The sequence below is a fragment of the Gymnogyps californianus genome, chromosome 7 (assembly GCF_018139145.2).
Source record: "Gymnogyps californianus isolate 813 chromosome 7, ASM1813914v2, whole genome shotgun sequence".
Classification (NCBI taxonomy): Eukaryota; Metazoa; Chordata; class Aves; order Accipitriformes; family Cathartidae; genus Gymnogyps; species Gymnogyps californianus.
In genome coordinates this window covers 20467515-20539216 of record NC_059477.1, presented here as the reverse complement: position 1 = coordinate 20539216, position 71702 = coordinate 20467515, and the positions used below count along the sequence as shown (strand labels likewise).

The 71702-nt window shown below is 44.1% G+C and overlaps 2 protein-coding genes across 2 annotated transcripts in view; both read left to right on the top strand.

Moving 5' to 3' along the window:
- MAP3K20 (mitogen-activated protein kinase kinase kinase 20) overlaps positions 1-24466 on the top strand; it is a 94133-nt gene extending 69667 nt beyond the window's left edge. Inside the window, 10 exon segments of the mRNA XM_050899598.1 lie at positions 1652-1696; positions 2635-2665; positions 2786-2925; positions 4121-4183; positions 5190-5282; positions 16276-16392; positions 17919-17993; positions 19057-19207; positions 23493-23979; positions 23981-24466. Coding sequence (XP_050755555.1) covers positions 1652-1696; positions 2635-2665; positions 2786-2925; positions 4121-4183; positions 5190-5282; positions 16276-16392; positions 17919-17993; positions 19057-19207; positions 23493-23979; positions 23981-24170 — 1392 coding nt within the window. The 3' untranslated portion in view covers positions 24171-24466.
- An 8825-nt stretch (positions 24467-33291) lies between these two features.
- CDCA7 (cell division cycle associated 7) lies at positions 33292-44926 on the top strand. The gene is given in 13 exon segments (XM_050900005.1): positions 33292-33336; positions 34521-34892; positions 34895-34999; positions 35001-35051; positions 36847-36972; positions 37369-37479; positions 38994-39245; positions 39688-39765; positions 40521-40709; positions 41141-41281; positions 41722-41871; positions 42460-42596; positions 42912-44926. Coding segments are annotated over 13 exon segments (1788 nt in total). The 3' UTR covers positions 42943-44926.
- Positions 44927-71702: the final 26776 nt, after the last annotated feature.

Sequence of the window (71702 nt, the reverse complement as noted above, 5' to 3'; positions counted from 1 at the left end):
CCCCCAGCACTACTTTTGCCCCACAGTGTCCTGCCCAGGCTGCGGGTAGCTGTTAACATAGGGAATGCCTGACTAACAGCAGGTAGGTTGAGAAGATTGGCTGGAAGTATGGTGTAGTAGAGAGAAAAAGTCAGGAAGGTCTCTCTTTCTCTGGCAGACACATCTGCCCTTGTGCCGCTTCACCCTGATGCCTTTGGCTCAATGCACCCTGATGCACTGTTTTGGGGAAGCAGTGGGCAAAGGGATGGGTTTGAGGGTCCGCTAGGTCCTCCTCACAGAGGTGGCTTCAGCTGTTCTCGTGGATGGTTTGTGCCCAGCAGGGTTTGGCTGAGACGTTGGTGGAGGAGGAGGAAGAGGATGTGAAGACTCCTCAAAGTGGGGTGGGCAGCAAAAAGTCATAGATATGGAGGCAGAAGTCAAGGGGTGTTGGGCAATCACAAGTCCTTCAGTGGGAGTTTCACAGTGATGGCTGAAAGTTGTGGGTGGATTACACTAGACCCTCGTCTTGTGCCTGGAGAGCCAGGGAAGCGCTCAGGCACAGAACAGGCAACTCTGCCCTGGGGCTCAGTGTTCAGCTGGAGGCAGGCAGGGGTGAGTGCCTGCCAGGGGGGCATGCTTAGCCTGTGGGTGGGGGCTGGAGAGCTCGTGGGTGGCAGGGCTCTCTGGAGGAGTTAACAAAGCCTTGGGGGCTGGTGGGTAACCGAGCTGAGTCTCTCATAAGTCAATGTGATGTACATCAAATAAGTTTGCAACTACATCATGGTATTGAGCCTTTGGGAGACACTGACAGTCCAAATACATACATACCAATTAATGTTAACCCTTTAGCTGGATAAAAATGCCAAGAAGGTGAAGCTTGGGATACCATATGCTTGAAGGAGTAAAATGGCAGTCAGTATTGCAGTGACGTCTTCTCCTGTGTCATTTTTCAAATCATACCAAAATTTCACTAAACGCAGCAATTCTCCTGTGCGTCCTTCATGGTTTCCTTGTGCTTCAAGAGCTAACACTATCTTGTGTGCAGCAAAGTGTGCCCCACGTGGGCTGCAGCACTCGAGGAGGCTGGGAAGTGCTGCACTCCCCCAGCCTCAGGGGAGCAGTTACAAAGCGTTGGCAGAAACTGAAAGAGACTTGTCTGTACAGGAAGACTAGCCACAGTGGCCCAACTCCAAATTCTGCTTTCACAGCTGTCTAGTGACAGTTTTCCTTCCTTTTGCAGAAAATAGCCATCATTCGGGAGAGAGTCGTAATCACAGTGTTATTTTCATTGCAGAAATCAGGTGGTACCAAAGCCGTAGCAAAAGCAAAAGCCTTCCCATAGTGTCAGAGCTGAGAGGAGAGGCAGCTAGAGAGTCCCTCACCATCGGACGGTTTACTTTTGCTTCCTAAATTGTTTCTATTGGAGATCCGCTGATAATTTTATCTACATAAAGTGATGGGATCGATTTAGGACTGCCACCGTGCTGTTGGAGCCAGCCTGCAGTCAGTATGAATCCAAGGATTTAGTATGTCAGTATGAGAGTTGCAGCCTAAAGTCCTGCCCTTTGCAGGGGAAAAGGTACTGAATAAAATCGGCCACCAGAGTAAAATTGGGGTGGAGGGGAGAAAAATAGTCAGACGGTTTTCTTTTCAATTCGTCTCTCTCACACAGTTGCTGCCCTCCTTTGATATTTGTGCATGGACCGAAGAAGATGTGGTGAGTATTTTGTGTTAATGTGGCCAGCGTTGCGCTGCTGGAGCTCTCTAACAAATTACAATGGGTATGGAGGGAGGGAAAGCCGGATCAGAACATCTAGGTGAAATTTTACTGCTATTTGTTTGGTGAAACTTGTGTCCCAGAAAGGCTTTAAAATGACCGTGAGTTAAGGACTCGAGCGACCTTCATAAAACAGCCACATTCTCCAATGTCCAGAAAATAATTCATGCTGGGAGCTGTCAGCAGCCAGGAGGGCACCCCTGAGTGATCATTTAAGGAATGTGGAAGGGCCCCAAGATCTGTCTAAGCGAGACCTGTCCTGGACAGGACAAAATGGGTTCAAAGGTTTTATCCTACTGTGTGCCACCAGGATGGCAATTAACTGAAAGAAAGTTAAGGGTTTTTTTAAGGAGTGTGGAATCTCTCTTTCATATAAAATAATGACATTGAGTCTTTTTTACCTTTTTATTCAGTTAAAAGGCTAAACAATAAACATCAATGATTTATCTCTAGCATAGTGATGTGTCATACTGATTTTGCTGTCCCATCTAGCACCCTCCTTGTGTGTTCTGCATCATGGGGTTGTTTAGCTAACGTTTACTGAAGGACTGTCTGGAAAGCCAGTGCAAAAGCGTAATAGCCCTGGCTCCTTACCGTCAGCCCTTTTAGCATATGACAGATCGCTAAGCTTCCGCTTTGGTCATTTCTGTTGTTCTTCATAACGATAAACTGCGGAAGGTGGCTGCCAAATAAGAAGGCAGTTTTAAAAAGCTAAATAAAAGTAATCACTTGCATTGGTGAATCTTGAGTCCTTTAACCCAAAGCTAGAAATATTTTTAAATTTTGTTTTAAAAAAGAATGATTACTTGTGAACTCCAAATAACTGTAATATAAAATTTTGATAATGTGAACTTCAAGACGATTCCTCTATTTTGCAGTTTTTCTGGATGCAACAACTTACTAGAAAAGGTAAAAGCTATTCATGTGTACCTTCATATTCACATTTATGAATATATATACATCTGCTCATCTTTTTCTCCCTCCAGTAAAGCAACATATGGATTTCTGAATAACCTCTCTTATCTTAAGGCGATGCTTCTGGTGAAATGAGTGTATATGCTAGCTTGTTTAAGGAACATCATATCACTGGGAAACGATTGCTTCTTCTAGAAGAAGAAGATTTAAAGGACATGGGAATTGTTTCCAGAGGACACATCATCCATTTAAAGGTATTTAACAGCGTATGTTGAAAGTTGCAGTAGATTATAGTGTGAATATTAAGAAGGAGTCTATGGGTTTTCAGTAGTATTAACAACAAAAAAAGTTATAAAGCTAAATAGAGAACATATTTGGTATAAAACCCCCCCAGAGTTACAGGTTCATATGGATCTAGAACCCAAAGCAGCCTGAGCATTTTATAAGGCATGAAAACGTGCTGTGGTCTTTACACTCCTCTGCAGTTCTTGTTTTTCTTGTGGGCTGGACTGTCAGTACTGCTAAAGATTCGCCTAGGAGAGCCATTCTCCCAGCAGAAAGCTTTGGATATTTTCAGAGAGAGTACTCCCCGAAGATGTCTCATTAGCGGAGGGAGGAGCAGATATGAAAACAGTTATTTGAACTGAACTCTCTGAACTCCTCAACTTTCACATCTCATCTATAGCTTAAAACATACTTTGACTAACAAAACTCCATTAGACAACTTTAAAGCTGGTTGACGGCCAGGTTGCTTTACTTTTAAAGCTTTGTTTCACAGTGTTTTAAATATTTAATGTTTGTAACGAATTAAGAAAATCATGGTCTGGAAAACGTGATCACAACAGCAATAATGGTATTAATACTCTAGCCAGAGGAGAGAGTTCAGTTTCCTGACAGTCAGCTTTGGAAAAGGATTTCTCTAAAAGCAGCATCTATAATTCTGTTGGGTCTCAATGTTTTTATACCACAATTTACTAGTAAAGAGATACTTGTATCCTAATTGCTAGTCCTGCAAATTTAGCTTCATAAGTCACGCAGATTTATTCCCCTTTTGCTCATCAGCCATTTTTTCCATGCCACACACCATTACTGATATATTTCATTTACATTTCCTACAAGGAAAATTATTGAAACTTAATAAAGTCAATAATGCCCAAAATGAAAGATTTCAGCTTCCTGGGTTCATTGAGTGTAAATAAAAACAACCAAAACAACCCCCCAAACATCTCTTTCTCTGATTAAGCAGATCTGATTCTGAATGCAAAATGGGGCCAATCTACCACGACGGTTTCCAGAACAGGGCTGTACTTTAAACTCTTCTCACGTGCCCTAATGTATCCACAATGGAAGACACAGTGCGCATGGAGTTGCGCTGTTTTTCCTGCTGGTATTTGCAGTATGAGATACTGAATAACTCTCATCTGATTTTGTTGATTTTTTTTTTTCTAGACTGCTATTGAGAAGTTAACCCATGACTACCTAAATCTGTTTCATTTTCCACCATTAATTAAGGCAAGTCTCATTGTTTATATAAGAAATGCTTCTCGTGTTGGTATGAATATTTTACTGTTCTTGTGTCTCAACTTTCCTACCGTTCGTGGGAGGGCAAAGCAGCAGTTCCTGCAGAGGGTTGTGACAAATGTGGAGGGTCAACAGCAGCGATGGGTCACATCAGAACAAGTAATAGGATAATAGAAGTTGTTTTCAAGGAGGCTTTAACATTTTATCGTGGAACTGGTAGTATTAAATTAAAAGACTACTGGTTGCGATTCCTTTGCTGTCATTAATCAGAAATTACTCTTAAGAGCCATTCCTCCGAACTGGTGCCGCTGACTGCTCACCACTGAAGAACAGCAGACCCCTGGCCCAGAATGAGCCCATCATTCCTCAGTTTGTTAATGTTACAGGAGAGAAGGATGGTTTATAATGTCTGGTCACCCTTGTGTTAACCTGGTGGTTTTCTGATATCAGAACAAGAGCCATGCAAAAGGGAGAGAGTGTTTGGGAACCTCGGGGTTGCAAGAGCAGATATTTGCCTGATTTAATTCGGTGAGCTAATCAAGCAATTCTAGACCCCAAAGCCTGAAGTAGCTTTTTCAGTCATAATTTATTGCACAGCTATAGAGTGAAATCCACTTAAAGTGAATTTACATACAGCAAAATTCTATTCCCTGAAGGGGAAAATGAAAGTTGGGCCTTCACCGCAGTGCCGGCTGCAATTCCAATGGCAGTGGCTGCCATGATGCTCGCAGCGGCACCGTGCCACGCTGGAGCAGCTCGGCCAGGAGCAGAAATTGCGCAGCATCTCCCAGGTGCCATCCACTGCGCGCCGTAAACCCCTGCAGAAGCCCTGGCCCCTCTTGAAGTAGCGTGATCGGGGCAGAGTGAGGGCTCCTTCCTGCTGCCTGCCAGACTTGCAGCATCTGAAAGGCAAATCCTTTCTGCCACCAAAGGCCTTGCTCCTGTCTCCCAGGGGGTTGTGGTAGATGTGAAGTCTCACCTTGCCTTTTTTTGGCAGGATTCTGCAGGTGGAGCCGAGGAAAACATAGAGAAAGTAGTGAATCTTGAACTCGTTTTTGGTTATCACTTGAAGCCGGGAAATGGTCCAAAGGTAAGCTGGGACCGCTATATTGGTTGGTTTGGTTAACAGTCACTACCCAGAGGGTCCAGTATCTTCTGGACACAAAAAGATAATTTGCTGTGAGAATCCTCTTGTTTTGGAAAGTGCTGACCAATGTCAAGATGGCAAATAGGGCTGCATTGGTGTTGGGGAATCGCACCCAAGAGCAGGCGAGGAAGGCTTTGACTGAAAGCTTTTGTTTCCTCGTGAACAATATTTTTTAACAGTAATTTTTGTAATTCAGGCTTTCACTTTGTTCCTTTTATCTCAATGGGTGTGAAACAATCCATTTATGCAAAAAAACCCATTCACAGTTGAGCAGTGCCGTACGCCTGATGTAAGTGGACAGACTATTACTTTTGTCTTGGCAGAAAGGTGGTGTCTTTTTATGCAACCAAGAGGAGTTTGGAAAATGCATGGCTGCTGGCTGAGGAGGACGGGACTGGTCCTGGTGGTGACTCTGTTCACTCACGGTACTGGAGAAGGAGGGAGGGGTAGGTGCAGCACATTGCAGATGGCAAAACTATTGTGCAGCGGCTGGTAAAAGGCAATTACCAGCATGCCACATCCTAATCAAACCTCAGCTCCAAGCTGAGCTGGTTCAAGGATCTCTCGTTACGCCCTCTGTAACGGGAGCGTTGACGACTCCCGATGTTCCAGCAAAGCATTTCCACCACGTTGTCTTTTCTCGAGAGTGAGGTTTGTCCCATGCTTTTTGTTTGCTTTATCCAGCCTGCCATGGACTCTGAGTTCAAGGGTTTTAGAATTAATCATCTATGTGGAAATGGTGTGCAAAGCATTTCTGAGTTAGTCAGGGGTTGTGACAGCAGGATTTGTTTCCTTTTGTATTTGACAAATCTGCATTGTGTGTCCACCCTAAACTTGTGGGTGGCTGACTTTCATCTTGTGTTATCTGGCTGCTTTGCTTTCAGGGCATATTGTTTGCAGAAGTCTCTTGATTTCTGTACTTGGTGGTGCTTGCAGAGAAAGCATTTAGGTTTGTACTTAGTAGGAACTTGGACTCGTACTGAAATCATTTCATAAATTTGAAAAAGCTTTCTGCTTTTTGTCTGGAGATTTCCTTTTTTTGTTTGTTTCTTTTATCCTAAGCACTTTGTTTTTCTATGAAAATCTTCTTTGTGAATTACTTCTACTGTCTCAGTGTTCTTGAACGCATGTAGCTTATGCTGCTGCTTGTTTGTAGGTGTGCATCTTTCTCTCCCATGTGCAACTCTACAAGGAACTAAAAGTCCATGAAATAGCTCATATCTCCCTTCCATTTCCAATATGGGTTGTGAGCCGTAGTGCAGGGAGGTGGGCAACCTCTCCCAGGAAAGAGCAAGAGAAGGAGTGAATTAGACCTCTGAGTGTTGGAGAGAAATTCAGGTTGCACTAACCCCTACTAAGTCTGAGGACAAGTAGATATTTTAGCCATGACAGCAAAATTTGCAAATGATACGTATGCCAAAGTCTACGGGACAGAAGCTGCATTATTATGAGACGACAGGGCTAGTTCAATGGGCCTGCATAGTGCCGACATAACCTTTGCAGGCTTCTGACATGCCCACTGAGAACCCTTTTTTTTTTGGTCCTGCCTTCCCTGTGACCTCCTAATTGGTCCTCTCTGCTCTGTGTGCTGTCAGGCCCCTTCCTAAGGAAGCCATTCCCTCCGCAGCCATGGGCCCGTGCCAGGCATGCCTTCCCCAGCATTCGCCCCGCCACAGCACCCGTGTCCCTGATGCCATTCCAGGGAATGCACAGTTTGTCACCTGAGTTTGTCTGGGCTGGAAACTTCTGTCCGAGATCTGCTTATTAACTCATACCTGCCTTTAAAGGTGTTGCAGCTAAGCCAGTTTTAAAAAGTGGACTGGAAGGAGTGGATCGACTGAGCTTTTGGGCAGGATGCTAGGGCCAACGTGAGCAAGGTAATTTGCATTAAACACTAACAAAGACTGCTGTGGTACATACAATATAGAAAATTTGGCTAGCTTGCTTCTTTGAAAATCCCTGGATACAATCTTCTAGCTCCCCTAGAGGCTGCTTTAAGCCAACTACTGCTGCCATCCAGATTTGTTCCAAAATGAATTGGAGATACTGGGTAAACCAGGATTGAAGGGTTTAAACTTCTTTTACTGTCCCATTTTTGTAAGAGTGGTGCCTGTTCCTGTAAAACTGGGTCAGCAGAAGCACGTGGGATCATACCTTCCGCCATCTTTATAGCTAAAAAGCTGGCCTACATCAGTTTAAAAATAAATTTCTCAAAGGAACTTTACCCTAATCAGTCCCTATAACCGGCTGCCTGGCTAAGAAGCATTTCTCCTGTTTTCGCCATGAGGAAAAAGAGGCAATAAGCTCAAATCTGGGTTACGAGTTGAGAACGTGTGTTCCCTGGGTGATGTGTAGACTGCTAGACCTGTGTACATCAAGGGAGGTTATTAGGCTCAGCTGGGAGCTGGTGCAGCGCAGCAGGAAGGGCTCTGTACAGGGGAACAGGTCACGCTGGGAGGTTTTACCCCTGGCTGGCTCTGTGCTGGTCTCCTGGGCTGAGTTCCCATTAGTTATTGTAGTACATCTTCTGGTGTAGCTGCACCCGGAAGCAAGCCTGTCCATGTGCTTGGAAGTGGCTCTGCCAAAGCATGGGACAGGACAGACACGTGGGACAAAAGCACGCTCCTGATCCGAACTAAAGCTCTGGTGTGGGTGCAGCCTCAGCATGCAGCATGGCATACTGCAATGCCACAGGGCATGAAAGTGCTGGATGAGCTGGTCCAGGACCCAGAAACCATTTGAAGGGTGCAGGTTAATTCAGATGCATTTGGCTGTTCAGAGCACAGCACCATTTCAGGTGTGAAGATGGTTCCTCGGGGCACAGGTGTCCTCTACCTGGCACTGCACCGAGCCCGGTCGGCACAGCCAGTGCACCTTCTCCGTAAGCAGGCAGAAACTTAAGGGCCTTAGGAATGGCAGTGTCTTTTAGCAAGGGTCCTGATGAATATACTTCAGGATGGCACTTGAATGTTCAGCCTTGTCTGTACACTGAATGAAACATTGACTTCCCAGTACGCAACTTTACCAGCCTCAGATTTGTTATCTAATTTAAACTGCATCTTCTAGTAGGATTATGTTGGTTTCCACCAGCTGACAGATGCAGTCATTTCATTACAGTTTCCTTCCCTTTTTAACTGCATCTTTGGAGGTGATGAAAGCTCAGTTGACCTTTGTGCTCTCCGAATGCATCAGGAGTGAGCGCTGCAAAGCTAACCTGGTTTTTAGAGGTTTCTTTTCCAACTCTTGTAGTTCGAGTTATGTGGTTACTTCCATTCACTTCCTTTTAATGACCTTTCTGTACACAATTCCCACTGAGCTGAAACGTGATAGATTTAGACATTTTATATGAATTTTTTCCACAAATTAAAAGAAAAAGGGGGGGGAGGGGGGACACACCAATTAACTCCAAGATACCAAAGAGGGTAAAAAACCAAACCCTGGCAACTGTGGCTTGAACTGATTTGCAGAACTGCAGAGGGAATTTTCAATGGCTTTCTCATCCTAGGCGGCTCATTAAAATTTCCCAATCAGGGAAAGGTGTCTGAGCTGTGTCGGCTCCTTACTGATGAATCACCCAACCCGTTAAGAAGGATGGTTCACAGTCTTTTTGTCTCCTGTTGATGCATTCTTTAGTTTTGGTCCTCAAATGGGCAGCTTTCACCATGCCTTTGAATGTTTTCATTTTTTACCAAGTGTGGCACAATCTGACCTATACAAACACAAAGCCTTGAAGTTGGCTCACCATTTTGCCTTATTTTTCCCCAGTTACCTCTCCCTCCATTTGACAAGGTAAGGAGCAGAGCCTCTTCAAAACCATCTGCCACCTGTGTGAACTATTTTCTAGCCTTGAATATCCAACTGTTTTTTTTAATTTTAATGCTATTATTTAAATGTGTGGTGCAAAAGTGAATATAATATTAAGGCTACTTTAGAGAGACATTGTGACCAGCTCTTCATGTGGAGAAACCCAGGCTGGCAAAAAGCAGGCAGTACCAGACAAAACAGTACTGAAATAGTTGTAACTGGAATGCATTTTCACAAGTGTTTGAGACCATTTCTGCTGCTTCTTCCTTTCCACCCTCCCACGATATCAACACTCATAAAATCTTTCTTTACTCTCTTAAAAATAATTCCTAGTTCAGGCAGACATGATATAACATCACCAGTTTAGCTTGCCATGTAAGGTTCTCCTCACATTACAAATGTGGCAAAAAATAAAGCAAGGGTCGAGGTCTAAAATTTAAAATTCCAGTTTTGTAGTTTTTCTAGTTGTACATATTCCCCATGCTCTGTAGGTATTTTAACCCACTTCTCTAAGTAAAGCTGACAGAGGAATTGGTTTTATCTGACCCTTCTTTTGCAAGATACTTGCAAGTACCTTGACTTTCTAATGTGGGGTTATTTAACCTTATCTCAAAACCTCATCTTCTAAAGCCTCTCTCTTTAATTACATCTCAAAGCACAATGCTTTCACTACGAGAGGCTAATAGTTAATGTAAGAATCAGAGTAGCTGTGTTTGTGTTCCATTTTCATAGATTTGCTCCTATTCTAATAAGTAGTCAGTAAAGGGGTAAATACTTTGTGAAGGAAAAAAAAAAAATTACCTAAGCTGTAAAATAAAACCACAGCCACATTTAAATATAACCAGCACCATTAAGAACTGGTTAATGTAGTCCGCCAAGGAGGTGGATCAGTGGTAGGGTGTTAGAAGTTTAGTGCTGGTGATCTGAGCTCCTTGTATTTTCTTTCAAAGAGGCTTTTCTGGACCACGTATTGTTTTTACACGAGGTGGAGCTGGTATAACTCCATCACCTCCACTGGGATTGCTCCAGCTGTAGCATCCATGTGTAACTGAGGTCAAACTCAAGCCAACACCTTTTAAAATCCTTGTGTAGGCAGTGCTGAGCCAGGGATTCCCATCAGAAATGATTCCATAATCCTGAAGAGGCATATAGACTTTTCAGCTAGGTAATTTGCTCACTTGACTTTCTAGACTTTTTAATCTCAAGCTTTATTTTTATACCTTGGCCACTCTGAATTAACTTGCTGCCTTCCACACGTTGTCTCTCACGCGTACAGCCTCGGTCACGGATACATCTGAAGAAGCACAGACAGGTTCCCAGTGTTCTGTAGGCTTGGCACGTCCTCTCCAGACGAAAGCCTGGAAGAGGAGCCTCTGTCCCCGGCACGCGCAGGACATGTCCAGCGGCCCTGCCATGCCTTTCCTGAGCTCCTGCGCGCCCTTGTCCCTGCAGCCGACGTCCCGCAGGGCTGCAAGCCCCCGTGTGTGAGCTGTAGCCTCCGCGCGCTGCCCCACCGTCAGTGGGGAGGTGCTGCCTGCACGGCTCCAGCGCGTTGTTCCCACGAGCGGTCCATGGGAAATGCCACCGGAGGACGGGGCTGGCTCAGACAGCACGGGAGGGCGCCCGCGCGGCCCTCCGGGAGGGGACTCGTGTTTTTCATGCTTCCACCTTTACAATCCCGCTGTCGCAAGCAGGCTGCTCGTGTGGATGATGATGCCTGCGACCGCAGCAATCCCCGTTTGCTTCTGATCACATGGCAAGGGCAGCTTTTGGTACGCTACGGCAAGGCTCAGGACCGCCGTTATCACAGAGCTCTCCGTCTCGGCTGCTGCAACCTGCTCTTCTCAGGGCTCCAGCCCTCAGCACGTAGCGGTGCCCAGTATTTACCATTATGTTCCCCTCCATGGCGGCACAGAGCTTCACAGCGCTGGATGTTAAGGAAAGGCGCTGTCAGGGGACAGATATTTTTGGTACCACCGGGTGGTCTGCATGGATGTTAAAAAGGCCTCGTGCTTCTCCAGGCGAAGCTCCAGCCAGCCAGTGCTTGTTGCCTTGCAGAGGAGTAAGGGCTCCGGCTTTTGGAGGAGGCACCCAGGCAACTGATAACATAAATATATCTTTCACTTGCTTTGTTTCTGTACGTTTTAAGACCATCTCTCTTGGAAGGCCTCCCCTCCGCCCCTGTTTTTTTCTGCCTGCACAGCTGAAACAAAACCGGCGGTGGAGCCACCTTCTCTCGCTGGAGCCTGGCTGGCAACAGCCTGCCCTGACCTGAGACACCAGCCATTGTTAAGGGTATAACACATTTACATATTTTGCAATAAAACATCAGTTATTTGCATTACTGTGTCAAGTTTTATTTGATTCTTTCACCTAAAAATGACTCATTTTCCTTTCTTGTATTTTAAAAACCAACTACTCTAAGCTTGTTTGAGAATAATCAAAAATTGCCCATTTAGCTAGAAGTCATTTTCTTTTCAAAAGGCAAATGTTATTTAATCTTTCAGCTGTTCATTGTGCCATCATAAATACTTTCTTTTCAGCACAGTTGTGGGGACTGAAATGAGCCCACTAATTGCCTCCCATTTCGACTGACATGTGGTGGTTTAGTGGAAAGAGAACACAGCGGGGAGAAGGAAATAGGAGGCTGAGAAAATGAGAGCTAATTATTTTCACTGCCTCATGTCAGGCTCTGTGTCAGCCTTGTTTTTACAAACTGGAAGGTTTAGCACTAAATAAAACAAACTGGCGTCATGTTTTTATATACTGGCAGTGTCATGGAAGCAGCTGCACATCTCAAAGACAATATAATGCCTGCATTCGCATGGACACCATCTGACAGCCACTGTGAGCCACTGCTAATGAGGATATCACAGTGGTGCCAAGTGAAAGGTGCTGAATTATGTATGATTCTTCATCAGTGCAGCAATAGTCCTGTACATCATTATGAGACATTGTTTTGCTGAAGAGATTAAAACATTCTTAGTTCCAGACCCTGCAACCTATACACGCTACAAGAGGTTATTAATGGAATTTTTAGGGAGAGTTTCTTGTGGATTTCTTTTTGGTTAAAAATATCTCATGGGACAAAGCCGTGGTGGGTCATGACACTATATCTATAAAGAAGAGAAGCAAATTAACCGTAATTGTGTTATCTTCCTTTAAATCCAGAATAATAAAATATAGTGTAGCAGGGTGATACATAATGATAAATAACCCAAGTGCTGTCACTAGATGTTCAACTCTAATGCCTTTAAAACAGCAGGTTTCAGCAGCTGAGATAGATAATAGCTAAGAATGTAAAGGAGCTTCTGGGGACCTAAATCATCAACATGCTACTACTTTTAGTACCAGCATGACCAACATTTTTTTCATATTTGTTTCATCTTGCGTTACATCTTACTTTTCTTCTAATATCCAGTTGCCTGCTACAATGCCATTTCCATTTTTTCGTCAGTCTTTAAAAAAAAAAAAAAGTTTATTGCAACCACTGATTTTAAAACGAATCCTGGATTTGGGCCTCCTTGAAAAATGAGGTGTCTCCCCAACAAGAGTTTTAAGCTGTTGTTGCAGGAGACATGTTTGTTGTTTAAAGCCTGTGCTGATCTTTTTCATTTCCCTTTCAGTTTTTGTTGCAGTGGTTAGTGCATATGGGGTTAAAGGAGTATCGTCACCACAGTAAGCTGGAGACTTAGTTTTTAAAGTGTTCTTATTTTCTGTTTCGAAGCTGAGGATAAGTGGCTGAAAATACATGTGTGATTTGCAGAGGCTGCTGATTTATTGGCTTTGTCAAAGTGTTATTCAGAAATGTTTTTCACACAAAGTTTTGCTGGTTGTGCCTCTCAGTTCTGAAAGGAGATTTTTTTTTTTAAAACAAAACGCTGAAATTCTTTATTTAAATCAAAATCGAGCAGGTAAATATTGGGAGGTATTTTAATGCTTGAATTACAAGATGTCCAGGGAAATGTCTTTGAAGGACTTGTATAAGTATATTTATCAACCAGACATTTTGAACAAGCCATTTCCAGATTATTTTCCCACATACGTCTGGCACTGAATGTAGTCTTGATCCAAGAAATCTTATGGCTCCAATTCATCAAAGAATTGAAATACGTATACTTGGTTATTCTAGCCAAATCTTTGCTTAAGTGGCTGAGCATCTCTCTCCTATTCATTGCTAAATAAGAACCTAGAACTCAACTGGTGAACAGGGAAGTATGTCCCTTTCTGCAGCACACAAATCTCGCATTATTTACTGTGTGGTTGAACAAAATGGTTATCAACTTTGTAAGACAAGTAGCCACCTACTTATCTTAGATATTTCCCAAGTGCCTTGATTCAAAAGTCACCTAGCTGCTGTCTTTTCGCCTTCCTTTTCCTTCCTTCCTTCTCTCTTTCTGTCTTTTCTGTCTTTTCTCTTTTTCTCCCAGCCTCTCCTTCCCTTTCTCTCCTCCCTTTATTTCCCTGTCTTTCTCTCTTTCTCTCTTTCCCCTTTCCACTGATGATTTTACAATAACGCAAAATGAAAACCTTTCCAAATAAAACAAGACAAGTATTTTTGAGTGACCGGAGAAAGTATGCTTAGCATGGTTATTTGCCCTTTTGGTATCTGCGTGGTGTGGCTGGAGAGGACTCCAAGGAGGACCGAAGGTTTGGGGACTGGATTTGAAGGACGGGAGAGTGTATTTCTTTCTCTGAAGCTGCAGTTTGGAGCCAGGGAAGGCGGTGTTTGTGCAGGGCTGGTGCATCCACAGCTGCGTGGGGCAGCCTGATTCGTTACCGCACAGAGAGGGCTCCTGCGTGCGTGGCAGATCCGGCGAGGGGCCGGGCGCTGGCAGGTGCCCACCGCCTGCCAGACCCTGGATTTACACAGCTTGTCAGACTTTTCTTTAGAGATGGTCATTTGATTTATGTTGTTCATTAAAATGAGCTTCACATTTGTCAGATCTGGTCTGTAAGGAGATGTGAGCGAACAGCACAAAATCCCTAGTCGTGGAGGCACAGGAATCCCAGCACAAGGTGCGGCTCTGGCTCTTGGGTGCTTGGCACTGGTCTCACGGCAGGAGATGTGCTGAATTAACTGGAGGATAGTATTTTATGTCAATGTTTTGTTCTTTCCTTGGCTCAGGTGTTTTTGTAAAACTTATATGTCATCAAGCATCTTGTCTTTAACCTCAGGTTCGATCTGCAATAGGGAATCCAGGTAGCATGAATTTAGGAAGTCCTGCAAAAAAGTCTGTCAACAAGGATGGTGTGGGCAGGCGGAGGAGCACAGTTTGAGAGGCGAGGAGGAGTCAGAGACAACTGCTTTGCTGTTGCTGTTGAGTTACATAGCACGTACGGTCCTCAGCTGACATCAGGGCCAGTGCGTTGCGCTGTACCTACCTGGGAAGAGACAGGCGTAACCCTGGGTTAGCTCACAACCCAAAAAAGCAGGACAGAAAAAGGATGTGCAAAGAGATACAGTCCATGATTAGGAAATGGAGGCACAGGGCGACTTCAGCGCCTTATCAGGTTGCGCAGGAAGCCGATGGCAGAACTGGAAACTGAACTTGGTGCCTCCGAGTCTCAGTCCGGTGCCCTGACCGCTGGACCATGGTTCCCATTGCTCAAACTCGCACCGGGGCAATGCGAAAACCAACTCACACGTCCACTCTGCTCGTAAAAGGCAGAAGCTTTCAATGGGGACAGATGGACACACAGGGCCAAATGCTTTCATAAGCATAATTTGTTTTTGCAGTTTGGAAATGATTATACTCCAGTTTTCTTTTATCTTGGAATTGCCAATTCAATGCCTGATTGAAAGCTTTGAGACTTCTGAGGGCTGAGCTCCTACGTTACATTTATGAGAGATGCACGTGCAAACACTAGCAGATAATCGCATGTGCGAACAGATACTTTTTAGGCTGCTGTACGTTTGTGTGTGCAAATAACTGCTTACGCAAGCCCTTGGCCCTAAGCGGCCATCTGTGTCCCCATTGAAAGTTTTTGCATTTTCTGAGCAGAATTGAGGAGAAGACTGCCTCCCGCAAACGCGGAGACTGCACCTGCCCGGCCAGCGGCGTGCGGTGGACACAGACCCTCCTGAACCCCTGGCATGTCTGGAGGAGCTCCTGTCTCTGTGAAGGGCAGATCCCCTCCTGCCTGCACGGAGATGGAGACACTCTGCTTCACTGCAGCCCTCTTGTCCCTCAGGGGACTGATTTTTGGAGGAGCTCAGTGCACCAGACAGTATCTAATCCCCAAAGCACCTGCCGGGCACACCAGCAAATGTTGGCTGGTTTGCACCATGGACAGGCAGTCTCTGGTCCCCAGTGGGAGCCTCTCTGGCCACAGGCACAAACCCCAGTCCCAGCACTCAGCCCGCACGGGATGTCCTGCAGGATGCTGCCAGAGCCATCAGCTTCTGCAGGCTCACACCTGGGCAAAGTGTTGGATGTTGGCCCCATGTTCAGCTCACGGGATTATTTAAGGATACCTTTCATTGCTTTGGTTTATTAGACTCACTATGATTATTTTCTAAGCTGAGCTCAGTGCCTTGCTGAGCACTCAGTATCTGAAATAAGTGAGCTGTAATAACCAGCTCATCCTCTTGCCCATTATTTGAGCAACTGTCTTAATGGTGTTTCACAGACCCTCTGGTCATTTGTTCCCGGGTTCACCGGGAAGATGTCCTTAGGGCTGGCTGCCAGCCCTGGCTGTGACCCTGAGTGGCAGCTCCCACCGCTGCCCTGTGCCTCCACCCACCACCACGCAGGTGTGCAGAGCTCCCACGCCGCCCGCTCGAACGGGCTGTCCGTCCAGGTGGGTGAAGCCACTGTCCTCCTGGAGCCCTTCAGGGGATCCACACCTCTGAAGACATCCAGACCTGTCAATGTGACGTCTGTGTCTCAGGGTGAGCTAAGAGGAGAGTGAACAAGAGAACCCGAGGGTTTTCCATTATCAACACTTTTACTGGAAAACATGCATATCCTAAAATATGTGTGTGTTCCTTATCTTTCTCGTTGGGTTATTTTTCCCCCCATATATTGAGGATTAGGTTTTGGGTTGTTTTGGCTTTCGGTTTTGTTTCATTTTGGTTTTTTTTTATTTGTATTCTAACAATCCAGCATTCTTTTTTTATTATTCATAGGATTGTAAATGGAAAATGTACATGGAGATGGACGGGGATGAAATTGCAATAACCTACATAAAAGATGTGACATTCAACACTAACCTACCTGATGTAGAGATTTTAAAGATGACAAAGGTATTTACAGCCTTAAAGCTTTCATGAATTCACAGATCTCAAACAAAGACATTAAAATACCACAGCAGTCGACTTTTGTGCTTGCGGAAGCTCAATCTCTTGACAGCTTTTAAATAAAATGCACATTTTAAACAGATTTGTATCATAATAGGAGTTAGGTATTTTGGTTCTCTTTTAAGCTGACAATAATGTTAACAATAGAAAAATAAGAGAAAGAACTAATTTATATTTTCTTGGTTTAATTCCATGTTATATCCTCTGAATTTATTACCCCTTTTAAAGAAAAAAATGTTCAAAAAATTATTTTCCTTTTTAAGAGAAGAAGTGATTTAAATGTTCCAGTTTGAAACTTCATGTTATTTGTCGGGTTTTTTTTTTTTCCTCTTTTTTTTTTGACATGGTTTTAGAACTTTTACGTGGTTCTAAAACTCCCTCTTTCATGCAACGGTGGGTTGCAAAGACTGAAACCCATCAACAGACAGTACAGCACTGAACATCTGCAATTGAGTGTCACTGGGCATTTTACCTTATTTCAGAACCTGCCTGTAAATATTTACCAGCCAGCATTTAGACTGCTTTTACCGTAAGCAACAGAAGCTTTTTTAATGCAGAGGGCATTCTATTTGCTGTTATTTTAATTGTTTGTTTTTATTAATATGCTCCACTTGATAATAACTAACAAAATAAATTTCTAAATGAAAAAATATACAGCTTGATTACCAATTAGAATGCCGCTCTAATGTGCACTGGTAAAAACCCCCAAACTCCTGAATGCTTTTAACTGTGAATTTTTGGGGCAAAATTTTGCAGGAATCTTTGGTTATTTTTTCTAAAGGAAAAACTGAAAATCAGATTCTCAACAGTCAGAATTTTAAGGAAAATGTGAAAATATGAGTATTTGCCAAAAAGGATTCTCATATTTAATTCATGCTAATACTATTTTTATAGTTAGTGATTTCTGGAACAACACATTATTATTATTATTATTATTATTATTATTATTATTATTATTATTATTATTATTTTGTTGCAAAATAGTTTTCTGTTTAATTTTCATCTTGGGCATTTTAATTTTTTCCTTAGAAAAAAGCTAAAAGTTAAATAAACTAGTAACTAGATACAATAACATTAACTTTTCACATACTTCAACATTTTTATATCTGTCAGGGAATATCTCCGAGAATCTCTAGATATTTGTTCTTGCTGCCCTCTGTAAGTCTAGCAGAAAAAAAAATGTACACGCACAAAAATGAAAAAGGTTTATGCCCCCATGAAAACATTCCATGTTGTCTTACCTACTGTCTGTTATTTATAGAAATCTCCTCTCGGTTTCCGTTTGTAAACAAGGAAGTAAATAATTCCAAAATACATTGCTTTGTCTCATAAGATTTTAAGAAAAGTATTGATATTAACAATATGGAAACGGATGAAAAAAGGCAAATGTTGAAAATATCTTTGGGGTGTTTCAGAAACAAGTCAGGAGATGAAGAGCACCTTATAAAACTCCCACCATGGTTTTTTTTCAGCCACCGTTTGTAATGGAGAAATGGATTGTGGGGATAGAAGAACACCAGTCTGTAGAATGTGTTGTTACGTATGAGGTAAGCTCTAAGAAACAAATAAAAAAATTGTTTATCCAAGATAAAACCTAGATGGGAGATGTGGAAATAGCATCCTCTGGCTTTGTTATATCCTATAATCAAGTCTCAGCAGCCTGTAATTAATTATAAAACCTAAAGTTCAGAGCAAAAGCTGAATGAGGTTTACAGAGACAATGTCCTCAGGCTGCTGCCTGGGACGGCTCTTTTTCTCAAGGATGAAAACTCCTTTTGCTTGAAGTGTAATGGTCAGTGTTGTTTGCATTACTTGAAGAGACTATTTTTTACATTTTCAATGAAGCGCTAATTAGGAGAGCAGAGAAGCAACAGGAGAAGAAAGAAAATGAGAAGTCAAGAGTAAAATAAGATAAAATAAAACCCGGAAGACAATTTAATGTGATAGTAATTAGCCTTTGTAAAAAGAGTTTGCAGTTACTTACAAAAGCATTTTTATAAAGACCAATGCTGTGCATCACAAGGAGGCTAATAATTGAGACTCCAGCTCTGTCCTGAGCAAGGATTCAAGCAGTGATGGAGAGACAGGGAAATCCTGGACCTTGCTTGCCTGTCTCAGAAGTGAAGAACAGTAGTTTTCTTTCAGCCTGAAGTTTCTTGCAGGAGTCATAGGCCCTTAAAAGCAAATGGAGGAGCTTGATACTACAGGAAAGTTTTGTGGAGGGTCCCCCTGCAAAAATACCTGCTTAGTCCTACCTCGTTTAGCAGAAAGCACTGCCCATTTGACGCTCACATTAATATAACTAGTAAAATATATTTTTGTGTTTGTAGAGGAAGGCCTTGAGATCTTCCCTCCACATGGTACATGAATTGAAACAGTTATTCACTACCACATTTTTAGCATAATCACAAAATACCAGCCAAAATTATCTAGAGTCTAAAAATACTTGAGAACTGGCTAAGTGGTTTTGCAAAACAGACTCTATATTGCAAATGCTGCTGCCGCCCAGGCACTAGTGGAAGTTCCCTCGTAGGAGAGCTTAGTGGGTTGTGTGTTGTTATGTCCTCATGTGCGTTATGTCCTCATGTGTGTTGTGTCCTTCCTGAGCAGAGTGACGTTAGAGCTCCCAAAACCACCAGGCACATCCAAGCTATCTGCTGGAGCAAGGTGAAAGCGCAGGACGAGGTCGAGACAGTAAAGCTCATGATACAGACCTCGCTCCCCAACTCGGAGGGGAATTCACGAAGCAGATCTGACTCAAGTAAGTCAGTACACGCGAACTTTATTGCTGACATGGGCAAGGCATATACGGGAAGAACAGCAAAAAGTCAATGCCATTATTCTGTTCCAACAACAGAGCACATCTTGCAGCATCAGCTGGCATTGTGGTCCCTGTGATGTCTTCATAGATGCATGCAGGAGCACCCTGGCATGTCTAACTTAGCTTAAAGGCTAAACTTTGGGTAGTAACATGTTCTATACCACAGTGTGATTTAAGGGGGATGACCTGTATGCTCATATAGGAAGCATGCTGGAAGCAGTCCATGACAATTAGCTACAAATCTTTCATCTACTGTAGTCACTTGCGGTTGCACATCAACAGCAGACATAGAGCTCAGATCCTTCTGCTCCAAAACCCCAAATGCTTCACATCTTCCAGTAGTAAGCAGCCTTAAATCCTGACACTTTTTCAACCCATTCCTTGGGTCGGCTTTGGGTCAACCTTTTGATCCCCTCCAGTGTAGAAGGTCTTTGGGAGAGGTGGTTCTGCCTATGGTCCAGGCTTCTTCTCCTCTCTGTTGGCATATGTGTACACATCCATGGTAGCCTTTCCACGATGGCAGGCCTGCTCTTCTCCAAAGTCTGCTTGTGGTCGCTGGATCAGGGGATCAGCCGGCAAATCTGCCATTCTCCTCCAAATCCGCCCCTCTTCACCAAGACAAGAGAGTGCTCAGCTTTGTGGAGCCAAGTGTATTGGCATAGCAAAAGGATTTGGACTGAATTATAGCTTCCACACAAAGTGTGCAGGGCCTGGGGTGAAGATGTGTTTCTCAACCAGGACGTCAGGAAGGCATCTGCTGGGAAAGGAGACCATTTTACACATCTCTACCCTCTATCTGTTAGGAATAATGGAGTTTTCCACAGCTGTTTTGAGGATTTTGGGAGCCAGTGCTTTCAGCAGCTTTTATCCTGGCTTTCTCTCCCTGCAACCCAAACTCAGCAGGAGTGCTTCAGCCAGCTCTTTCCTCCTGCTCTTGGCCACCCAGCACACAGGCAGCTTTGCGCAGATGTTGTGCTTGGATACAGGGCACCTCCTGGAAGAGATGTGTGGGTGGAGGTTGCTCTTCCTCTGGCCAGTGATCTTGCAGGGGGGACACACATACCAAGACTGTAGCCTCAGAAGCTGCACATGAGATGGCAAGAAGTCCCCTGTGGGCGATACGCCGTTTTGACAGGTACATGCTGCCGGCCTGGCAGACCCCATAGGTGCTCCTGACGTCCCGCTCTGCTGTGAGGAAGAGTGGAAATCTTCCTACTCCACTCTTCTTCCACAGCTCAGCCTGCCCGTTTGAGCCAGCCCTGGCTCATCATTATCTGACTTCTGGAATAGTGTTTGTATGGCTTCTGGGGCTTGACTTGTTCAGTGAGATACATTTAATAATACAGTGGGCTCTGCACTGCAGTCGTGACTTCCTAACTAAAGTATGCCGCTGACATAGTCATACTGAACTCAGTTGACTCTAGCATAGTTCTGCCTTTAAGATCTGCTGTTCTTTTTGTAAAGGTGTTTGTTAGCCAAAGCTGTTTTTCTGATTGAGTTCACAGTAGGGCTGCAGAAATGTTTGGGTTGGGACAGCTGAGGGGCAGCACAGGAGCTGGAACAAGATACCAGTCAGCGGAGGGTGAACTTCTCTGATTTTGTACACTACTGCCAAATGTAGAAGAATGGCCTCGTGAATTGAGAGGTGCTGGATTTAGACGACAGACACATCTAAAATGGGTGCTCTTATTCCTAAGCAATTGTGATCCATTTGCAACACAACTGTGTTTTGTAATGTAGATGGGACCTAGAGCATGTCCTAAAAGATACATCTTCACTGCAGATTAGCTCTGCTGATGGAAGTTACCCTGGTTTCGGGGGTGATGAGCCACACCAAAGTGTGGTGGTGTATCTCCACAGGTTGGCTCTGCTGCAGTAAGCCAAGCTGCTTTCATTTTTTTGCAGTGAGCGGTGGGAGAGCTTGTCTGTCCCTTTGGCACATGGAGGAGTTACATGAAGGCACTAATGTATTGTCAGCACCCAAGTGAATAGGCACAGTTCAGAGGAGGTGGCTTACCAGCCAGAGTGAAAGCTGTGTCTCAGCTCTAGCAAACCTTCTGGCCTGTCTTCTTTACCAGACCACCTACCCCAGGTTTAAAACACCACCAAATCCAAGCACAAAGGTAAGGGTAATACCTGTCTAAGAGGCTAAAATAACCAGCAGTGAAGGTACTACCTCTGTGGGCTGCCACATAGAGCATTTAATTCAGTGTACGGAGTTGGTGGCTCAGAGACCATATGAAGGAGAAGCCCCCCATCCCACGAGAGGTGAGAGGCAGCACAGGGCACACTGGGAGGTCCCTCCTGGGCAGCTGGTCCCTGGGCTGGCGACCGTGGCTGGCCGTAAGGAGCAGGGACTGAACAGCCTGAAGGTGCTGAAGGGAGCCCCTTGTTCAGGACAGCATCGGCACTGGTCCCACGGGGCATGTGGTGGCCACCTGAGAGTTGGTAACAAATGAAGACCCAAACTCAAGTCCTGAGCCTGCTGCTTCCAGGTTTATGAGGTCTGTGTTTTACATCCACAGCCTTGGTAGGAGGGCACAGGGGATGGCAGAAGAGATGGTGTCTAGCAAGTACATTTCAGCATGCATGTTTCTTTTGAAACTGTGACTTTCAAGGAGGTTAAGAAGCAGAGAAGGCAATTCCCATCTGTCTTTCTGTGAAAGGAGGTTCATCTCTCAATGCAGCCAGAGCTATCTGCTGTGGCGGTGTCACACTCGCACTTTGACAGGAAAGACAGTTTCCTTTTGACATATTTGACATTAAGTTGAAGTGATTTAAATCTCTTGGGATTCAAGCAAAGTCTGGGGAAAGGAGGAATGGAAGAGACCATCCATTACATCTTAACAGGAGCAATCCTAATGAGGACAGAGCCGCTACCCAGCTCCCACAAAACTCCCCACAGTCAATGCAGCGTTGCAGCGAGAGGCAGAGGGCCGACGGCATAGGGAGTCTTTCCCTGGAAAACCAGCAAAAGGCGAGAGAGGAGCTGGGGTCCTCTGTTGAAGATATAACATTTCAGTTGCATCTATGCTTCTTCAAGCTGGCGGGTTTATGCTTTCCTGTTGGAATGATATTAACAAACTTTAAGGACAAATCATTCAAATGTCTCTAAAGCAAAATTATTTAAGCTGCTCCCCATGGGTTTTTGGCCAGGGCTGTGGCCTCAGATAAGAGAAATTCCTGGTCTCTGCTCTACCCATAAAGTAGCAAACCAGGCAGCCCTGGTAGTTCAAATGGAAAATTTACAACTATTGTATTTGCTATAGGCTTCCATGCAAACCACAGGACTGACTTTCAAAAGCCCTTCAGTCTGATCGCTGGGAGCTACAACTTTTGTTACGACGCCGGGGCTGTGACAGTAGGTATGAGGGAACTGTAATACCCCAAGTCGCTCACAGTTAAGCACTGTCTGAGCTCTCCTGGCTGAAGCCTGCTGCCTCACCAGCTTTTCCACATACAGAGTTGATTTTCTGCGTGAAGCTGGATGGAGCGGTGTAGCTGGGGCTTAGACTCAGTATCTGGAGCATGCAAAGTGAAGACTTCTGAATTTGTAGTAATAATAACAACTGAAGTGGCTCTGGTTGTTGTGGTGTATAGCAGTTTGAAGAGAAAATGGAGCGAGAGGAGGTGAGTCTGGCTGCCACAGCAGGGATTTGCACTAGGGTCTGCACCGCCTCCATCTCTGCGCTCGGCTGCAAACAGCGTGGCCATGCTGGCTGGGAGAGACGCAGGTGGAAGGCGATGCTGCAGCGGAGCCGGCACCTTGGGGTGCCCGCTCCATGCCTGCTCTGGAGATCTCCAGGCTCTTTTGCAATGAAAGCTGTGGAGAAATCTACCGAGGCTGCCAAGAGCATCACAGGACATGTTTAAAACCAGGTTGGGTTAGAAACACTGAGAGGCACTTAGGAGTGGGAACCCACCTGAACAGCCAAATGGATGGTTCGGTAAGTGTCTTCTAGTCTAAGCTCCATAATTTGCACTGGCATCAGAAATATTTGCATCACTTGCTTTTTTAAAAATGCAACATTATGTTCAACCATAACATTGAACATACTCAAACCTAGGACTATTTGCTGCAAGGCTGGGAGGGAAAGGGTGGTTTGAGACATGTTGAGGTTCTTCCAAGAGAAACTCTGGTACCTAACCTCACACGTTCAGTAAACCAGAGAGCAGTTTTCCATCAATTCACAGAAAGCTGACTCAGTTTCCATTTCCCTGCCAGGCATCGACAGCCAGTGGATGCAGACGCTGCGGATGCACCAAATAGCGAAAGCCATTTCTCTCCAGCACGGCCACCCCCACAGCCCGACCACCGTCACCCACTACCTGCCTTACCTTCACAGCCAGGACTCCTACGCTGCTGCTGTGAGGAGGACGCGCGGTCCCGTCAGTTACCAGTTCACGTCCATCAGCCACTCCAGAAACTCTTCTCCCCTCTCACACGGTTTGATGAGAAACCTCTCGAATCTGCACCTGAACTCAAAAGGCAGCAGCACCTCCAGCACGGCCTCTGACACCCCTTCGGAGAGGGACAGGTCTGCCGGCAAAGGCAGAAATGCCTCGCACAGTGGTAACTCCTGCAGCTCCTCGGATGGGCGGCGCAGCGGGACCAGCTCCCCGGTGCCCCCCAGCACTCGGGAAAAGCCTGCAGGACTTCCTCGCCAGTGGCCCCTCTGGCCTCCCAGCACCGCAGGTACCCCCGCAGCCCCCCCAGCCCAAGGCCATCCCGGGCATGCCCCCGCAGGGTGAGAGTGAGCCCAGGAGGGGTGAAGGGGAGAGCAGAGTCAGCGAGGGGGGGTGGATAAAGGTGCAGCATGCGAAGAAGCCCCACAGGCAGACCGCTGGCAAGCCAGGGAAGGAGAGGCCCAGGGGCAGCTGGCGGGGCCGGAGGACGTTCTGAGGGAGGAATTTCCCCCTTTATTTAACTGAACATTCAACCTAGAGAAGATACGCCCGCTCCTATTTAATTCGCCACACCGACGCCGGGATACCACCTCCTTCGCTGGCCGGCGTGGCCTGGGGCCTGCCACTGGAAGGGGAGAGCTGCCCACCTCTCCTTCTGTCACGGCCAGTGCCAAGGGATTTCATTTGATTTTCTCCCCTCCATTGGCTGCTCGTGTTCTCAGCTGACTGGATATCCACTGATTTGCTTAATATTTCAATAATAAAATCAGTAAGGCACAGCCAGGTGCCATAACAAAAGGCTCTCCGTTTCATCCTTAGGGAAGGAGCTCCGCTGCTACATCTCCCCTTGCCTTGCTTATGTCTCCCGACGCCGAGTCTGGCTCTGAGTGGGGTCTCCTCACCCCTTGTTCAATCTGCTTCTGCCAGGGCTATAGGAAGAGGTAGTATTTGTTATCAGACCAGCATAGTCTGAAAAAACAGGAACGGAGGGAGGTTTTTCTTCAGGTCCACTCCAGTAGCTTCACTTCTCCACTTCCAGCTTGCCACCCCCTCTCAGGAATTTCTCGCCTCGCTCCTTACTAAAAGTCCCGACACCACTGACCACGCTCTGTCACATACGCAGTTGTCGTAATCAGAAGGAGAAACAAAAACAAGGCTTTATTCTTTTGGGGAAAAAAATAAAAACAGAGGGAGAAAAAGGCATTGCCTTTATCATAGTTACATCTAACCCCACTGAGGTCTATGATAATGTTTATCCCTGGGCAGCAGGCATTTTTTAATTGAATTTTTAAATGTGGCCAGACTGTGTCGCTTTTGTCTTTCAGTTTTCAGGTAGTAAAGACAAGGTCAGCAAAGTTTCTGATTAATGTGGTCTTTAGCTCCACTGAGAACAAAGACACAGCTGTAGACTCACTTGTCATCAGAAAGTTTCTTCTTGGCCTTTTCACTCCAAGTTGATTTCACACAATTAAAAAGGAAAAAAAAAAAAAAATTCAGGGTTTCCCAAGATGCAAGAGGGGGAAAAAAAGGAAGAAACAGATAAAGGAAGCTGAACCCAAAGCAAAGCATGGTACCCTCTGAAAGCCAAGAAACTGTAAATTAGAGATGCCTTTGAACGAGGCGCTACATACCATCCATGCCAAGCGGTGCTCGCTGGCATGCAGTTGTAAGCGATGCTGGAGGAGCTGCTGGTGCATCACCCTCTCGATGACCCCCATCACCATAGCCCCGTCACTGGATGTTCAAAAGGACATGTAAATTCCCTGCTCCCCACAAAGGCCACTCCTGGGGGTACGTGCAGCTCTCCTCCCTCTGATTCCCACCAGCCCCAATGAGGGCTGAGCCCCGTGGTGGGTTTCCAGAGTGAACTGGGACTCACATTTCATTAATTCAGGACAGGCTCCACCAAAACCAATGGAGCAGGACACAACTGATACCAGGCATCAGGAATTGGATCTCTGTCGTTTAAGCACCTTTTCCTCTGACAACAGTTAAGAGCAGAAAAAATAGTAAGAAGCTTTACCTGGAAGTGAATGGGGCTGCACGTGAAGCTCTGTGATAACAAAGCTTGCCGCTTTCTTGTGGCTTCAGACTGGTTGAAAGCTAGTTAGTAAGCCAGTTTCTGGCCCTGGTTTACTGAACCTGACAACTAATTTGGGGGACGTGGACAATCCACCACTGGATGTTTCTCTGTCACAACTTAGCAGGAGACAGGGATTTTGTCTAGGTTGGAGGATACCAGCTGATAGTAACCACACCTGAGAGCACTTGCTAGAAATGTGCTTGTGTTATTAAAATTTGGATATGCATCTCAGGAAGCGAGATGTTGTTTCACGGTTGGGCCTGCACAAATCCTAGACAGAAATTGCAATAATTTGGAAGGGTGCATTTCTCTTCCAGGGTGATGAAGATGGTGGTGTAGTTGTACAAGCCTGAAAACAAGGCCCTTCCCAGCAGACACTGTGGGCTGGTGGTGGCAATTCACGATTTATCAGCTGCCTGTGGTTGATTGTCAAGATGTCCAGCAGGATTCCTCTGCTGTTTGTAAGCAAATTAATGCTGTGCCTAATTTTAATCTGCAATGTACTGTCTGTCCACGTCCGTTGTATTAAAGTGTTGATTAGCATTTAAAGGAGGAGCGGATGGTATTGATCATGCCTATTAAAATTAAACAATCATGCAATAGTGACTGATTAGAAATCCTCTTGCTGCACCAGCATTGCTGGTTAAAGCAACAGTGAGTGAACTTGTCAAAAAAAAAGTCTCAGCAAGATCTAGTTTTCCATCTCATTTTTATCAGTCTTACTGTGGCTACTCCCTATCTTGGTAATAATTCATTATGAGTCAAAATGTGCTTACATTTTCACCCATCAGTACTTTATGAAGCCGAGCAATTTATTTCCTTGTTTTACTAACACTCAGCTAGAAGACTGTGCACAGCAACGTGGAAAATCAGACTGTCTTGGGCAACTACACCTCAGCAAATGTCTGCTCTTTGGAAAGGAGCCATGCTGCATTTTCTTAGGGTTGTCTTACAAGTCTGTTAAAGCCAATCATATTTAAATACTAGTATGTCTAGATTTGCACACTAGGAGTTGGACACACTGCCCTCCATCCATACACATATCCTTGGCAGTGCTACACCTTCCCTCCACAGCTCACTCTGCAAGTGGCACAAAATATCACTGCTGTAGAGCTGCCCCTTGTTTTCCTGGCTCTCATTTCTCTTGGTCTTTGTATCTCCATGCACTAATGTTGCTGTTTTCTTAATCCCCAAAAGGTACCTGCATTTTCCTTTTCCACAGTTTAAAATGCTCTGAATTATAAGAAGCCAGCTCTGGGATGGCTGCTGGAATGGATGATGAAAAATAGCAGAGAACTCACGAAGGCAAATTCAGAACTGGATGTTCAAAGTAAGTATTTGCGTCCAATGGGGAGAATGTTTACAAAATCAGGTACAAATTTTCTTTTTTTTTTTAAATTAAAGTGTGAGACACTGACTGTCAGAGCTTACACAGACTCTGTTTGTTCGTTTGGCAACATTTTACTCCGGATCTTGTGGGAATCACAAGAGTTGCTCAGCTCCCTCTGGATGCCAGACATTGGCAGAAAGGTTTCATCAGCATCTCTCTCTAGCCGTTAGTTCTTAACCCTGCCAGTTAGTTCTCAACCCTTCCTGTCAGCTCAGACAGGAAGAGCAGGTTAACCTCAGCATTATGGTCCTTGGTTTTCTGAAACCTTACAGGCTTTTCCCCCGCAACTGATGCCCTCATGGCATGAGCAAAAATGATGCTGAGACTTCTTTCTTTTTCTGCCAACAAAATGTGTGGTTTGATTTTGTTATGCTTTTTTTTTTGTCTTTCCCATATACCTAAAGATGTCTTTTAAAAAAAACCAAACAAACAAAACCAGGAGGATGGAGAGCAGGCACTTAACACTGAGGTTAGCAATCATTCTTCTTTAGCTCAGCAGGGTGTCCCAGAGCTGGGTCTGACCCTGGTGGATACTGGCTTCCTAAGTACACAAATTTCCCCAGCAGCACTGGGGTACCTGCCGCTACCGTCAGAGGGACTGGTTGTAAGAGGTGAGTGTCCCCGGGGACTCGCTCCGCAGAGGGACCGACAGCCAGCCCAGCAGCCTGGTGCGGTGCTGCACGGGGAAGGGGCCAGGCAACGGTGCTCTCAGGGCGCGTGTTCCCCATGTCCTGCAGGTCAGAGGCATGTGTGCTTCTGTGCTGCAAACCAGCCGGCATTTCCAGTGCCTGTGAAACTCTGCTCCTAAGCATAGTGGGCAGCAGGTGAATGTGAGACTCCCTGGAACAAAAACATTGCCCAGTCCTGCAAACACAGACCGCTTTTGTTCACATGCAGCCAGGGCTTGAGGGGCTGCCCACGTGCAGCTTGCTCAACAGAGCCGAAGGGATTTCTGAAAGGGCGAGAGCTGCTCAGAGGGCTTTTGTAGCTGCTCATCTGCCTGGATGGGGAGAGTAACCTGTCTTCCAGCTCAACCCCTCACACAAGCCTTTCCTTTTCCCATGGAGCCTTTGCGAATTCACAGAAGGATGATTGTCACAGAGGTGACAGCCCACTGAACACTCCAAGGGGCCCCAAAATCATAAACAACCCGGGCTGTTCCTTACCCTTGTGACACCAGTAGACCGTCAATCCATCCCAGGGCAGCGGAGCTGCAGTGGTCGCTTTTTATGGCCTGGGCAGGAATTTCACCCAGCTCAGTATTTGATTTGGGCAGCGCTGTAATCTCTCTCTCTTGCAACATTTCTAGTTGTTGCTTTGGCCTCATATTGATTTCAAAGCACATACCGAAACATTATGCCTGCGCTGCACTCGTCAGGAAGATAAACAGACATAATGGTCACAGAGGGGAGACGGGGTGGCTGTCCGCCCCCTTTTCGCTGGGGAACGTGGCTGCCAGGGTTTCAGCCTGTCCGACTGCTGCCACAGTGTGCTGTACCTCTGTGCTGGGGAGGAACCTGGTCATACTGACTGGGTGGGATGGGATGACCGTGGGACCTGGTCATCCTGTGCTGATGCTGCTGAGACCTGCCTGCAGCAGGGGGGATGCTGGTGGCCCCTCTGTCTCCCCATCTACACCTGGATCTCAGTGATGCCATGCCAGCAGACAAAACACTGCCATGCTCCCAGGAACGGTGGTTTTCAGGGCCGGGGTTCATGGGTGTTGTTGCTGCTGGTTGATTATTTCTGTGAAATGCTAGAGAAAGCAAACCCAGTTCCTGTTCAGCTGGGAGGGGAGAGCGCCTGTTCGTGCCTCCCCCCAGCGCTGCCATGGCTGAGCTAACGCCCCATGAGAACCTGCTTTCTCGCTGGCATCAGTGTGAAACAGGGATGGGTGGTTTTGGACATTGTTTACTTTTTAAAGAAAATATTTGCTACTGCAGTTTTGCTCTTTCTAACCTGCTCCCACTGATTATTTTCTAGCAATTGGCCATGTCTGACAGCAACACCACCCTCCCTGGGCACACACCAAAACCCCATACGCTGATAACGATCTGCAACTTGCTGAGCTGATTTAAGGAGCAGAAGTTGCCCAAACCCTCTGCGTCCCCCCTCCCTCCTCACTCAGACCAACAGCCCCCCTCTGGGGCACCCCTTACCACTGTCCTCCACTCCAGCTCAGCCGATGCTGCTGAGGATCAAACCCCAAGTATTTGAAGACTTGCTGTAAACTTGCTGCCAAGAATACTGAACCATACATCAAAGATAAGCACTTGATTTTTTTGATTGTGCTAGAGAATGCACTTTGACCTAATTATTATTATTATTATTACTTTAGGCTGGGAAAGACGGGCAGTTGCTTTTGTAATTGTGGAAAAACCCCAAACCGAGAGACCTCCTGACATCTCACGTCACTAAAATGGAACCAAATAGCTGTGCTACCTCCGAAAATTACATCTGACAGAATTATTTTCTGTGTATGTGTCCACCATAGAAGGGTTTTTACATAATTTTCTTACCTAATGAAGTGCCAAAGCTTAGCAGTTCAAGCCAGTTTGTTGCAAAAAGTTAGAGGTTATGGAGGAGAAGTCTATTACGGCAATAACACTAATAAGGGTCTGCCAAGATCACGTTTGAGTACGTGTACATACAGGGAATTTGAGATGAACATCTCAGAGGACAGAGGAACGGCGCTGGGAGGCAGCGGCAGCCCCGGGCGGCTGAGAGCCAGGGGTAAAGCATGCGGCCCCTCTCTGCAGCTCCCACCCCAGCACCACCTACGCTCCCCCCAGCCGCATCCCCCCGCTCCCGCCCCAGCCGCCCACCCGGCCGTGCCTCCTCCTAGAAAATTCAGGAGGTGGTTTTGCAGGTGCCGTCAGACTACAGACATGAACGCTGTGCTATGTAGAATGAAGTGGCTTAATATACCTGGGGCTCAACATATACATTTATTTTCCTGCTTTAGCAAGAAAGGTGAGGGCTCCCTGCGGCAGAGAGAGGGCATTTCCCTCATGCTGTGAAAACACACAAGAAGGGCCTGAAACCTCGAGGTGTGCCCTGGGGACCCCCAGGCAGGCAGCAGCGAGCCCCAAGGGAGGCTTTTCTACCTGTCCCCCCCTTCCTCCCTCCTGAGGGAGCTGCCAAAAGAGAGGTCCCTGGGGAGAAAGTTAAGCCACTGCTCGTCCCCCCACTGCCATCCTCTCCCAGCAACTGCATCTTGCTGAAGGCTGGTGGAGGCAATGCAAATCAATATTCACAAAGAGGCAGTGGCAAAGCTTATATAAAAGGGCAAAAAAACAGACTGCAGTAAGCATTTTTTATTATTTTCTGATAGCCTCCTGTTTCCCACAGCTATGCATTTGCAGAACATTTTGTAAGCAATTTCTTTATGATGTGACTTAATCTGTTTCGTGTTTTCAAAGGGAAATATAAATCAAAGCCCAAGAGCGAAAGGGCTGGGATCTTGAGCTTTTAAAAGTGGCTACTGCGTATCAACAACAGCTACTTTTGATCAACATTTTTTGCTATGCGCTTGGTGGAATGGCTACAGGATACTCAAATGAGCATTATAATTACACTCCCATAATGTACATCACAATGCTCTGGGCTCTGAATGATCTGCTACAACGTATATGCGGAATAATCATTAAGATTTCTATCAAAACTGGCCACATTTCAGCCTTTCTCTTAGTGCGCTGATGAATATAGGTTCCTAGAGGCATTTATCAACTGCACTTTTTCTCTCCCTGGGCTGTATTTATTCATTTGGTTTTCCTTCTCATATTCTTTCCATTTTTACGGTCTTACCAGTTTGTGTCAAAGAGACACGGTATCAAATAGGATCAGACATGACCACCTTCAATTCAACATGCAGCATGCATTTGCACCCAGCCTTTACTAATAAGGAACTTACAGCAAAGCACAAGGAGATACAAACCTGTTAAATTAAAAGGGGAAAATCTATTTTTCCTTGGAGAGAGAAAAAAAGGAAAAAGATACTAATTGCATTGTGGAGGTGTTTTGTGGAGCTGGTACAGTTGGTCTTGGCTATAAACTGATTATACATGCTAAATATTTAAATTTACATTTATTTTACAAATTCTGGTTCTACCTATCAGAGCACAATGTCGAAGTATTTACAGTAAAAAAGTACTTCATAAAAATTCATGTCCAGCAAACATGTAGAGGTCTAACTATAATTAAATCTCCAAAAGTAGCCTCCTGCTTCTGTATAAGAACAAGTGTCCTTTCTGGGTTGCAATCAATAGCAGGTTACCTGATTATACACCTTTTTATGTCTTATATAGTAGTGTTAGCTACTGGAGGGTGACGTGAACAAATACATATGCTTGGTCAGATCTTTTACAGAAACACACCTTTCAAGAGAGAGAAAAACAATTAGTGTGTGTTATAGGTTACTGATTTACAATTTATATCATAAATCAATGTCTGATTATTTTAATGCAAAATGTTTTTAGCTTCATTTTATTGCACTAACGGTTTCAATAACACCCTATAATTTGCTCAGATGAAGAGGTGATTGGACAGCTCTTACAGAAATTTTTAATTACTGTCATTGGTGGCTGCAATCTTATTCTTTTCTATGGAGCTAAGATACGTGTTATTGCATTGTGCTACAGGTATTCGGCGGTCATGAGAATCCAAACTCTCCCTTTCCACTGAAATACTGGCATCTATAAATCTGTGTCACTGTGCAAGTCCCATCACAATAATCACTAGCATCACACAAACATTAATTAATGTATCCACATGCTATCTTAGGCAGGCAGAAATGTATTTCCCCGATTTAAAAAAAAAAAGGGGGAAACTAGAGCATTAAGTGTGTTGTCCATAGTTAAGATCGGAAGTGTGTAGGAGAGCCAGGGACAGGGCAGCAGGAGTCCTGCCTCCAGAGAGAAAAGCTGTGTTGCAATGCCGACAGCCAATATCTGCAGGGTGACATGGAGGACAACACTTGTCCTTCATCCCAGCGGACCAACGGTCACATTTACTGTTTCTGACAATGGAGCTATTGTTGTTGGAGGTCCATGTTCTTGCTACTGCTTGAAGGTCCTAATATGTGAACAACTTTGATTCCCCCAGATGGATGCAGAAAGCGTTGCATGCTCAATCTACTGCATGTCCCTCTGTAATTTCAGCCGATTCCCTTAGCAGGTCTTCCAAGGGCCGCTACCGTGTACTGACAACTCATTTCAAGGACAGATGAGAATTTAAGAGACTATTTTCTTGAAACACCTGATAAAATACCCCAGATAATCCTTGCTGACACGTGAGCCCTGAGGGGTGAGCTCGCCCCGTGGCTGGGGAGCAGGGGAGGCGGAGAGGCTGGTAGCACTGGACAGGTAGTGGAGGACCCGCACTGGGGGACCGAACGGGCAGGGATGTTTTCTTCCACTCACATCAGCCTAATTTGAGTTAAATGTGGCTGAAAATGCAATGCTCACCCGGGTTCAGCTTTGCATGTCCTCAGCTATTGTAAATAGCTGGAGGTAGGACAGTGGTGCTGCCTATGTCTCGACAAAGATTAAGAAACTTTTTCCGTCATGATAAAGCCAGTTGGTAAGTTTGTTCTGCCCATCCACTGAGGGCATCTGGGCCCTGCAGGGTAGAACAGCGGTGCGAAGGGCATGAAGATGAAAACGGGAATGACAGCACAGGTCACAACAGCCATCTCCTGAATTAGAGACCTTCAGTTTCCGGTACCCTGCACTGTACCGTAGGAAGGGAAGCCCCTGCCCTTCACATACTTCCCACTTCTCTTCTCCCTTTCCTGCCCCCTTCTCCCCAATCCTCTGTAAAATATGTGAGCTGACACACACAATTTTCAAAAAATTAATTCTTTTCACATATTAAAAAAAAAAAAGCTGAAAATACAGTTCACAAAATGTCCTGTCCAGTTTCTCCACAAAGTCCCTGCTCTGGCCTATTAACTTTAAAGCCATCTGACTACATATGTTGTTTGAAGAATGCTGTTTCCATTAAGCATTAAATGGAAAATTAACTGCAGTGTGAAGTATGGATTCAGCTAGCCCCAGCAGTACTCCGAAACATTTCATATGATGCTCTTAAAAGCTGTGAAGGTTGGCTACTTTTCTAGTAAAATCCTGATAATCATGACTCAAGATGTTAAGGGCTGTTACTGTTGAGAAACTGGATCTCTTCTTCCATGTAAGTAAATTAGTATTTGTAGATTTTTTTTCTGAAAGAAGTAAAACTACATCAAAATTCAAGAAACATCCCCCCTTCCCAACTGAGCTGTCTTGGTTGGAAACCATCTGGGTGGCAATCTTCTGCTAATGCAGATTTAGAGGAATCAAGTGTGGTCTGGTCTCCGGAGAACCGGGTTTAGTTCATCTGCTTTTGTGCGTGCGCCGAGAAGCCAGTGGTGCAGGTAAGTATGTAATTACGGGCTTATTTAAAATGGAGATTCTTTTACATGGCAGACTGCAGCATGCGCAGGAAGAATAATGCCCACAGAAAATAGAAAACCTCCACGAGGGCTCTTGTACTCTATTGTGCTGTAGCCTATTTACAGGCTTTGGCTTAGAGATGATTCGTGGTTTGCTTTACACGGGCGCAGGTTTGCGTGCAGGCTGCACGTGCACGGGGCCTCCTTCCCTCGTGCTGATTGCAATAGGGACTTGCCTGCTGTCGGGAAGGCACCTGGAAATGCCGAGCAGCTACAGTTGCACTGGTATTGAGCCCTGCTCAGACCACAGCGTAAACGGATGATTATAGGAAACACTGGGGCCACAAATCCCATACAGCTTCTCTAGGGCTTCTCGCGTTACTATTGCTGCCAAATACTGGTCGTGCAGCAGTTATTTTGCTGTGTTTAATGGCTGTATTTGATTTAATGCAATATTACAAACGTTACATAAAATGGTTTACAACGACTGATGATCTGTTTTCTTCTGGCCTGTCTTCAAGTAATATTTTGTTTGCAAAGTGCAACGCAGCCAACTTCTTTGTAAAATCCTGTTGCACTGGGGTACTCCCAAGGGAGCAGAAGCAACAGGCGTCACCCACGACCTCACTCCTCACGCTGAACTGTGCCCCTGGTGCACTGGCAAATAACACTTCATTTACTGTGGCAACACAGGAGCGCGTGCGCGTTGCTGGGCTGGTTTTTTAATGAAGCGCACTTCTACTATCCCGCTTGGCAGGCGCCGCTGAAGGCAGGGCCACTGCAGCCTCATGCTCTGCAGGGCCTCAAGGGGTGCAGGGTGCCCCGGCGGTACGCGGAGGCTGCCCCAGCCCTGGGGGCAGCCAGGACACAGGGCCCTGCCTTTCCGTCGTGGAGGTACCCCCTCCGCCCCTGAAAACTGACAGGTTTGGGGGTTTTATTTCAGAGTGGTGGGAACACATCCAGGTCTGGCATACAAAATCGAAAGTTTTTAAAAAGAGAGAGAGTTAGAGACTACGTGGGCTCCCCCGGCCGGGGGGGCCTGGTCCCTCATCCCGCCGCGGCGGCCCGCCACGGGGCAACCTTGGCCCCCGCGCGCCCCCCTCCCCTCCGGCACGCGAGTCCCGCGGCGTTCCGACCGGGAGCTTTTCGCGCCACAGGGCCAGGCCCTTGCAGCTCCACAAACCCCGCACCGCGAATAGAGAAAAAAAAAAATGGGGCCTCCGCACTAGCCCCTCCGGGGGCGCCCCGGGAGAGCTGAGTTGCTCCTCAGCAGGGGTGGGCGGGCGGGCGCGGGGCGGGCACGCCGGGTGCCCGATCCTGAGGGGGTGTCAGCTGCATCTGCCAGGACGCGGGCGCCAACGCGGGAAAGGCGCCGCCGGGCCCCGCCCCCCGCAGTCCCAGCCGCTTTGGCGCGAACCTTCAGTTCCCCGGTGCTCGCTCCGCCGCCGCCAGCATGGGTCCGCCGCGCCCGCAGGTGAGCGCTGCCCGCGGCGGGGGGGCTGCCCGCCGGGCTCGCGGCACGGCTGCGGATCGCTGCTGCTGCTGCTGCTGCTGCTGCTGCTGCTGCTGCTGAGGGCGGCGGGGGGGGGGGGGGCGCTGCTGTGGCGCTTGCGGCCGCGCTCTCCCGGGGCCCTGCGGGGTCTCACGGCTGGGGCAAGCCGGGCTGCGGGGAGGCTGGTGGGGGCGGGCGGGGCGAGTCTTTAGGCTGGGGCTCGCCGGGCACCCCAGGGAGAGCGACGCAGGGGCAGCCCCGGGCCTCCTGCCCCGCCGCGGTGCTGGGGCTCTCCGTGCCCCGCGAACGGCGCTGCCCTCGCCCGCCTGACTGGGATAGGGGGCCCGGCTTCGGAGCCGTGCTCGGCGGGGGGCCGGCGCCAGCCTCCCAGCGCCCCCGCCTTCTGCCTCCCGCCTCGCAGCTGCCCCGGCCGCCGCTACGACGCGGGGCGCGAGGGCGGCCGTTGGGCGGTGGGGCGCGGGGGGTCGCTGCGGGCGAGGGGAAGGTACCTCACGGCGGGGGGGAGGCGGCCCCGCTGGGCGGGCGTGGAGCCCGCGGTCTCGGGGGAGTGGGGCGGAGGGGGTCGCTGTGGGGCGCAGAGGCGGGCGGCCCCGCGGGGTGTGTGGGGGGGCGGCAGCGTCGGAGCGGGAGGCGGGGGGAGCTGCCCGCGCCCCTGGCCGGCGTGCGGGGCCGTGCCAGGGGCCGCGCCCGAGGAGAGGAAGGCGTGTTTGCGTGCCGATGGCGATCCCCGGTCTCCTGGCCTGGGCTTCACGGTGCTGGCCGGCCCCGTGGTGGAGGCCGTCGGGTGCAGCCCGGCCTGCCGCGGCAGGGTTTCTCCGGCTGGGCGCTGCCTCAGCCGCGGCAGGCGACGCCAGGAGCGGCCCCTTTTGTCTCTGGGGCCCCATCCGTGCCAGGCCGGGCCGGGAAGCTTTTCTGTTCTTCGTTAGCACCAGCAAAACTGTGAAGCGTGGGCAAGCCTCGGGGGTGCTGCGGTGCCGCTCCAGCGAAAAGCAGCGCGCTGAACGGTGCTGGGGAGAGGACGGAGGTCTTTAAATTGCCCTGGCTAGTTACTGTTTAAACCGTATTTATAAAATATGTGGCCCAGTCGGCTGGGCCTGTGAACTGGTAACGGTTAGAGCACTCGACTTGGGCAGCATCTAAGTGTGGGTGCAGCAGGCTTGGCCATCCGGTCGCTGCCACCCTGGGGAGGAAAAATGGGTCATTGCCAGTAGAAACATTCCCTGGGAAATGAAAACCTGAAGCCCATCAAAAAAGCTATTTCAACCTGGTAATAAAATTAACAAAACAGCAAGCTGTTGTGTCTAGAAGAGTTTTTTCAAAGCTCCTCTTTTCTGTGGATGTGATCGTTAGTCTCTTCCGTAACAGCTGCAGTGTATTTAGTGTTTGCCTCAAACTAAAAGTAATTAATAAATCAAGGCAGATTTCTAGGTACTATTTGTGTACTTGTACTTTTTTCCAGCAATGACTATAATGAGTGGAGAACGTTATGATTTTTGTGTATATTTCCACTTGGCTGTTTGGATAAAAGTATTTCTAAATACTGAACAAAACTCGTGTATAACAATGATCAGAAATGTATCCCATTTCTAACTTTGGGGATTATTTCAAAGCTGATGATAATTCTGACTTGTTTTCAAGACTGTTAAATATTCTAAAATGTTCAAACCTCTTAAACTTCAATTTAAGGATGTTCTTAAAAGCTAGTATGCTACAGTAGGTCTCTTTTATTAACGGTGTTGCCATTGTCCTTTTGCAGCGCCGAGGTTGTTCAGGAAGGAAAAACTTCACAGCATTCCGAAATACGAAACTGATTCCCATGGAAACATCCTCATCCTCTGATGACAGTTGTGACAGTTTTGGTTCTGATAATTTTGCAAACACAGTAAGTACAGTACAAGAACAAATAAAACTGAATGTGCAGGGCTAGTAAAGCTTGCAAAAATGTAAAGCTGGTAAAGCTAGTAAATGTTTTGTGCATGATTAAAACTGCTTGCTCTGCTTATGTTTTTGTATAGTAGTTATAAATCTATGCTATATGCTGTAATTTCATTTCACTCTTCACTTGTGCTTCTAGGTGGTAATTGTTGGAAACAGATTAGCTATTTATTCTAGCCTTTAAAATGTCACCTAACCTAACATGCCTGATAATTTGCAACTGTGGTTCTGAAACCCCTTGTTAAATGCCTTAACTATTTTTTCTTTATTAAAAAAGCTATTTGCTTATACTGCACTTGTAAATCTGTGCAACTTCAGTTAAAGGATATTTTATTCTTCATAGAAATGCAAGTTTAGGTCGGATATTAGAGAAGAACTGGCAAAAATTTTTCATGAAGCCTCTGATGATGAATCCTTCTGTGGCTTTTCAGAAAATGAGATTCAAGATGCGCTGGTAAGACAGTTGATTTTAGTTTGCAATTTTAAATTTAAATTCTTATGCATTCTTAATTGAAAAATAATGGCAGCTTCAGCTTGAAAGTCAAATGTCAGAGAGAAGCATAATTTTATTTAATTTAACGTACAGTCTAAGTAGCCATAGTTTCATTTTCTTTTTGTCTCCGAAAAAAGCCCCCAAGTTCCTGAGCTTTGCAAGTTCAGAATAAAATCTGCCATTTGGATTTTGAAATATAATACCTCTTAAAACTGTCCTTGCTGGATGTTGCTCTGTTAGACTAACGTTTTTGGTTTCCTCAATATGAAGTGTTATGCTAGCCCATGGACTCCAGCAAACCTGAGAAAAATTTCTATGTCTATTGACATGCAGTCAGTCCTGCACTCTGACAGTGTAACAGGAAATGCTGTACTACTTTAGCAGTAGAGAAATAGTGATAGGTGGTGAAATCCGCCTTCCTGCTTTTCCTTGACATCAGTGCAAGAGCAGTTTTACTGCTTAAAAAGACCAACAGTTGGTATTTAGTAGAGAAGGCAGAAGTAGTACCATGTTTGGCATAAAATAGGTTTGTTGTAACTTCAGAACATCCTGAGGAATGACTAGAAAAGAACAATATCTGATTGGAACAGGACGTGTCTGAGTTAAATAATACACAACAGTAAAGAAAATAAGTAGGAGACAAAGCTGGAATAGATACATAAGAAAAAGATATCAATAACTACACAAAATGGGCAACCAGAACCACATACCTGGTTTAGTAAAAACCCTGTCCAAATAAGGATTGCCATTTGAGAATGATGGTCTGTGCATATGAAGCAGAAAGCCTGTTGTTGCCTATGACCAAAATAAGACAGTCTTACTGAGTCTAAACCTAAAAGTCAAAGCCTATTGCAAAATGGGCTTTTAACTAAAGAAATTAATTTCTGTCCTCACTGAACTCTTGGTTCTTGCAAAAGTTGTAAGCAAGGCATCAGAATTCAAAGGTAAGAAAATATTGGCATTTTATTCACAATTATTTCATTGACTGGCTCTAGAAGGAAGTTTTCACTTGATATTGTTGATACTGTGAGATGGCTGTTCTTGACAGCTTACAAACTTGGGTTTGACCCTGTGCTGAGAACTGTGTAGTGGCTTTTTTTACAGCCAAATACAATATGTTGCAAAAATGAGCCCTTTAAAGGCAATTCTCTTTCTCACACTCACACACAAACTATCTTTGCTATTAGACCTGCAAGTGACAGCTAAGACTGCTGCAACTGAAACCAAGCTCCTTTTTCTGATGTGTTGCAGCAATACAGCGTGGCTCTTCCTGAGAGTTTTTTATCACTGCGCCCCCTCCTTCTTCTCCCTTCCCCCCCTTAAAATATACTAGAGCAGTAGGACTGGAGATTTAAACGTCTAGATTTCAGCCAGATAACCTCTTTAACCACTCCCAAACAAAACGTTGTCGAACTGTATTTAATTACAGAGCAACTCACTTGGATTTATATGCTTTCATTCTGGTCTGTTAACAGAAATTGGAATCGGATTCAGAGGAGAATGATACGAGTCCTGAAAGTGAGGTAGCTCAGAGAAGGCAGAAATGCCCTGTTCCTCTAAAAGTAGCCATGAAGTTTCCACCTCGAAGATCGGAGAGGAGGAAGGGTGAGATGGAACCTCTTCCTGAAAAGCTGATGCCTGCTCCAGATTCAGACTCTGACTCTGAAGAAAAGGGTGCCATATTTTTAGAAAAAAGAGCTTTAAATATAAAGGAAAACAAAGCAATGGCAAGTACTCAATGTCTCCCTGGGAGGTGCCCCCTTCTTCCCCCCGCCCCCCCCCCCCCCCCCCGACTCTTGGGGGACCTCTTTGGTTGTTCAAATTAACTCTAATGGGAATTATGTGAATGCATTTGGAGGAATTTACATTCCTAATATTTAAATATGATACTTTATGTCCACTGGCATGTGAAAATCCATAGACTAAGTACTTCAGTAAAAATCCATAGGCTGCAAGCCTAAAGAATAGGGCTTAAACATAATAAGTTTAAGCATTTTCAAATTACTTGCAGTCACTAGAACATAAATAAGACATAAAAGTAAAAAGTTGAAGAGTGACTGCATTTTCTCTAAGTAATTGTACTTCTAGCCAATTGCCCTAATCTAATAGTCTGTAATAGCACATAAACACCCTTTTAAGGCTCTGCTTCCTTTTTCTTTCCCTTGTTAGCTTGCAAAACTAATGGCTGAGTTGCAGAACGTTTCTGGTATCTTTGGTGGGAGAAAATCATTGCCAACTGTCAGTCATGTAAGTATAAACTTACTATATTTGCCTTCAGAAATCTGAAGAGTCAAATTCTGACATTACAAAACAGGACTCTCAATTAAAAAACTTAATAAACCATGTAAATCAAAGTCCAGTTCAGAATTTTATTGCTTCCTAAAACAGGCATCCTCATTGTGCAATTCTCTTTTGATTTGCCACTGTATAAAGCAGAACAGATTAATTCATAAAGGTTAGGTGTCTCCACAGGCCAATAAAACTAAACAAGGTGCTGTGTAAATATGTATTTATACAAAGGCTGGAGATAAGGGGGGCAGCTCAGACTTTGAAGCTCAAGCCTGAGTATTCTGCGAGTTTGGAGCCTTGAAAAAAACCTGACATTTGGCCTAACTAGGTCCTTAAAGAAGGTTGGGTTGTGAATTGGCAGTGTAATGAATTTCACTGCTAATTTACCTGTAAGCTGTGTGAAGATGGGAACAACACTAAAAGTTGCAACTCCTCATAGACACGGGTTCTGCTGCTGCATGGAGGAATTATTGTGTCTTACACCTGCATGGACACAAACTTGCTTTTGACTGTTCCTCTGCAGCTAGCAGAATGCCCGAGATGAATTTGCCTAGGATGTTTTTACCTTGTGTTTTCTGATTTGGGACTGGGGGGAGACTTCATCTTTGGGAAAGACAGAAGGAAGGCATGTCTTTTGGGGGAGGAATTCATAGTAGGGACAGGAGCTGTCTGGGTTTTCGCCTGTTTCATTAGGGCCTTTTAAACTTTACCAGGGACCAAAGCGACTTCCAAGGCGTTCATTGCCCAGAAGTGCATTGAGGAGGAACCCAGACCGAAGGTCTCGGCCTCACACAAGATCCAGGTCCCTGATTGAAGGTCCTCCTACTCCTTTACCAGAAGAGGAAGATGATGACCGGTACATCTTAGTGAGAAGAAGAAAGATGTCCGATGAATACCTGGAGGTATGTTGAGGTTCTAGTTCTCCTCTTGCAGGTTGATTGTGAAGGTGGCTTTGTATCCCTTCAAGAAAATAGCAATTCATACAGAGTTGATCAAGATAATGAGTATGCCATGGCCTGGGAAGAAGTACAGAAAATAGCATGTTGTACGTGCTCTCCATTTCCCCCCGCCATATCCTTGAAAAATCACTTCCTCTTGCGCTCCAACAGGAATGAACCAAGATCCAGTAGCATTTCTGCGCCCTGAAGGTGACAGATCAAGTGAAGGTGCTAAAGCTGCATCCGTATCATATGTCTTTGCAAAGATCTGTTACCTCTTGTTTAAACTTACGATGGGTATTTGAGACTTTGGCATCGCTTTGAAGATCCCCACCTTGTTTATGTAGAGTTTTTGCTGAAACTAATACTAAAAGTATTGTGTCTTCACTCTTCAGCATGAAGCCCGAACTCCCAGGAGGGGTCACCGTGGTGCCATGGCTTTTCCACACATTGTGCGCCCAGTTGAGGAGATAACAGCAGAAGAGCTGAATAATGTTTGTGGATCTGCAAGAGATAAAGTATACAACAGGGCCACGGTAAGTATATCCCAACTTTGTGAAATGCATACTAGTGAAGTCATTTTCTTGTTATTCCCTGCTTGTGGTTTAGCATCAAATAGAGCAGACTCCCTCTCACTGAGAGGAAGGATGTGATTTTTGGGAGAAGTATGCCTGAGATATTGAGACGTCATCTCTTATCTTGACCTGAATTTATAGAATGGCCTTTACCAAGGCAGTTAGCTTGCTTTCACCCTGGAACAACTGTAGTACCTAGGTGATACCAGCCAAGGAAAGTGATTAACAGGCGCTGAAGATGCAATGTTAAAACAGTCTTGGCTCAAACTTGCAAGGTGGCTTTCTGTTTCAGGATAAGCACTGCTAGCTGCCAAAGAGATTGCTTGTTAAATGCTCTGTTCCCCTAACTAGAGACCCATCTTTAACGTCTTGTTTCCTGAACTACTTTCCCTCTGTTCTAGGGATCCACCTGTCATCAGTGTCGCCAAAAAACCATAGACACCAAGACAAATTGTCGTAACCCTGATTGCGTAGGAGTACGGGGCCAATTCTGTGGGCCATGCCTCCGCAATAGGTATGGGGAAGATGTCAGAACGGCGTTGCTGGATCCGGTAAGACAATTTTGAATATTGGCTTTATTGTGCTTAACTTGAGCAGAGAGGTGCATTGGTTACTCATAGCAAAAGAGTTTTAGCAGAGGAACTGCTTACAGTGCTGTAGTACATAATGCAGTCCTGGTCTGATTGAAACTGAATCACAGAACCTTGTGTTGTGTAGAACTTGTAGTTACTACTTCTGTAGCTTGATCTGCAGGAGTAAACTACAAGAGCAGAGCAGCTGCCAAAATATTCTTGTATTTGAGCATCAGAACAGTGTTCTCTTTTGCTTTGCATTAGTGCTTAATGCCCTATGGAAAGGAACTGTATTGTGGACAAAGTGCTGCTGTTGTGGGCTGTGGAAGTGGTGCAGGAGTTGAGCAGAGTGGAATGCTTCCTGTGGTTATGTACAAGGCAGGCAAAGGAGAGTTTAATCCCTTACAGACTGAAGAATTTGTACTTTGCACTGGTTTAGACAACTTCTGCAGCGCTGATGTTCGCTGCAGAACTCAGTGCGGAGCCGGGCCCTCTTAAGTTGCGGGTGTGAATCATGTCTGGCTTTCCAGTTCAGTTAAAAAGGCTTGTTGTCTGTCTTTTGTCTAGACCTGGAGATGTCCACCATGTCGTGGAATCTGCAACTGTAGCTTCTGCAGACAGCGAGATGGCCGATGTGCTACAGGTGTCCTGGTCTATCTGGCCAAGTACCATGGCTATGACAATGTCCATGCCTACTTGAAAAGGTAAGTATGCCATTGTGTCAGTGGCATGGCTCTGCTCTAAGTGGGATAAGCAGCTCAAAACTGGGAGAGGAGAGCTCTCCACATCCTGGTTTGTCAGGTAAATCTCAGGATCAGTCCGTGTTGCCCTTAGAATCTGAGATTTTGCCATATGATTTTTCTGACATGTTGGTTCTTAACCAAAACAAGTGGTATATCCACTCTCTTTTGGCTCTCAACTTCAGCTGTGTTTATTGTCAGGGCTTCCACTAATTTGTCTAAAGAGTTTCCAAACAGTGTTTTGCTACAAGCTAACTCATGTTTCTACTTGTCTTTCAGTCTGAAACAAGAACTTGGAATGGAAGACTGAAGCTGTGACTGCCTTTAAATTACGTACTCTTTCACCAATGTCGTATTAATGCCTGCAGTGAATTGTTTAATCAAATGAGATTACAAAGCCAGTGCCTTCCTTCCCTCCCCTTTTGGGTAAAAAAGGATAAGGAACTTTCACTTATCTCAGTGCAAATCATACTTGGGAAGACTGTTTAATGAAGGTCTTTGCCCACAGGCCATTGTTTTCTTTTTAAACAACTTTGCAAATCGGATAGCATCAGTCCTTGCTTTCATGCCAATAACTTTTTTTTTTTTTTTTCCCCCCCTGAAAGGAGATGGGGCTTTAAGCCGTTAGTTTTATTCATGGAGTGATCTGTGCTGGAGGTTTATTTATGCTTTGAAGTTGATCACAAAAAGATAGAGATGTTCTGAAAATTCAGGGCACTGTTCCCCACAGAACCAAGCGGGGAAACGTATGTGCTTAACTTCAGGTCAACTTCTGCTGCAATACAGACTCTTACTGAACATAAATGATCAAATAGAAGCTAAGAATTCTCTAAAACAACAACGCATTCTTAAGTTCAAAAAGGAAGCCCTAAAAGTTGCAGCTGAGCAGTCTCCAAGCACTAATATTTGGTTTTATAGAGTACTCAAAGTGCACATTGGCCATTTTAAGGGAGATTCTCCGAGTGACTTAAAAAATGCAGGAGAAGCAGTTGGGGGTGGCACTTCGTATTTTTGCTCAGATGAGAGGAGGCCACTGCTGAAAGCTTCCACAGCACCAACACTAGCATTGCCTAGTGATGACAGTGACATGAACATACTGGTATACATTGTGGAGTGACCACTCTGTCTGAAACAGAATGTACCCTTTGTTAAATTACTGGTTTTGTGGGTTCTCTTCCCCCTGCTTTTGCTGCCACTGCAGAACTGCTGCTTTGCAGAATCAGCACTGGTCTCAGGGCCGAGGGATACCTCCAGACCAGGGCTTGGTTAAGTAGAGAGGTAGTGCTTCATGTGGCTGTTGGCCAACTACAAGTGGATGAAAGATGGTAACTTGCTGAATTCGGTTATCTAGAAAAGGGGCAATGACAAACAATCACTCAAATCAGAAGCCTGAATTTTTTTACCTCCGGAAAAAAAAAGCAAGGACTTTCTAAGCTACAGTCCAGCTTAAAGTGGGTTATTCTTCCAGTTGCATAGAGCAGCATAAACGTAAACAGATAATGTTCTCAAGAGACACCCTGGTTGTAGTAACAGATGAGGAAGAATGATTGCCTCATCAAAAAGGCTTTTAAAAATAAATAAGAAGGGAGATGTAATGGGTTGCATACAGTTTGTGAGCACTTACAAATGTGGTTAGTGCTGTGGTCTCCTCCTTAACAGTCCGGCCATATTTCTGTATCTGGCTCCGCATGATTGTAGAAGGATATTTCGCATGATGTTGTTAATGAGGCATGAGTACAGCAAAAATGGAGCTGAAGAATTCTAATGTGCTTGTGGATGGGGTCTTGTGTACTCAGTGCTGTAGAAAAGAACGTGCCGTGAAAATTGCATCTGGAGAACCACAAAGTGTATAAATGCGCTTAGTTTGGTTATGGAAACTACTGTATAAGCTTTGTATAAGGTTTAGAATGCAATGTTATAAATAATGTACAGTTGAATAGTAGAAGGATCAACTTTTATTGAGCACTAGAACAAAACATGGGTTTAGACTTCTCTGCTTGCACAGTGTTTGCACTGTGTATATACATAATAATCCACAGTTTATACCTTTCTGGGAATTACATCAGTGTGTGTGAGAGGGGAGGAGAGAGTAATTTAGAAACAAAAGATATGTATGTCTCAGACTTGCAGTTCTGTTTCATAAATCATCTGTCCTATTGAAAATCTCCTGTCCTCTCTGTCTGTTTTTATAGTGTGACTAGCTGTGCAGTCTGAGGTGGAGAGCGCTCTACCCTCTAGGTACATTTCGTGAAGAAGGAACTCTAGAAATACATGTTCTGACAGATAAGAGCGATTTCCCCCCCCCCCCCCCCCCCCCCCCCCCCCCCCCAGTTGCTGAGCTTGCCTTCTGATTGCTAGAGTGTGAAAGGACTGTGCTAAAAGCAAACCCTTGCATCATATCACGGAGACTGCTGTATTTAGATTTACTCAGATCTGCGATGTTCTGTACAAAGTTTTTTATTTTGAAAATAAAAATTTTCTGGGTTAGAATTTTTGCCTCTTAACTGTTTTTAAAAAGCCCATTAGAGCTGTACTTAGATTTTACCACCTTCCAGGTAAACTTTTGTTGCAAAGTAAAGGAGTCGATTGCTCCCATCATACCTGGGGGAGCAGTGGGACTAGGACATCTTTCTCTCCCCAGCCACGTGTCCCTGAACCAGACTTGCTCTGATATTCATGCTGCTTGGATTGAATTGTTTGGTAACTGATAACTAACTTGTGATGGCAGAAATACATAGGTGCTGAGTTCAGGCCAGATACAGACTTCAAGCACATGTGCTATGTGCTTACCTTTCTACCTTTTTTTCTGCTTTTTTTTTTTTTAAACTAGATGCCTACATCCTTAGCTGAGAAGGGTAAGGAGGATATTATTTCAGACACAAGTCAAAGTCAGGTGCCTGCCACTATATATGTGTGTATATATATATTTATTTCCCCCCTCCCCCCAACAGACTCTTAAGTAACTTCTCTTGGGAGCTCTGTGCTGGAGCAGAGAATTACCTGGGGGGGCCTCGATTGCAGGCTGACAGTGCTGAAGACTGTTTTTGATACTTGTGCTGCTTGCTTTTGTGCCAGTGTAGCTGGGTCTAGAGAGAGGAGTTACAGGAGACTGTGGCAGAAGATTACACAAAGCCGACCTATAGCAAGAGAGGAAACAGGAAGGAAGCGATCAGAGTGACTGAGCTGACCCCAGATACTCTACTGGTAAAATACTCATGTCATTACTCACCTAAAAGCTTTGTTTAGATGCATTACCTTTCATCACACTGCGGGTGATGTGAGAATAGATTTGTAAGTAATTGTGTACTATGTTAGTTTACAGTTTACATGATGATTTTGAGGTGTCTCAATATACCTCTTCCCCCAAGCCTCTACCACAGCTACTTAAGTACTCTTGATATTAACTTGACAAATAGTTAAAGAGCTCATGGTTTATATCTGCAGCAAATGGGCAGCAATTTAAGAAACTTCATGAGGAAAAGATCCTAAATCTGTCAGCTTTAAAAACAGTGATACTCTATTTCCATGCATCTTTGTTAAAGGAAGAACAGAAGAACGAAGCTCATGTGTGAGGTAGAATGACTGTTAATTTATTATCGAAAAAGGTTGTATGAGTTGATATTCCCTCACTACTCTCAGCTTCAGGGCCAGGTGATCTTGTGCCTCGGTCTGATATAACTTCTAATTTTTTTTTTTAACCTGGTATAATCATTTATAACTGCTAGAAATAGAATACTGAAAAGACTAATAGACAAATTACACTCTTAAATTCCTTGGACCTTTGTTCCCTGTGGTGGGAAGTGGATCGGAAGGGTATTTGTGGCTATGTAATAGTCTGAAGGAAGGGACTATGCCGGAAGGGTGAGTGATAGCTTTTTTTTTTTAAACGTTAAATATGTAAATAAAACCCCAAGCCTGCTTATGAGTAAACTTTTCATTACAGTGATATAGTATCTACTGATGGAATTGGCCAAAACCTCCTTACTATCAGAAGATTCTCTTAGACTAGTATATATTAATGTTATTTGCTTCTTCCCTGTCTCTCTCGCTTTTTAATTAAGCTGAATGTTGAAGCATTAGGTCTCTTCAAATCTTGAGAGAAGGATTTTTGTCTTCCTTACCTATTAAGCAAACTATTTTTTTCATTATGCGTAAGTTACAAAACCAGCATTGAAATGTTGCTTCACAGGCTGATGAAGCAGCATACACTGTACATTCCAGAGCAACACACTCAGCTGCTTAACCAGTTACATTAGTGTAGGGAGCTGCAATGGAAATTTTAAAAACAGGCATTAGCTTTGGAAACTACCACATCTCCCTTCCTAGCCTCATGGGCTAATATACCTTTATTTTGTTTGCCAGAAACCTAAAAACATATTTTGAAGAGAAAAGCAAGGAGATGGTAAAATTACAAAGCAGCAGCAGCATTTGTTTGGGTAGGCTAACAGGATCAAAAAGGGCAAAATGGTTGCATCTAGTCACAGAATGGCTTTCAGTGTTCCAGGGTGAGGGAACATAGCTCACTTTGAAACATCTGTAATAATGTGTATCTGAAACATTTGGCAAGAGAGTCACCCACTGACCTCTGCTGGCATAAACCAGTTTGTTCTCTTACGGCTTTTTGCTAGTGCAGCTCTTGCGTGGCTAATGGCATGAGCTAGTGTGGAGATTTTGGAAACACTGCCTGCTGTTCTTTCATGTTCTTGGCCTCACAGCTAAAACAAAGTGAGTAAAAAGATACGGCTTTCTCTGTCAAGTATAGGCTCGCCAGTCTATGGGGTCCTAAACGCTAGCACCCAGGTAATGCTGGGCTGCGTCATAGGTATACATGAGTGTATGAGCTCCAAACATTAAGAGAGGACAGCGTCACACTTTCATGCTTGGGTCTCACCCTTCTTCCAAATAATAAGCCTGGGGCTCATAGATGGGTGTTAAAAAAGCCCTACAAACCCTTTGGGGTGGGGGTGGCAAATGGGATGGGAATTGTGTGTTTGAACCCAAAAATGTAATGATCAGTGCTAGTGGTAGGAGTCCTGAAAGTAGGAGGTGAGGGGGGAATTGGGAGTCCTATTGTGACTGATATTTATAAGAAGTTGTGGATATTGAATTTGTATGAAAACATGTCTAGAGCATAGAGCTACAGTCATATTGAACAAGATCTGCTTGCTGCTGTTTGGTACAGGCTTTCTTCCAGCTAGAACTGATCAAGCTCTGGTTGCAAGCATCGCAGACAGTTCTGTTACGTGAAAAAAATAAACCGGAAGTCATGATATGGTCAGGATAGGGTAAGAAGGCATTGCATCTGTCTCTTTTTATTAGTAGTACTTCAGTAGTATTTGTGCTGGTCACTTGAACTAGAAAAAAAATCAGTTGAACTGCTGCATTCAGCTCTACTCATACAATCTTTCCCCTGGGGTATATCTGCAGGTAAAACTTATATCTACTCCTGAAAATAGAAACAAAAGTTTACTGAAATTATAGATTTGTGTTTGGGCTCAAGTTAGCTTTATATCCTTACCTGTCTGTTAATATCATTGCAGGCAGGGAGAATGAAATTGTGTGCTAGGTTGTGTCAAGAGGTGTAAGTAACAGAAGCCTATGGCAAGCATCCTCATTTTCTTTTAATCATGTACACAATAACAAAGCAATCCTACCAGCACTCCTTTTGGCCTTGCTTTACCTCCTTTTAGCTTGAATGCCCATATGAAAGTGGTATGTCTGTGAATTGCTACATGAACTGGGCATTCACAATTGACTGCCACCAGGGCTGAGGGTGAGAGGGCTCCCATAAATATAAAAATTTGTATTGTTCATGTTTTCAGAGAATTAGCAGTTATGTCTCCTCCCTGAATATCCAAACAAACTCCTGTTTGAAAATAAAATTACTGGAAAGACTATACTGAAAATTTAAACATTTTAGACTTCAAAGATATTTAGATGTTTTCTATTTTATTATATAGCTGAAGTAAAACAAGAAGTTCAGTGTCAACCATTTTGTTTAATACCTTGGAGATTCACCATTTTTAGATGTGCTCTAAAGTTCCAGATCTAGAGGCTTAGTATGTTACTACTCAAATGTGAACGAGCATAGGCACTCTTATCTGACGTGATTCTCTTCTTATATAGCTTATTAGCAGAATTTAGCAGTAGGAGAGATCCTATTTCTTAGTGCTTTTGTGCTACGGGTTTTTTGTTGTTGGGTGTAGGGGGGAGTTGGTTTCGGATTTGGGTATTTCTTTTTGAGGCTGGTTGTAATGTGAATACAAGTGATAACAGTGAATCATCAGGAAAAAAAAAAACCTTTGGAAATAAGCCAGAGTCAAATTCTTTTCTCGTGCTCTGTTCAATCTGCTTCCTCTTTAAAAGAAAACTTTCACATTAGCAGAAAAATAAATGCTTAGCCAGAGTTCTTTTTGTGTCCCTTTCAGCAGGGAGAAGGGGATGAGTGTGCTGAGCTCAATGCCCATGCTGGCTTCCTCCTGCCGTGGAGAGTTAACACTCTAAAAGCTTTTTCTTCCCCCTTTATTTCTGTTTCCATTTAATTCTTATGAAAAAGTTGTGATGTTACAATTTTAGTATTGGAAACCAAGCACAGAGTTTTGTTGTGAGGAACTGAACTGCTTTGATATAATCTCAGTTTTCTCTGGAAGAAGTAACTTCTAGTTTTTAAATGGTTGCTGTGGCTAGAAAACAGCATCTGTACTACAAAGCTCTGAAGAGTACCTCCAGTAAATAAAAACATACCAGTATATATGGTATCTATGTGTCCATTACAGCATATAGATACAATGTTCTGTCACAGCCTTCTGGTATGATATTAAGCAAGTCACTTTTTCTGCAGCTGTAAGACCAAAACCCCATTCAGCCACAGAGCTAAAGCCTGCTTTAGAAAAAAATAACAATTGAATGTTCTTAACATGATTACAATTAATTTTCATCAAGACACGCACACTTACCCACAGCAAGGAATAATGCTTTTTTTTTTCTGTGTACTTTCTAAGCACAGACTGGAGATACACACCCTTTCTCCTTGCAAACAGAGTTAGTCTATTTCTTAGACATACTCGCTATTAAGTATATTATGCATTATAGCTGAAACAAGGGAGTTGAGAGTATTGTAATCTATTAGGTACCATTTTCTTTCTTCCTACCTGTTTTTCCAGTTTCCAAAAGCTCATGTCTAGCATCTGATTTTTTCAGTTCTGAGGAAAAGTTATGGATGAGATGAACAGTTTGGCTGATATCAGGCTTAGCTAACTTGCTAATTAAGCCTGGCTGCTGAAATCTAGCTTCTGTTTTTCCCTGTGTAGATATCATGTTATACTTTTAACATGTTGGGATCCACAAGGAGATGCGATTCCTGCAAGATCTTAGGGTTCCCTGCTATCTAGTGAAAGAGCCAGCCTCGCTGGAGCGCCCTTGCTCCTCCTAGTACGCCACAGCTTGCTGTACAATATGCAAGAAGACAGGGATTTTGTAAAAGGGATTCTGAGAAGTCCCTATGATAAATGGCTTAGTTTGTACAAAACACTCAGCTCCTCCCCACAGTTAAAAACACCTAAACCTCTTTCTGCCTCAATTTCTGAGCAATGCTTTCTTGGTGTTTGCCTGGTGCCTAAACCACATTGACCTTATCCCTCAGAAAATAAAGTCATTGGAGTAGAAGAGAGGTACTGGAGGTGTCAGACCACAGTAGCGCAGGGCACTGTTACTATTACTTTTACCTGTAGTTGTACTGAGCTCTGCAGTGCTGTGGTTAGCGTGTTTCTGGGACATGGACCACCAAAAATACAAAGGAGGAAGAGAAGCTGTCTTGTAGTTGATCTTTGTGCAAGGATCATTCAGCAAGTGCCACCAAATCCCGCCACTAGTGAGATGAGGGGGTTATGTTCGACAGCCTATCTGGAAGCACAGATATTCGTCAGCCAGTGTTAGTGAGACTGAGGTTCTTCCACATCTGTCACAACAGAAACCTGGGTACTAAAGGGACTTTATGAGAGCAAATCTTAAGTGTCATGAAATACAGACGCTATGGAGCAAAGCAGCAACTAAGGTGGATCTAGTCCTAAGGTCCTATGTAGAGTTAATTGCCTACAGTTTACTTGGAGGTAATGTGTAAGGGGGAAAAGTTGCATGTTGGTGAAAGTCAGAGAGGCTGTTCTGATGACATACAGTTACAAGTCAGTAACTGCACCGAACTCATTCCAGTGAAGTTTGGTGGAGGCCAGATCAGAGTTTGGCCACAGCAAGGACACTGAGTGGGAGATGCTGAGCTAACAATCTCAAGACTCCCCAGGTTTCCTTAAACTAAACAACCAAGGGAGAAAATGCAGCTCATTCAAAAATGTCCATTAAATAGGAAAAAATCCTTTCAGGTATATGAATTGCACTCAGTGACCCTGGGTTTACCCGCATAACTTTTTCTCTTGCCCTAAATGAAAGACTTGTTTAAACAAAAAAAACTGATGGCACAGGCCAGCAGTGCTATTTGTTGATGTAGATAATTTTACTTGAAAATTATTTAAGTAGTGCTTGAGCTATGGAATTGGATCTATCTAATGTGGTACCATATAGCTGGAGGTGCAGAAAACGTTCTTAGATGACAGAAATTTAGAGGGTTTTCTCCTGATGCTGAGCTCCTCTGATGTATATCCTAAGACATTGCCAACGCATGCCTTTTGTTACAGTTCAAAGAGGTTTGTATGCTGAAGTCTGCAGTTGCTGAAAAAGGTGTAGATTATGCTGGTAAGTAAATATAATTTGCAGCCTTGGTTTGAACTATAGGTTCACGTTCAGCATATTACGTATTTCTGTATTTTTCTTAAACCTGTTAGAAGAACATTTCATCTGATCAATTGATCTAAAAGCAAATGAAATGTAAGGCATTGTTGTTTGTTCACATGTTAGTTCTCTGAGATAAAATGCTTTGTTGTATCCTGCTAATACATCCTAAATTTTTTGGTATCACTGACTTACAAATCAGAGACACCAGACTAAAGCAGGCTGCTTTCTTGAGGGCTAGAAGAGAGACTCACTTTGGAGCACTCCTCCTTGACCTCCAGACAAACCCTTTATCTTCGCTAATGTGCATTATTTTACTTTTTGCAACAGATACCCCAGTTTCTGTTTTGCCATCTGCTCCATGGCAATTGACACTCCAGAGGTCTGGCTATTTATTACTTACTAGCCATGGATAGGAATACAGTAAATTCTTTACAAAATAAAAATCAATACTCACTGACATACTGCGTATTGAAGAAAATAATTGTTTATGGCACTCAGCTTAAGCTGTTCTGGTAATCACGTTGAAAAATACAATATTTATTCATTAGATCAAATTTAATGAGGCCTCCTGGCAGTAATTATAAAAATTACTGTAGCAGTAAATTACTAATGAGTTGTGATGTGCTTCCTACCTGTGAGAAAGGACTGGGGGTTGAAAAACCTGATATCCAGACAACACTAGGGAGGGTGAGATCTTGAGGCTAAGAGTCAAGCTTGCAGCAGTGTGGAAGTTGTTCACTGCACCTGAATGGTTAAAAAAAAAGAAAAAAAAAAGAAAAAACAGCAGAGAGATTCATAATCAGGAGTTTCACTTTAAATAGACAGTAACTCTAGGTTCGTTTCCAAACCAACACGTATAGGCAAAGGAACAATGTTATCAATGGGAGGAAGAGACTTCTTTGCTGTATGTACATCATCATGTCTACAAAAGCAGCTGAGGTGACCTAATTTGCTGTAGTAGATCTTAGGCTAGGAACAACTTCTTGCTTTCTAGTTGTTTTAAAGTTTCATGCAAAACACAGCAAAGACGACAATGTTTTCTTAGTGCCCTTAAATCTTCAGAACAGTCACCTAAGATGTGGAGCTAAGACAAAGGTTGAAATCCCCCACCAGCTTGCTTTGATGCAGGGAGTTTGACCCGGATTTCTTTCTTCTTCTGAGACAAAGCTTTAAGGAATGCAGAGGCTTTTGGTAGCAAATGGTACACAGTATGAATAACACCAAGGCATAAAGGCGTAAAAATGGTGCCACTTCTATCAAAAGTCCAGGTTTCTGCTGAGTACAGGGTGTTGCTGCAGTAGGAGAGGCTGGCTAGAGAAAAAGGTTCTGCTGCATGCTAAAATTAATGCACAAGTGAATTGGCATGTAATAATGTTTCTTTCTGTAGCTTGCAAAGGTGCCATAGATTTGACAGGTGGCCTTTGGTATTATAAAACAGTGAATAGGCTAGCTTTTAGCAAATATTTGCTGCAAAAGATTGATCCTGGGTTCAAACATCTACCCAAAATCAAATAGAAAAAGGCTGTGAGTTTTAATCTCTCACAGCATAGACCTGCTCTTAAATATACTGTTGAGGCTTGAAAAGGAGTGGGGAATTCTAGCACAATTTATCTCCTCCTTATGCTGGTATGTTGCACTAAAAGGGACCACTGGGCATGGATACTTCCACACGCTCATACACGTGAAGTCAAAGGAGAGAGAAATGTGTCCATCCACCCTTGAGTCATCTTCCAAACCCCTTGAAAGAAGCAGAAATGTAGGTCCCTTGCACACAACCTACTTCTGTGCAGAGATGCTGGCTTTTGTGGAGCTATGGGTTTCTTAAGCTGAAAGACCCCCTAAGAGTCAAGCATTGCAGTACCTAGCCCAAGACCCTTTGTGGCTTTAGCCTTGCACCTAAATAAATGTATACGCTGAAAACTATACACAATTGGATCTTACAAAGCCTTGGGCGAGCTAGTAAATGAAGAGCAACAAATGAAGGTCAGCATACAGCAGGACTATTTTGCCATCTCCATAGTTTCAAGAAAAAGGGTACACTGTTACCCCCTCTAAAAAGCAGTGTTTTGCAGTGATTTAGCTAATTCACCTTACCTAGCTTCTTGTTATTGAAATAAGGCAAGAAGAGCTTTTGCCATGATGCAATTACAAAAAGACATCTCTCTGCCAACCAGAAATTAACCTTATCTAACTTCATTGCCACAAAATCCACAGAGCCTGCTCTGTCTGTGCTGTTATGTCACCACAACAGAGCTAATCCAGTCACGCTGCAGAGAAAAACCATCCATTTTTGGCTGTGAAGATGGTATCTCGGCTGCTTGAGTGCCGAGTTCTTTTCCTAGAGCTGCCACGCATTTCCTCAGTGACCTTAGGAAACTCAGTCTCTCCCTGTTTCCCTTTTTAAAGCATGGAAATCCTCTCTAGGCTTTCCCTTGCAGTCTGGTCCTGTCTGGAAGAGAAAATAAAATGTGGGTTTTTTATTAGCTAAACTGAATTTGGCAATGGACAGATGTTCACTTTGCATACAGCTGTGCTGGCTGAAGATGCATTTTTCTGTCTTTCTGGAGCTGTTGTGAGGCTAAATTAACACTGATAGAAAATTCTGTGGTCTTCAGATAGAAAACACTTTAGAAATAGGAGTTATTGTGGGTTGGATTTTCAGAACTGCTGTCAGCCACAGCTGAAATCAGTGGAAACTGTGGGCTGAAAAAGCTGGAGCTCTGAACTCTGAACTACAATAGTTTACATGAATGTAGAAGTAGTTCATGGCTGGCACAGGAATTCGGATCAATCTACGTTAAAAGCTCTCGGGTAAATACAAAAGGTAGACTTGGTGGAATGATCCTTTTTTTTTGCCTGGGCTTTTTTTTTTTTTTTTTTTTAAACTGCAGCATGCAGGTCTCAGGACTTACACCCAGAAGGCTACAAGCTTTCACCACAGGCTGGCTGACTATTGTCTCATGATGCAAAATAGGTTTTCAGTTAGTATTGTGAATTCTTATGGAATCTTACAGTGGCAAAATAGGAGCAATTTACCTAATGTTTCTTCTTCTACACCTATGAAATTAATTTAATGTGTGTAGAGGGAGGGGTACTGTGGAACTAAACCTCAAAACTAAATAATAATGATGAAGCTTTTATGAGAGAATGTCTCACAATCTGACATAAGTAGTAAGATTGTTGCTGTGCACTATTACTATAATTAAATTACATTATGCTATTGCATTAAACTAATCCGTCAGTAATACTGTACTTAGCAGTAGGATTTTGTCACATAAATGTTATGAGCCTTTAAACTTCTGCATTTTGTCTTGCAAAATGCAGGGAAAATACAGAAATTGGAGCAGCAGAATATAACATGAAAAGCTGTAGCGGTGGAAAAAGGCCAGCTGGTTCAACGTGCCAGTCCTTTTAAAGCAGATAAGTTAAGAGTGTTAGAATACATTTACCAAAAGGGTGGAACATGCGATGTATGCATGAGGTGCCTGCTATTACTTTGAAAATATTAGGTACTGATCTAAAAATTCTCTTTTTATTATTTTCCTGAACTTCAGAACACGTAAGGTTAAATCAGAAGCTGCTGAGAGTAAACTGTTAAGAAAAACATGCAAATAATAACCGAAATGAAGCTGCAATCTTTTCTCTGAACAGAGGCAGAAAAAGAAGGAGGCTACAGATCACTTAGCCTATGATCAGTGGAACAGGGCAGCTGATCAGAGGGATGCAGCCTTTAGAACAATGTTAGCTCTTGCAGACCCAGGAAGCAGAATAATATTTTTCAAACTGAAGACTTCAGTCCCATCGTAACAGATCAAACCATCATTCAGACCAGCAGATCCCATCCTCTCTCAGCCTGGTAAGCTGTTGTACATTTATTCTGCTGCTAGATCTTTTCCAAATGGGTTACTGGAGCTTTCATCCACATCCTGTTGACAGCTATCCCTTTCTCACTTTTGCAAAATACAGACTGTCTTAATTGTTCCTTTTTGCTATCATGCACAAACAATTATTTGGATTTTAGCAAAAATTATCAAGGAGAATGACGAGCAGATTTCTGTCCCTTTGCTTACCTCTTCCATACATAGCATACAAACACACACTGTAAGCTTACTGTATGCCACACTGCTGTGACTGGAACTACAGCATTATACTTCCTATATTTGCCTCTGCCTGTAAGTGTTCACTGAACCATCTTGGTCTGCAGTCCTTGTGATCTAATTGTGCACGCAATATGCCGGGACGGCCGTGCTATTCATTAAGGATTCAGAATGTATACAGGGGTCCTCTTCTAGCTCCTGGGGGTAGGAATAGGATGAAAACATTATGAGACTTTATTAAGTCTTATAAGACCGCCACCCCTTGCCTCTGGCAGCCTCAGGAGTGGGAATTAGCCTTTACAGGCAGGTTATCATCCATAATACATATTTATGCTGTGTCCATCGTGTATAAGAATGCTCTCAGTAAAACTTAGGCTAGGCTATTATAATACTTTGCACTTCTTTGTTGCCTTTCATCTGAGCATTTCATTGTGCCTTTAAAAGCTTTCATTAACTAAAATTCACAACCCCGTTGTGCAGTAACTGTGCATTAACACCTCCACCGTATGCAAAATACAGTTCAGAGAAGCAAGGACTAGTGTAAGTAAGTGGTTTAAAAAGCTGGAAAGAATGGGGGAAAAAAAACCCTGGAATTGATTATTCCCACATCTATGTGCTAGCCCTGTGTTTTCTATCTGAAATATCTTAGACTTGGACTGATGCTCTGACTGCACTTTGCTGCATTTTTAAATGCTGATGTGTGTCAAATTTAGCGTTGTTTCAAAATTCTCAAGACATTCATTTCCAGGTTCATTTATTACCTGCTGGAAATCATCTTTTGATAACTGGATGCAGATGTAGCAATGAGAGGGATATAATTGCCTGAGGAGCTAGGTATGCATTTTCACTATTGTTAAGCTACAGGGTCTAGTTTCCCCAGGATGTGTATGACTCCTGTGAATGCCAGTTACACACATTCCCGAGAAGAGAATATGCCCCTAAAGCTACAATGTCCTTCGTGCATAGCCTCCAATCCTCTACAAAGCTTACATTTCACAGGATTCAACAGTATTGGTTCTTTTGGGATCAATGAGAAACTCACCACCCATCTCCAGTATCTCTGAATTACAGAGCAGAACCAGATCAAACACAGAAGAGTTCCCTCATTTATCCTGCCTCTGTAATACATCAGAGTGTGTGCTGCATTCATTTTGTGTAGGCGGGCTGGTGTCTAATGTACTCTGTGAACATATTTATAAAGGATTAACCTGTGCCTGGTATTCCTAAAAACTGATTTAGTTAAAATACATATTTTATTCTACTTGTCTCAACCATACAAATCATTCCTGTTTAGCTTTGATATTAGTCATTTTTGCTGGAGTGTAATATACTGCACATTATCGGTAGTCCTGCTATGTATGACAGGCTTTTTTTCCCCCAGCCAATACTTCTCAGCGCATTGTACAATCTGCGTCTGAGAATTTTAACCTGCAGTGAAAGTGTTCGCTAATAGAATGTACTGCTTAGCAAACACTGAAACACTGAGGATTTGAACAGGGTGCTCTTGCTTTAGAAGTATTTAGAAGCAAACTGGAGTAGAAGGTCAGGAATCAGAGGTGCTGGGAAGGACCTAGATGTGCTGTGTACCTGTGCTATGTGTGAGCACACACACTCTGACCTGGCACCTGCCATGCTAGGAAGGATCCAGTAACGTGAAGCTTCTAGACTGCAAACAATTGCAGCCCACCCCTCCCACCAGCCCCAAGTTAAGTATATGTGTTTTAAAATATTTACTTTGACACAGGCAATATTTAGATATTTGTTTTGTGTAGGAGAAGGATTAAAAGGAAATACAAATGAATAGCTTAGCAATGGGGAATTCTGACCCTCATCTGCAATATGTAAAGAAAGCTCCAAAACATTAACAGCAATTTGAGAAGTTGCCAGCCAGGAATTTGGGATAAAACTGAAGAAGGGCAGGCTTCTGATGAAGGATTGGGAGTAATTTACTAAAGATCACAGACACAGGGAAAATGACCAAAGCAAACACTGGAAAACCTATTACTTCAGATGTGCGACAGCCAGACTTAAGGTTTCTTCTCATCTTGATCTTCAACCTGGGATTCAGGGCTTGGTTTGGTTTTGGTTTTGGTGTTCTGTTTTGTTTTGTGTTTTTACTTTGTACCAGCCTATACTGGGATAGCAATTGTGTGAAAAAGCTTATAGAGTTTTGTTTTCAACATCTAACGTCTTCTGGCAGAAAGGAATGGTGGTAGTTGATTATATTTTTGCCACTTATCTGATTGCCTTTGAATGCAAGGAATTCAGCCCATTTTGAATTCTGTTCATGATGTTCATGATCATGTTCTTGATACCATGTTTTTTGTATAACTTGTGTGTCAGATATTATTTGTTGTACCATCAGTCCATCTTATCCGGGTATGAGAAAACACAAAAATCAGTGTGTGTAGGGGGGGAGGAGGATTCTTCTCAGCAGCCCATCAAGCCATTTTTCTAGTTCATTTTCTTCCCCATTGTTCAAATACCAAGTCAGAAGCTTGCAAATGTTTCTTTTTCTTGCCAAGACAGTGGTACTTTTGCCCTGGCACACACTAATGTTTTTTTCCCTTTTCTTGTGTTTTGAGTGCAGCTGAACAACAAATTCCTCTGTTTAACAAGCAACTTCCTCATACTAAGTTTTTTCCATACCAAAGTATCTTTTCTGATTTCAGCACAGCTCTGCATTTGTATTTGTTAATTAAGTACTGACAAGCAAATAGCAGCAAGTGCAGCACTATTGTGTGCTTGTGGGCTTTCCGAACAGCCCCTCTGGAACCTGAGCCCGTCGGTCTCAAGGAGCCACGGCAGCAGCCGCGCTTTGAGAGGTAGCCAGTAAGACAGCAAGTTGGTATTCAGGAAACGAGAGTGGCTCCTTCAAGAGAAATCTAACCTCTTTTCTGCTGTTCCATGTGCATTAGACTTAATGGTACTCTCAGAAATTTTCATGCAGGTTACACCCATTTCACACTCCTCCCTGAAACCTAGATCATTTCAAGTGTTACAGCAGCAAAATAATTTGCTGCCTATTTTCTCACCAATGTAAGAGGCTTTCTTTAAGTGGAAGTTGGCTCATCGGAGGCCACAGGAGGACATGGACAGATGGATGGATGTGTGTGTACATGCATCTGGTGTTCTTTTGTTCTCTCCCAGTTAGCTTTGATTGTTAAAACAACCATTTCAGTAATTTCTTGGCTGGCTTTGCAGGGAAAAAAATCTTGGTCTTTGCTACTCCTGGAAGAGAGGTTGTCATAATGTTGCTCCCCCACTTGACTGACAGGCACCTTTGCGAACACACAGCATGTTTCATCTCAGAGCACTCGATGAATATCCTTACCCCCTCCTCTGGACCAGCCCACCGCTACTTGCAATGCTCCTTGCTTTTTCTCGCAGGATTGCAATCCCTGCCTTTTGTTCCTCCTTCTCAGGAGTTAATACTTCCCCACCTTACAAGTCAGCAGCAGATTCTGTCAGTTAAAAACCCCAAATAACAAACCCTCCTATCCTGACGGCCTTTTCCTTTCAAGCATGTATTTTTCTAGCCTGCAAGGGAGTCAGTGCCATAACCCTGAGCTTTCATGGAATAGTTTCTAAGCCTGTATCTGTGTATTATGAATATCTTCCAAAGGGGAATGAACATCCCCTCTTCTGGCATCTGCTACGTTTCATGACTTCCTGCCCCCCCCCCCCCCACCCTCCACTCCTTACAAGCCCCTGCACTTCATCCCCTCTGCATGTAATATCTCCTTTCAAATCCTCCCGCACTGCTGCTGTCACCTCAGCCTGCTCTAGCCGTTGCCTGCCAATGCAGTCACAGCCCAGAACCCAAACATATTTGCCTCTGCTAAGACACCCCACTGTTGGTCTTCTGCAGATTTCCAGAAAGCTGGATAACCTGTGACACAAGCTTCCAATCTTTCTCTTCCATCCACACTCTTTTTCCCTATCTGTTGGATTTTTCTCTGAATTTCTGTGGCCTGAAAAAGAAAGCATCAGCTTGTTTTTTTCTTTTTACCCCATTTAACATCACTGGCATCACGTCCCCACCTTTCTAGCTGAGGTCATCTTTTTTTGGCGCTATTCAGTGTTGCTTCTTGCTTCCTAACAAGCTGCTATTAAGAAATGCTAGACACATCTTCTGCCCTGGGGATAGTTGACTGTCTCTAACCCAGAGACAGGAGACTGCTGGCTCAGGGGCAAGAGGCAACTCCTACACAGAAATGTGAAACACTAGGTGACATATAGGGCCAGCTTATAACAGGAAGCATTAACAGCATGTTCATTTCAGAGACGTAGAAAAGGATCCTGAAGACAAACTGAAGATCTGAGATTATTAGGTGATCGGACATCATCTCCTTCCTTTAATCACTCACGTTTGCTGTTTCTGACACATTTGCTGAGCCCACGATGCTTAAACTGTGTGTGTATTCAGATTTTTTCCCTTCACCTCCTCACCCCATCTCACCTTACTTTGAAATGGCATCTGCTTAGAAATCAAAGGTTTTTATTTGATGTCTCAGACGGTGGTATGTCAGGTAGGTATATAAGAGACAGAGGGATTTAAAAAACAGGGAGGATAGAACTATCAGTATGACTGAGGCCTTCTTGTGCTTTGCAGTGTGCATAACAGGGTGGTATAGAGAGGACGTCCTTCCCTGCAGGAAGCTCACGGCGCCTGCTACTGACACCAATTACTACGGCCTTTTTAGATGTGACAGTGATTCAAGTTTTGTTTTCAGTCTCTGTTATTTTTTTTTTCATCTCCCCAGACCCAAGGGACTGATGGCCAAGCAGAACTGGCCACTCCACTAGTCATGTCCATGTATAACCTCTCTGGTGCTCATGACAGACCTCCCTTTCACCTGCTCCCCAGTCCCTCCCCACACACGCTCTGTTCCAGCAGGGAGGCTGTCTTGGAGTCCAGCTGCATAACACAGCATCTCCTGGCAATGTTTTTGCTCCCTAGTGACTCACTGCGTTTTGCACCTGATGGCAAAAGATAATCTGTCACCTCAAATCCTACTAGTTCTGCAAGACAGCTTTTATGTAATCAGTGGGTACTTTTACCCTCTTTTCTCCAAACATGAATATAAGGTCCAACTTGACTCCCCTATACATTTTTTTAAAGAAGGCAGCTGTGTTGTCCTTCAGGAAAACAGCTTGTAATTTGGGATTACTGCATTATATCCCCTAGGCAACGCTTGCTGTCTTCAGGACATATATTTATCACAGACATCACAGTATCTCTATGGTGCTTTAGTTTTCCATCAAGGGAAGCTAAAAGAGCATTTAATTCCGTAAAGCTCTGATTGATCTTCACCACAATGTACCTCTGGTGCTTCTCTCAATGTCTCCTCTGCTGAACAAGATTTCTTCTTCCTCTCTTGATCTCTCAGAAGTCTGAACTGATCTCAGAAGTGTGGGCTTGCTTTGCCTTCTAGTGCTACATGTCTTTGTGCTAGGCAGAGCTTTCCTGTGCTTTGGTCAGCTCTCCAGTCCTGGTTAGCTTCATCAGCTAGTGGCTCTTTGCCTTACTCAGGAGGCTCCTGAGGAGAGTTGAATGTACGTCAGCAAATAAATAATTTGCCAGTATTGGATGACTTTTCACTTTTTGTTCTCATTTTCACTTTTGGTATTACAAGACAGCCATGGAGAGTAAGTAGATGGACACATCTTAAAATATGTTCAATTAAGATGAACAGAAAGGTGATGGCCCCACTACTTGCTCTGAAACTTTTCTCTGAGTTCTTAATGCAAGCTGCTTTGTTAATTGCTGCTCCTTCTGGTGACCATTTCACCCTTGAGCTCAGAGCAGTACCCTTCTATTATTACAAATTCTGATCCCAAAAGACACAAGAAACCAAGCTTAGTCTTCTGTGTAGGAGATACTATGTGCTACAGCATTTGCCAAACCTATTTGATCAGCACACACAGCCAGAGAAAAAAGCAAGCAAGCAAGGAAGAAGTAGGAATGCAAATTTTAGAGAAATCTTTCAAAGTCTGCAGTAATTGGCAAGGGAAATGCAAGGTTCTGCTTTTCATAACACTGGTAATACCAGTTTATGATAAAAAGCTATTCTGAGTTACACAAGAAGGTAAGATATTTGCCAAAAAATTTCTTTAGTTTCTATTCTATTTTTTATGATGGACAAGAAGCGCCATCCATACTGATTGACTGTTGGCATGCGACTTACCACTGAGCAACTGTATGTTGATGGATAAGCCAGTCTCATCCAAGTGTCAGGAAGATTATCAAAAAAAAGAGCTGTCTGTAGTTGCTCCATCTCTGAGGAGATTGCCAACTCACCCTAACAAAAGAAAACATTAGTGTGCTATTTGCGTCTCACAAAGAGACTGTGATAAGATGACATGATAAATGATAGAGGGCTTTTTTTTCCACAGTAAAAACACATAAGGTAGCTAAATCGTCAAGTCTAAAGAATATCTTGGCTCTTGCAACCGGGATGAGTCATTTATTTTTTAAAAAGAGGAAATGGTCAGAAAAACAAGAGTGTAGGTTCTGGGTTTTCTGTATTTCTTAAATTCACTCTAATTGCATTAAGTAATTATATGATATAGTAATTCATATACATATGCACAGAAGCACCCACCTACGCATATGTACAGGGAGAAAATGATGAAGGGCCAAATTACTAACTTGCTTTCAGATATCCCACAGAAAATTGTACACGCAATCAAGCTACCATTCTGCTGGCTTGCTTGCACTAATGGCTATTTGAGTGCCCATGTTTTGTTACTCTGAATTAAAGATCGAAAGGAAGGTAATTCTAGGTGGCGAGAAAGGAGGCCCCTTTAAAAAACCGGCCCTGTGAATTAGGTTTTCAGTACCTAGTCTTGGAGTGGTATGCATTAACTACGGCTGTGCATGCATATACCACCATTGTCTGTGTAAATTGCTAGCGATGCCTAAGAAGCTACTTGGTTGCCCAGTTCCGTGATTTGAACATATATTAAATGTTAGTGCAGCAGGTATATCGCTGTTTGAGATTGCTGGATAGTATGAAAATTTGGCCCTGCGTGGTTAAGAACATTACATGGTGCTATTCAGCACTTTGTCGTCATTGAGAGACATATTATTACAAAAAAATGCCAAAGATGTGTGATGAGTTACTCATGTCCTTTTTACCTAGCTTCACTGTACTTACTAGACGTGTAGTGAGATCAGGACTTGGGTGTTACTGTTACTGCACCTTTACTCGCAGTTAATGGCCATCTCGTAATGATAGTCAAATGCCACATACCGATGTCTTTGAACATGTTGATCATTTAATACCATCTGAACCATGTGCCTTATCCAGCAGGGATCTATATGAAGTAGAGTTTGTTTTCGGCATCAGAGGGTCTCTGAGGTATCAAACAGCTGCCTCCCTTCTCTCCTATGGATTGCCCAAAACACACATGAACACACACCGTAACTAGCAACCAGATCTGTTAGCAGTTATAACAGAGGAGCCAAATTTCTGCAATGGCAGAAGAGAAAAATGTCCCTATCTTACTTCCAGGTCTGCACTGAAACAGGAGTCAGACCATAATCAGAGGCCTTGCATTTTGCTTCCTAGTATCGAGAGAGAGAGAGAGAGGATTTCAATCTCCTGAGCAGTTTCATGATAATTTTTTTCACACAAATTAAAACAAATAATTTGATATACAGAGATGAGTTACAGGTTTGGAGTAGGCAGTTTATGAAAGCACAATTTTTTAATCAATGAAATCAGAAAAAAGCTCCCCATATAGCACTCACAACTGGCTGTTACTGGCATCTACACTGATGCTATGTTTAACCCCATGCATCCCCTGAGATTAGTAAAGTAAAGCACACATATCTTCAGACCTAAATTAAGTTCTTGAAGGGAATGCTTTACCTCATATATCAGCAGATCCAGTCTCTTATATTCTGGAAACAAATCAGTTTATGTGAGGAGCATTCTGCTGGTGTTTGGATAAAATATCTGATCTTACTTTCTTCTGAAAGTTTTTTTTCTGTATGTCATCTAGCTCTGCCTTCACCTTCAAGAGATACCATGTTGTCATGAGGCAAGTGTCTCGTGCACCCACTTCTGTGATAATGTAAAGGAAATTATAAACTTTGTGTATCTTAACTTTATGCAATGAAAGCAGTTCTGCTGCCTTCATGTCATAGTATGAAGGATATGGAGGATTTATCCTGTGAAATGGAGGAGTGGAAGACCTGTTCAGCAACATTTCATGCTGTTAGGAAGAAAAGCAAATTCTGCCTTGTAGTTTGCAAATAATGGTATTTTGCAACCTGACAAAGGATCCTAAATGGCCCAACCCTATTAATGTATCTTTTTTCTGTGTAGTGCAAAATAACGCATATATTTATCTCACGTATACTAGAGATCCCTCATTACAAATTTCAGATTGAATCCCTGTAAAAAACAGATATGAAAATATCTAATTCTATTGAAATTGGTGGCCACAGGAGAAAAAAAACATAAAATCAGAGACATCACACCATCTTGTGACAAATTTGCAGCCTGCTCTATGTTTTGACTGACCTTGTCTTCCACAGCTTGGGAGACTCCTTCCCCAGTGACTGAGTATTTGAATTGCAGCTCTAATAGCATATGGAGCACGTTGTCTGCAGTTATTATTACAAAAGCAATCTCCGCATTGGGGTGCGGGCCATAACGGATGAGGCTTTGCGGAAGTAGCATTTCATCCATATTTTTATGGTAACCTTCATAATCCAGATTTGAAGAGACTGCCAACCCAGAAGCAAGCACTGACTTCCTATCAAACTGTCAAAGAAATAATAAAAACCCTGTCACCAAGACACTGGTGGCAATCCTCGCTAGACAGAATAAGGAGCTAGCTTAGGCATAAATGAAATTGTTCTGTTATGGAGTCATTGTAGAGAGCAAGACTTTTATAACACTTTTATATCCGTGGAAATTAATCTAATTTGTTCCTCATTTTAATTAGCCTCTTTATGTCACACCCAAGTTCCGATGCTTGCAAGGAAAAAAAAAAAGAATTTTCTAATAATCAGATTATTCTTCAGTTAGAAAACAGCAGAGAAATAATTTCAATTTAAAAATAAAGAGACAAATATTTTAAAAGAAAATGTTATTTCTTCCAAATTACAAAGTGCTGCTCTCTGGTGTAACATTATTATTCTGTGTAGCAACTTATTAAATGAAGCAATTTATGGTAGCATCTCTGAAAAATGCCATCCTTTATTGAAATGAAAGCAAGTAATAGCATAAGGACTGTAAAATAAAAAGGCAGAATATCTTCTTTTAGACCATTACAAAAATACATGTATTGTCTATTTGACAATCAATACACTACCATAAAATAAAATGGAGCTGTGGTATCATCATCATAATTTCTATTTCAAATGGTTTGCTGAGAGCCAAATTGTGTCTTTTATGGAAAAGAATGACAAATGGTTTAATTCAATATGACACGCATGTGTATATATGAGCTGAAATTCTGTTGCAACTCAAAGCTGTTATACAAATATTTCAGTATCATCACAATTTTAAAAACAACAGACATGTGAGAGTACATCCATTTATTTACACTTGTACTGACTTAAAATTCAAAATGTTATTTGATGCTTTTAAAGTACTGCTGTGGGATGTTAAATTACTGCTGAATTCTTACTGTTCTGAGATACCTTTCAACCTGCCAAGATGCGTGATGATGATGATGATAATAATAATAACAGCGGTAGTGCAGGGATCTTTAAAATAATGCGGGGCTCATTCCTGTAAGATAAATACCATTTTCACTAACCCCTGTTTTATGATTCAGCATTTCTGATGTAACAAAGTGAAATAATGAAAGTAAAATAACAACAGGTTTGTGTGGGATGGGAAAGGGAAAATGAGCACGTGCATTGTCAGAATTTCTGCAGAAATTGTAGGAAAAATAAGCTGTTATAAATGGCACTTCCCTCTTCCCCCTGCCCCCCCCCCGGAAAATTCCTCCTCTTGTTTTTACTATTCACTACATTTCCTTCTTTTATTCCTTTTTCTGATCTCATCCTTTTGTTCCTCTTCCCTCCTCAGATGCTTCTTCCTCCTCGCAGCGGGAGGCTCCTGGCAGCTGGGGACGGAGAGCCACGGCCGCGGGATGACATGGGGCTTGCCGGCAGGTGAGCTGCTGCTGGCTGGGGGCACCGGCGCCCGAGGAGAACGAAGACGAGAGACCACATTTTGCTGCCATGTACGTCCAGGGCCTGTTTCACTCCTGCCTTCCTCTTCAACGTGCCTCTTTCCCAGGGACAGGGTGGGTCCGAAGCCCCCGCCTGTGGCACTGGGAGCTTTCTACACCTGCCTTGCTCAGGCCTGGGGGGAAGGAGGAGGTGCGATGGCAAATGTGTTCTCAGGTGAGGATGGGGGCTACGAACCACCCCTGTCAGCCGCGTTCGGCGTGGGCTGGGAAGCGGAGATGTAGGTGCTGCTTGCTAGCTGCCTCCCATCTCCATCCGACAAAACGCTGAGTTCAGTGAGGGTCCCTCTGGCCGCCAGGCACGGACACTGCTACAGGCAGTGATAATCACAAACTGCCCCACAGAGATGGAAGGGAGAGGGCTTTTTTGCCTCCTTCTTACCAAAATAGTTTTATCGCCAGTGGACACTTTGTAAGTATCGCCACTCAGCTGCAGCCTTGCCGGCACAGCATTACAAGAAATCTTTGCTTTGGTAAGAGATCGGAGGTCACCGCTGCAGGGGATCAGGGACTGATTTATTACATAGCTAAATCTATTTAAGATGTAATTCCTCAAAAAGAGTAGCGTACTTGCGGCCATTTAAATGAATAAGAAAGTATGCCAGTTAATGCCTGTATTTACTTTCCCCAGGCACAAAACCCCAGCTCAGCGGGCGGACGCGGGTGGTTGCAGTCAGCTGAGTGGCCTCCAGCCCCGCAGGTCTGTCACTTCTCTGGGACTGGTTTCTGCTCATGTCACACTGCTGTCCTCTGAATGGAAACGACGGTAGAAAGTGCAGTATGTGCCTTGATTTTGCTGACATTGCTCCAACAACGCTTGATGGCTTGTCTATTGGTAACAACGGGGCTTACATCGCAGGAGGCTCTGGGATGTGGGGCGGGTTACAAAGTTTCCCCACAGGCACCTGGGTGTTCGGCAGTGGTGGTGCTGGGGGTGCGACCCAGCGTGGGGAATCTCGTACGCCCTATCTCCAGCGTTCACACAAACGTATGCGAGAGGAAGACCTCCCTAAGAGATCGGCCGGCACCCCAGCGCCGCAGCCCTGGCCAGGGTCAAAACCGGAGGGTACACGCCTCTCCCCCGGGGCCTCCCTCTCGCCCGGGGCAGCCCCGCGGCTCCGAGCACTCCGCCGGCAGCGGCGGCCGAGTCACCTCCAGCCGTGCGGCCGCAAGCCCGGCGTGGCGGGCTGCCGGGGGGCCGGCCGGACCCCCGCTCCTCAGCGCCCGCAACGGGCGGCGCCCGCCCGCGCCTCCGCCACGGCCCGCGGCGCCGCCAGGGCGGCGGCGGGGGCAGTTGCCGGCAGGGGGCGCTCTGGCTCCGGGAACGCGGCGCCGCCGCCGCGGCTGCGGCCGCGTCCCGCTCCCCGGTCCCCTGCGCCGCGCGGCGTGGCACGGCGCGGCCCGCTGCCGCCGCCCCACGGGGACGGGGACAGGGACGGGCGGCTGCCCCGGGCGCCCGGCAGGTACCGCGGGTTCGCACCGCAGCGCGGGCTGCCGCGGGGGAGCGAAGAGGTTACGGCCTCCAGGGCAGAGCCGGGCCGCCGGTCTGAGGGGCCCGGCCCGTGGCGGCGCTCCGCAGCCGCCCGGCAGGTGCGGCCCGGCCCGGCCCGGCCCGGCAGGCCGCGACCCCCCGAGCGCACCTGCCACAAGTGACGCCGGGCGGCCGCGGGGAAGCGCAGCCACCGCGCGGGGCGGAGGGGCTGCCCGGCCCCGGCCCGTTGGGGCCCGCGGGCGGGCGGAGGCGGGCAGCCCGGGCCCGCCGCGGGGAGCGGGCCCGGCGGAGCGAGCCGCCGACAGAAGTTAGTGGCCAACGTGTTTTGCCCGTGCCTGCAGCCGGCAGTTTTCTTTGTGCGTTTGTCAGCACTTTCGGTGACATGCCTTCCTCTGTGCAGTTGGCTGGCAATTTTTCCCTTTTTTATTGCTGGAAGAGATTATTCTAAACAAGAGGAAAAGAAGAAAAGCCTTTGTAATTTTTACAAAGGTTTTTTAGAACATACTGTTTAAATGACAGTCGAAAAACAATTTTTTTTTTTGGTAATTCGTGAGTTTCTTAGCGTTCAGGTTGATGCTCTTTCTTTAGTACAGATATGTATTCCAAAGAGATACTTGATTTCTTTGACCATATCTTTGATCATAGCTTGTAATTACTACCTATATACACCTATGTTTGTATGTATCTTTTGAGAGTCAGTAACAAAAATTGTTTTTATTACAGGCCTTCCAAAACAAAGATTAAAAAGGACAGAGGAAAATACGATAACCTGGCAGCCAAAGTACTCTTTCCTCTTATGTACGATCCAAACATTTTGGACCAAATCCTTAGCAATATAAATTGGCATAGTGAACCTCACTGATTTAGCTCAGCTGAAGACCTAATCCCAGTGCATGACATACTCAGAATATGTAAAAGATACTCCAGAGACACAAAAAAGCATGGTCTCGCATTTCAAGAAAAATCAAACTAAGCTAGGCTAAACCAAAATAAATTCTTATTCTGTACTACAGTAATTATCTGTAGTGACTGCAAAGTCTTTGTTTCCCGTGCACACAGGCATGTTTTTAACCAGAAGCTGTATGTGATGCTTTAAAATGAAAAGAAGTAATTTCTTGTTTGATTTTTTTTTTTTTTTGGTGATAGATGTGCGGTTATTTCACTCTAGGATATGTGAACAAATCTTTAAGAAATTAAATGCATTCTGCATTATTATTGCATATCCTGTAAAGGCTTTTAGTGACTTCACCATTTCAAGTGGCTTTAAAATGAGTTTAGTAGTCACATTTTAAAAGTTTTATTTCTGCGGTGTTTTACTTGCCTGGTCAAATTTATCCAGTGCAGCATGGTGATCAGGCAGCATTTCAGGTAGTGGCTTATGAGTTATTTTAACAGGAGGTATCTGAAATCCCCCCTGGAATGAGATGTTCTTTAGGAGAAGTGGCAGGTTCCCCACACTCAAAACCGATCACCCTGCTGACTTCCTTCCCTGGGTTTCTTCAATAATTTCTCTAATGTGTCAAGCTACTTTGCTACAAAATAAATATTCAGAGATGGGGGGGGGGGGGGAGAACGGAGGGAAAAATAGGCCTCCCAGTGAGCTATTGATTTGAAATACGAAACATTTTATTGATACAAGAAAAACCCAGACATAAGGAAGCAGTTTGATATTGCACAATATTTGAAAAAAATCGTGTGCATCTGTTTAGCACAATATACTGCATAATGACAGCAATCTTCCCTGTTTGTATCCATTCATCTGATTATACAGCGTAACAATTCTTTTTGCTACACATTTATTTACTAAAGGATTTTTTTTAATGGATAATAAATTAGTAAATCAGATATCATGTGCTTGGGAAAATACGTTAGTTGACTCCCTACACACAAGATAGTTGCAATTCATATTTTATGTGATTTTCAGTGATGCTTGCATATACAGAAGAAGTTACATGCTTCCCTTGTGGCGAAGACAAAGGAAGTTTTAAATCACTATTTAGTACTTCATCTAGGCACATGTTATTCTGAAAAGCTTCAGGTTTTAACACTGCAATGCAGCACTGATGTAATGAAGAGCTTTGACTTACTTGAAGTATAACCCAGTGGCCTTCTTTTGATGCTTTTTCCATAGCTATTTCTGCTACAGCTTCCTGTCCTTGACCCAACGATACATTGTGAAGTTCTCCTGAGTCAATGGTAAATTCAAACTTGTTCCCTAAACAGAACAATATACTGTACTACTTCGAGCCAAATAATGAAGTGTTCAAACAAGCATGTGTTCTACACACAGTGTTTAAATGGCACCACATCGCATGAGTCACCAAAGTAAAAAAACAGCCCTCAAAAATATAGTTTCAATAAATCAGCTGAGCTAGGATATTGTATTGCTTTCTGGCCGGGTATTCTATATTAGCAAAATACTGCTGTGTCTGAAAAGCAACCCAGAAGTGGAACAATTGATTCCTGCTAATGGATTCCCTACCTATTGCCTATATAAATATTTCAGTGCACACAGAAGTGGATATGTTAGAAACGTATCTAAAGAAAAAAGAAATGAAATTAATGTCTCACTAAAGGTAACATTACACACAGGCCATACGAGGGGCTAAACAGAAGTCCTTACACTGGCACTAGGAGGTAGTTCGGTCAGAGGAGGGTTAGCAAGTTTTCAGCCTATCTAGGCATAGGGTCAAATCTGTTGCTCAGGTGTACTTATGCAAGGTTGGTGGCTTGCACTAGTAAAATGCAGAAGAGCAGACAGCTAGCTCTTATTTCAGAAAGCAGCCAGCATTCACCCAGGCAGCTCTCTGAGTCAAGCACTGTAACTTTCATCACATAGTACGTGTTCCAGATGTAATGCCGTCTGTGCGTTAACATGTGAGAGCACTCGGTAGTAATGGAAAGACCTCATTTATTTCTCTGGTTGTGGTAGTTAGAATATCTAAGACCAGTGGTACTGCTAACTAATTTGGTAGAAAAGTCTTTTATTTCATGGTAAATGCTCTGTTTTCTTATGATTGTTAGTAATAGGGTCTAGTCCAGACTAATCTAATGGTTCAGGATCGATAAGGGGACCAGTCCAGGAGATAAAAATTACTGGGGAACAGCACTACCTTCTTTGAAAGTTTTTGTGAACACTGGACACATTTTGTTCCAAGTTACATTCGGGCAAAGTTCCCATAAATTAAGAATTACAGTTGACAGAGCCTTGGGGAAAACAACAGTTAAGGTGTAAGACCCATCTATGGGGCATAATATTTTATCATGACTTCTATTTGGTAGAGATCCAAGTACAACACACGTTAGGGTCACTCACAGTGCAAAATCTGTCCTTCAAAGGGCTGAGGCTAGTAATGCAAACTGACAGCACAAGTCATCCTGGCTGGTCTGCTGTCTTACGTAATTATCAGGTTCAGGAGAGAACTTTTTGCTTTTCATTCTTTTAGAAATTTCTCTTTTCTGGACATTCCAACTCCATCACTTCTGCTTGTCCTTTCCAGGAGCCTTCAGTATCTCTGTTCAGGTAACCAAATCTATTCATCGTTGTCCACACTGGAAAAAATACTATGTAGAGCCAGTACATATGAGCACAAGTATATGGATTTTGAAAATCAATGTAACTAAAGTTCTTGACTTTTAAAAAACAGTGTGTAGGATCATTATTATAGACACACTGTACCCTGATTTCTGTCCATGCAGAGTTAGAGAGGAAATCAAGTAACTGTTGAAACAGTGGTCAGTGTAAATTCAGAGAGTTCACAAAGCATCAGTTTCTTTTTCTGTAACTGAAAGCTTTAGGACAGAACAGCTGTGAAATTAATAGAAAAGTTTTGTAATATTTATCAGTGTTTATTTTTGCAAAAGCTTTGGATTTTATTTGTGGCCAAATTCCCCGTTTAAAAAATTTTTAAAGCTTTTAAAACCATAAAATACAGACTCTGGGTATCATAAGCTTAAATCATACACATATAGAAACATTCCTCATAGTACATTAATCCATTCACAGATGATGATTAAGTGTGTCAGCTTGCAAGACCAGCTAAGCCTTCACCAAAATATGGACAAAATTCTAAAGGTAAGGCTTTTCTGAAATGTCTGCCTTCACAAATTAAATGTGGACTTTTTTGTGTAAGCCTTTTAGTATGTCAACAAGGTTAGAAACACTGAATTGTGCTGAGAAAGAGTATTAATACAATATGCCAAGGTCAGTTGAACTCAGATTTCTCTAGAAAAGGAACAGTTTCTATTAAGAAATTGCCAGATCAAAGGTATATGGTGAAATGCTTAAAATTTTAGAAGTCTGTAAGAAGCAGATCTAAATTTTCCACGGTGGTAAAAAATAAAAAAGGAGCTCCACACCATTATTTATCACATTGTACAGGGATGTGCTGTGTTCTGTTACTTGGTATTTAATCCAGACGTGCATTCAGCTATGTATTAGTAGCGAGCACTGAGTTACAAGCCATCAGAGCAGCA